This window comes from Mastacembelus armatus, chromosome 5 (genome assembly GCF_900324485.2).
Source record: "Mastacembelus armatus chromosome 5, fMasArm1.2, whole genome shotgun sequence".
Taxonomy (NCBI): Eukaryota; Metazoa; Chordata; class Actinopteri; order Synbranchiformes; family Mastacembelidae; genus Mastacembelus; species Mastacembelus armatus.
In genome coordinates, this window is record NC_046637.1 from 9,861,441 (window position 1) to 9,933,529 (window position 72,089).

Below are 72,089 nucleotides of genomic sequence, written 5' to 3' on the forward strand. Positions count from 1 at the left end.
CACGTCTGTTTTTGCAACACATCAGCAGAGAATGACAAAAAAAAAAGACCTGGTGTTTCAGTTAAAGTGTGCAAGAAAAAAAAAAAAAAAAAAACACATCAACTGACTTTCTTAGGGAAATTTCTCCAGAATCTGATGCAGACACAACACATGACTATTTTTTTTCTTTATGGTTTAATAGCAATGGCAATTCTTCTTGTCACGTCATGTCGGCTATAAAATCAATTTTCACTATCTATTTTATATTATTATTATTTATATTTATTTATTATTATTATTTTTATCTTTGTTTTGTTTTTACACCAAGTTATTGACAACTGGTGCAGACCACCTCTTGTTAAGAAAACACCAATAACTGCAATCTTAGTAAAAGAGACTACAGTGATGAACTGTTTGTTTAATGAGTCTTTTTATGACTGCACAAGTTTCCTCTTTGACTTAATGGCGCATGAGATCTGAGAAACTCCTGATGAACATAGGTTGCAAACTAATCAGTAATGCAATATAATAATAATCCTGCTCAAAGCCTACAGACAAACACTTAAAATGGGTGCAGTTTTGGCTGTAAACCATCCTCAAGTTTTGAAAACTTTCTGCAAATCCTATGGCATGTCACTATACTGTTGTTTTGAGTTTAAATTTAAAGATAAATGTCATCCATCCATCCATTTTCTATATCCGCTTATTCCTTAACCAGGGTCACAGGGATCTGCTGGAGCCTATCCCAGCTCTCTTTAGGGTAGAAGGTAGGGGTTGCAAGTAATTAACGGTAAGCGCATTATTTCAGGGAAACCTTTTAAAATTATGAAGGAACTGATCATAAATCTTGGACCCATAAAGCAAAACCTGATGAATTAAACTAAATCAGTTGCAGAGCATGATGCGTTTGAAGGTTGAGGATCAAACTGGCCTTGTTACTCGCTCACAGACAGTGGGCCAGGCTCACCATCTGGACATTCCTATCTATTCAGCCTTAATGACTGGCCTTGGTTTGAAACTCCTCTACAATCCGACAAGGTCAGGTTACAGATAGCAGCGTAGACATGACAACAGTGACAAAACTGAAAAGGAAAACGAGTATGTGTTGCTTGTTACAACCTTCATTTGAGCAAACCTTGAGTCAGATTTTGTCCACGCCCACCAACACCTACCAGGAACTAGGGTGTATAAAGATGACATACCTTCAGACAATGTTGATCTTTCCGTCACTGAGGTTGAATTGGATTTCTTGTAACTATATTTACTCTTGAGTTTCCTTGTCAGATTTGTGTTCTTTTCCAGTTAGGTGTTATTTTTTTACCAAAAAAAAAACAGGGGCAGTAATTACCAACATGACAACTAAATGGAAGTTGGCAGTACACCCTGTGTTTTTCAGACATTTCAATCTCACAACTTAAAATGCAAGCAAACCTATTTTGGCTCTAGGCTCTAAAGTATTTGTGTAGAGATTTATGTTACGTGTACATAGCACATAGCAAAAAAGTAAAGTGGTAAGATATTAACTTCCATGGGTGATTTCAAGTTTTCAGTGTATGTGAACCAGAGCATGAGAGAGATCGTTGTTGTATTTACATTATGCATGTACGTGACAGCAAAGGCTGATTACAGGATAACAGCTACAGTGGATGAAGTCGGTCATTCCTTTTCCTTCCGGCAGGCCAAGCAAAGCATCAGACTTCCTTTTTTATAGACAGCCTACTGATAAAAAGGGGCTTATTTAAACAACTCTGTCTCTCAACTATTATCATTACAGTCCAGGAAAGAACTACCATGAATACCATCACAGTACTGTGTGGTAAACTTGATTGATATTAAAAGCTGTACTCTGTGCAAGTCATTTGATAACTTTCTGGGTAAGAAGGCATTCGCTAATTGCAGTTGTGTCATGACTTTGTTCTTACGACTGTGTGTACTTTCAACTGGTTTCTACACCATGCAGGTAAAAGTGTATCTGGCAAATACATGAAAAAAGACATTGACCTTTCCCCCTTATACATGAGGCTAAAAGTGGCTTTAGTTAAATAGTCGGGTTCTTACATAATGACTTCATTTTACTGTTTTGAGTTTCCATTCACCTTAGCTCACTGAATGCTTTTTAAACTGCCACGTGTGTGTTCAGACAGAATGCTGGTTTGGAATGTGTTTATTTCCTGTTGGTGCTATGAAACAATTGATTCACAGTACAGCTTTAATTTATTGACACTTAATTCACTGTGTTGACTGTGAATTAAAGATTTGACTGACTGTGCATTTCTACAACTACCCCGCTTTAGAGAAAACTACATTTTAATTTTATGGTTGCTTGGCTTCAGATACAGCATAGCACAGTATAGTATGCTTTAAAATCAAATAAGCAATGCTGTGTTACCCAACTTTGTCAATAAGAACAAACTGCAACCGGAGCTAACAAAAATATCTTCAAAGGTCATGTATTGATTAACTATTTTGTAATCCTTCGTGTTATCTACTTGTGTGTCTCCTGGAAACATTTACCATATAATTTCAAAGAATAAGTGGGAAAATTACCTTGTGACAAGCAGCACTACAAAGCTCTGCATACTTTATTATGGGCAGGCCATTGTGTCTGTGAATCTTCATATTTCCTCATTTCACTTTGGTAACTTAAAATAAACCACTTGTAGTGTAGCATTGTCTTACACTCATGTCTAAACACAGAAGAACAATAGAGTGAAACCCCCTCTTTGGCTTGAAGGAGTACAGTAGGGGTGTGCCTTTAAAAACCTGAGGAAGAAGGATGTTGTGGAATGATTCTCATGCAACATGAATTATAGGAAAAACTAGTGTGTAAGGACTATCAGGCATGATGGTCATGATTTTTTTCTAAAAGAAACCACTGTGCCTTTGTTGCAGTATGCCCACAGACTGTAAAAAACCAAGAAGCTCTTGGCGTGAGTAGGATTTTCTCACCACCACACGCTTTAGACCACATACTTCATCACTAACATGCTGTGATCAGTAGACCTTCATATGACAAACACAGTTTCATAGTTTTACACAAATGTTAAAGTCAGATAAGCTGTTATTGTGAAATCACGTTCTATTGCCAATAAAAAATATTACCTCAGCTTCAGTAGACAGTGTAGTGAAAACCTGGTTATATTGGCCTCTTGCCAAGTATCATTTCAAATTTGTATTGATATTTATTGTCTCTGAATTAAACTGAATAAATCTACTTGGGTGATGGTGTTCAGTACGTGCACTTTCAACTGACCAACTCCTTCTTAGCACTAAGACGGTGAAACGTAGTTGCAGTCCAGTAAAACTGAACTAACAGTAAACAAGTAAATAAGCACCTTCCACCAAAAGCTGTTTTAATGTTGTAGCTTGTTATTTAGCAAATGTCACTACAGCATACAGATGAATTTTGATCTTTATTCAGTCCAACGTTGGGCAAAGCTAAGACCTTCAAATGATTAACATCAAAGTTATCTTCTCTTACTGAAAGGAAAAGGTGTGTCAGTGGCAAAGCCCAGATTTATTTTCAGTGAACTATACTTAACAATATGCAATATGCAGTTTCAGATGAATGTGAAAAACCTTGTAAGCTTGGATAAAAGCTGCTGAAATATGTTCACCTCTGCCTAGAGAAAGGTTTGTGCAAAACCCCAGGGTGTGTTAGTTCATCTCAGCCATACAATTATTACTTACTGAATATAACTCATGCTTCTAGTTACCTGTAATTCTGTTTTCCTTCCTCCTTCCTTCTCCTCCTGTTCCTCATCTAACTGCTTTACATTCATCAAGAGATACAAATTGTTCCCATGAACTGCTCACCCTTTAAAAAATTAAAGATATTGGTGGATTCCATTGCATGATGTTGTTTTAAAGTATTGTGTATAGAAGTTTTGTTTTTTGTTGTATATAATGTAGTGTGATTTTAACTGTTCAACAAGAGAACATAAGCCTGGGTGTGTCTCATACAAAGTATGTGGATTGGACTACCTGCCCTGATTCAAATAACTGCAGTGCTGTTATAAGTGGAAAATTTGTTCCTAAATCCTTCCAGGAAGGCTGTTAAATTAAGCAAACCGCTACCTGATTTTATTACAGCATGTTTGGGATTTCTGAGTGTCTTCATTTGTTGACTAGGAATAAACACCTTTAGGAAACAACAAACAGGGAATGTGAACTTTGACTCACATGCAACAGTCCATATGTAAAGGGAAGTAAATGTATTTAAAACAGAGTGATGTTTTTCCAGTTTAACAAAAAAACTCTTATCTAATATCAGATTATAACAAGTTTTGTAGGATTGTAGAACCATAGGTGCTTTCTTGAGGTTGTAGACTGTTACCAGGTGAAGAGCAGCTTGTTTTTGTAAATACATCCTAAATCAGACACATTACTGTATACTGTAAAAATAACAGGGAAATAACATAATTACAGCTGGTCATACAATGGACTAAGAAAGGTGACTTGTTTAAGTATTTGTGGTACGAACTGCTGGCTGTGACAAAGCAACCATCCACGTGAAAAGACCCACAGGGGATTTAGTTAAACATGAGCATACAGGAACGCATAAGTACAAATAATTATGGTCCTAAAACAAAGTTCAGTTTCCCTTAGGCCTATCTTGCAAGTTAAATACACAGAAACACAAACTATAAGAATGAGAGAGCGCTTTAGCTAGTGTTGAATTGCTAGAATATATTTTTGCAGAGCAGCATGTGCTACTAGCAGCAGTAGTAGATCATTTACTTTAACACTACTCCTAAAAATAATATTCCACTACAAGCAAAAGTCCTGCACAGTTTTACTTGAGAATATATAGGTGTTAGTAACACAAGTTAGACCTACTTATTATAAAGACTTGCCTCTGTCAGTATTACATTATTTTAATATTCAACCATTATTATTGAAAAATTACATGTAAGCATAATTTGTAGCTAGACCTAGAGAAGCCAATTTCAACTGTTCTGTAATGGTAGTTTAATCTAATAGTCCATGATATGTTATGAGCAACAAGTAACAGTTGTCAGAAGTATCATAGATGAAATATTAAACAAATTACAGGCACATCGACATTGAAATGGAGTAAATACACCTATATTCTCTTATTCTTTAGAGTTTTTCCATGAAAATTACCGATACTTTCATATGAGGAAAGATTTATAAGTGAGTGCTGCAATGCTGGCACCTGGCGGTGATGCTGTGTTACTGCAATTAAAAAGGCATGCGTGAAACCCGCTGTTCTCTTCAGATGGATTACTAACATATTATTAATTTACCTCGATTATCTTGATTGTAGCTTCTTGTATTTACAGAATATGACCTCCGCGACATCGACAATAACTTTATTAACGGTGCAACTTTCCCTTTAAGAGATCGGAACCAGACGCTCAGCGCCCAATCGCGGCGCGTAAACTGAACTCTGTTGTTGTCAGCAGCTAACGAGCTGTAAACTAGCATTAGCCGACCGGTGAGCTAACGGGATAATACCGTTTGTCTTATTGGTCGTAATAACGAAGTAGAGCACGTTTGTATTTTCGGTTGTGACAGTCAGAAGAGCAACAAGTCCTTCTAACGCGCTCTTGGGCTACGATATTAGCAAAAAAAATGACTTCTGCCCTGGTGAGTGTAGCTGCATGGCGCTTGTGTGAAGTTCGTTTCTTATGTGTAGTTTTACGTTTAGTGGTGGAGAAAGTGACTGAACAGATGATTTAAGTATGTTTTTAAATGCTGTGTGTTTTAAGTGACCTTAGTGCAGTGTCTTGTAAAAGTATGTTTGGTCATTCGTATTAAAAGGGTATCTTGTGGGACTAATAAGGGAATTAAGGTTTTTTAAAAATGTCAAATGCGTTTCAGGTTGTATTACAGTTCTGTATTTCAGAGCTGCTTAGAATTTAAACCTCTAAGCTATCAAAATCAATCTCTTGTGTCAATTGACAAAGGGCAAAGCCTTTGTAGCCTTATGCACATAGGTAACATTAGACAATGTGGAAGTATTGTCTAGATCATGACACTTTTTTATTCTACAATTTCGTGTGCACTTCTTAGATGTCATGCTTAGTGTTGTGGTTACAGATTCAGTTTAATATTTTATCCTAAAAATAATCGCAAATATCCAGAACATAAATCTCAGTTGAGTTTTGGCTGTAAGATGGGCCATGACAAATTTCCACTTCTTGGATACACATGAAATTATTCCTGCTAGACTGTCCAAATAGAAATGTTGAGCAAGTAATTTGAAGACTGTGCACCACCCTTTCAAATAGAAAAAAGGTGACATGCTATTTATTGTAGAACTTAAATCAGGTTATTGCATTACACTACAGTCTTTTTACTTATGCCCAAGATAATGCCAGCATCCAATTTTACATTTTAAGATTTTTCATTTTACATTTACATGACAGATTATCATATTGTTTAATAGCTGCCGCTCAGATTTACATTCAGGTCCATGATCTTTTTTATTGTTGCTACGTTGACATTGCTTTGCTACTGAAAATAACATTCCAACACGAAACCAGCTTCGTTAACACGATAGTGTCTTTATTTGTATATAACTAGAATACAAAAAAGCACAAACGCAATTTACAAAAACGTACAAATCCTTTCTTAAAACATGTTGGCCCTCCGCTTGCACATTATATAATCCATCACATGTCACAAGTCGTTTTCATTTAAACTTATTAATTCTCGACGCCATATTTGTCGAAGTGCCTCATGATAACGCCCAGCTCCAGCTCCACGGTCCCCATGGCTTCGGTGCGCAGTCTATATCTGTCCGCCCCGCTGTAAATAAGGTCCGGGTTGCGGAGCTGCAGTCCCCCGCCGACAAACATTTGCGTGAACTGCTCTTGCCAGGAGCCGAGCGGTCTCCAGGTCACACAGCTTATCCGATGACGACCGGGGCTAGACGGGACATGGCAGTGTCCGTATCCGTACAACTGGGAGCGTCCAAAGAGGTCCTGGTGCCACACTTGGAGGTGAAACTTTGGCCAACCCTGGAGTCCCTTGGTCGCGTAGTGCAGATCAATCGGGTGACTCCAGAACGCCATGTCTCCGGTTTGGGGAATATCCACCTGGGTCTGACCCTCCTTCAGCCCAGACAGAAGACGCCATGCTCCTCCTGTGTGAACTCCCCATTTGCAAAACAGGCTGCTCTGTGGGAAACCACTGGCTCCGACGATCTGGCCTATAATGTGCAGCTCAGCCATGATACAGGTCCCCCTTTACACCCAAACATGCGGCCCCGAGAGTCCCTCTTCTTTAACGGCTAGCAGTTCACGTCTCCTTGGTAACGTAGGCGGTGTCTCTCGAAAAATTAATACCCAGAGTTTTGTCTTTCAGGTACTGCTTCCTGTCGCATCACTTACTTGTTCCAGATTTATGAAAATGATTTTTGGTTCAGAAGCTCAGGTTTTGTGAAATTAATCCTAGTTTTTTCAACACTCTCGCTGAAAAACAACAAAAAAACTGATGGAGGCTTACGTTAGGAGCTGCTACCTGACAGGCAAGACGCAGGGCGCAGGAAATGTTTCGGTCTTTTCCTTGTTTTGTAATGTTTGTAATATAACGCCTGGACTGCAGGAAAAAGCACGACACCACTACTTGTTAATTACTCATTATCACTTATGACGAGACAATTCCGCTTCACTGCTAGTCTGCTGGATATGTTGCTTTTTCAAATAATTTAAACAGGCTTTGGTTGTCTGCGAGTACACTGCGAAACAGCGCCTCCACGGACCATGTTCCCTACACACACACTACTACCTTTACACTACGATTTTTGATGCCACAGATATTACATTTGGTTATCACCTCAAGTTTGTTTTGTCAATAGGCTATCTATTACAATAAAATATGTCAAAGTATACAGAATACAGTCCATGCACTTTGATTTATTTTTTTTCGTCTGTGGCTGTTTTTCACGAATTATTTCAAATGGTTAAGCTTTCCCAGCAGAGCTGACTTAATCATGGTAATATTTTATTGCACATGGTTTTGAAGTACGGGATTTAATTATACACATGCCCCTTTCACAGCTGGAACTTTGTCCTGCAGAGGTGTCACAATTATGGGGTTATTTGCTTATGTTCATACCACACGCACACAGCTTTTATAAAGCGGATATACAGTTTTTGAGTGCTAACTTCTTAATAAATAATACCCTGCGCGGTTTGATTATTGCTTATTTTGTCTCAACTATTTAATGTTATTGAGAAATACTAGGTTTTCAGGTGTTTCTGTCTCTTTCATTACATAGTCTGATCCAACCCTAGAGAGACATTTCAAGGGCCACAGGGACACTGTGACAAGTGTGGACTTCGGCTGCAACATGAAACAGATTGGTACTACTGCATTTTTTTCTGTCATAGTGTATGTGTGTCTGTGGCCAGATAATTTGCTTTGTCGTTTTACTGTTGCGTTTGCATGTGCGGTATAGGTTCTGTGGTCATAGATCATGTGTTCAGTCCAATTTACCTGTTCTTCCTCGTCTCTCAGCCACAGGCTCCATGGACTCCTGTGTGATGATCTGGAACATGAAACCTCAGATGCGAGCATATCGCTTTGATGGGCACAAAGACGCTGTCATTTCTGTTCAGTTTTCCCCTTCTGGCCATCTGGTGGCCTCTGCCTCCAGAGACAAGACTGTACGTCTTTGGGTGCCCAGCATGTACGTTTTGAAGAATTGCCTCAATATTTTTGGTTGAACAAACTCTATCTCTATTCATCTCTCTTATTATTGTTATATTCTACTTCATCGCTATCACAAAGAACAGTGATGCTGACTCATAATAGAAAAGTAACAAGAGAGGTCTACTGAATAATGTTGATCCCCTGCTACCATAACAAGGAGAAGGTACACATTGTGGAAAGCCCACTGCTTTTTGATTGTTGTCTTAAACTTTGTTGTTGCCTTGTTTTTTTGTGTGTGTGTTTGTGTGTGTACAGGAAGGCTGAGTCAACAGTATTCAGGGCGCACACTGCTACCGTGCGCAGTGTTAACTTTTCTGGTGATGGACAGATGCTGGCCACAGCTTCTGATGACAAGACCATAAAAGTGTGGACCGTCCATAGACAAAAGTTCTTGTTTTCTCTCAACCAGCACATCAATTGGGTCCGCTGTGTCAAGTATGAGGCACACATACACATTTGTCATCATATAATATTGTGTATGATATTTGTTGTATTTACACTCAATGTTTGATCTCTTAGATATCCTACATGTTTTCACAAAATCTTTTTTAACTATTAGGCATTTGGTGAAATTACAATTTCCATTGCATTTCTTACAGGTTCTCTCCTGACGATCATTTAATTGTGTCATCCAGTGATGATAAGACTATTAAGCTGTGGGACAAGAACAGCAGAGAGTGCATTCATTCTTTCTATGAACATGCTGGGTGAGTTCTTGCAACCAGAATGATGAATGGGGAAAATGTGGAAATGTTTTATATACATATACATTTATATACATGAAATGCAGTAAAAGAACAAGCAGAATCCATACTTTTTCTTATGGTATATGTTCTTCTGGTAAATGTTGATGACCTAGTGCATTATATACACTATTTAATTATTTTTTTAGAATATTGTAATTGTAGCTGATGTTTCAGCTAAAGAAGAAAAATGTGAGAAATGCCATAATTAAGGCACTGAAAATCCTGTTACAAGCTTATCTAGAAGTATCAATTAAAGCCCTAAAATGTAAAGCTGTGTTGATTTCATGTTGAATAGTGTAAAATGTATCACAAGTCAAAATTATCTCCACTGGATCTTTCCCACTAACAAATGTTTTTGTGTGAGATGAATCATCCCTCTGGAATAATACATTTGAGTTCTACAAAAGCTTGAACAAAGACCCAACCTTTTTTTTTAATGTCTTGTTTTTGTTCTTCCAAGTTATGCAAACTACGTAGACTTCCATCCAAGTGGGACGTGCATCGCTGCAGCCAGTACTGACAACACTGTCAAGGTGTGGGATATTAGATCCCATAAGATGCTCCAACACTACCAAGGTAAAGACACTTTGACTGTATAGAGGAAATATTTGGTTTACATTAAAGTCATTCAAAGGTCATGGTCATTTGTGTCAGAAAAACCACAATTTGCATTCAATCCCTACATATTTAGAGATCTCATGTTATTTGCGTTAATAGATTACAACCACATCAACATCATGCTTCAAGGCTCACAGTTTAACAAATTCGGATGCCTTATCCATATTATATTATTGTAGGTTTTGCCGTTAAACCACAGAATTTTATTATTAGTATATGCTGGATTACTGTCTAAAAACAGACTAGAGTGACCTCTGAGGAAAAATGTATGTTGGTTTACCAAATTCAAATGTAAACAAAGTCTTGTCATCCACTTCCACTCCACTGTGATATAATCTCACCTTTATACACAGTGACAAATACAACTGGGGTTTACAACAAGTAACAGAAATAACACTAGGATAAAATGAAAGTTTTAAAGCTTGTTATTAAAGTGGCAATCAAGATTCATCCCTTGCATATTCAATAAAGTAAATGCTGGTGCCTTTTTGGCAGTCTGCCACTCACTCTGATTGTTCTAATCAGCTCTTTTAAATGGATTTCTGTTGTGAGATCTAATAAAGGATAATCACATCAGTCTGTAGCTTGAGCATGAAGATAAAAGCTTTTCATCTCCTCTTGCTTCCTCTCCTCTGTTCTTCTATTCTCTCCACAGTGCTTCATATCACATATTGTTAATCACCAGTTTAATCACCCTGAAGTGTAAAATTGAATTTAAAATGTGGCATAGGCATTGTTAGATACCTATGAGAACTCTTAGGAATTACAAACAGTGGCAGGTAAATGTGTATAATGTGTGGAATAAGCTTTGTAATTAGTATAGCCTTTTAAAGAGGGATGTCTGAATAGTAATTATGGTACAATATGTTTTCTTTTAGCCATCTTAGCTTGCTGTTGGGTGGTTAATTCAACTGCCTTTGTATTTATTCTGGTGTTGTTTACCTTGCTTTCTATCTTTGTATTAGCCTAAATCATGCCAAAGACAATATCCCACTTGGTCTCAGCATACGTGATTTTAGCTTTTTAGCATCTTTTTGCAGCTATAGGTATTAGTTGACACACTTGTTGTGGCATGTTGCTGCCAGCAGAGGGACTACTTTGCTTGTTGAATATCTGCTGCTGTAGAACCATTGCAAGTCGAGGGGAAGTTTTCATCACTTGATGTAAGCTGCCATATGTAATGATACAGTGTGTTAAAGGTTATGATAAGCCATTAATGTACCGTATACAGTAAATGGGGCAGTGTGATATAGAGCATCAGTCCATGGCAGTGGTGGTTGATGCAACTGTGGCCTGCCGATGGGTCCTTGAACAAGAGTGTACTCTTAAAAGCTGCTGAGTTTGGATATAAATGACTGAGTCCTTTGAATATGTGTAAAGAGGGGAAACACTAATATATTGTGACCACATTGATTGTATAATATGCAATGATTCTGTGATATCTAATTGGCCAAAAACGTGAATGTGTAGAATTACAAAATACAGTAAAGCATAATAAACATGTAGTTTTTATGATCTTAATTTGTAAAATGATACGCTTAGGTTTAAATTACATTGTGTGTGTGTGTGTGTGTGTGTGTGTGTGTGTGTTTATACAGTCCACAGTGGTGTCGTGAACAGCCTGTCTTTCCACCCAGCTGGCAATTTCCTCATCACTGCATCCAGTGATTCCACCGTGAAGATCCTAGACCTTGTGGAGGGCAAGCTACTGTACACATTGCATGGACACCAGGTAGACATAAACACACACATGCCGTTTATATATTCAGCAGGCCTGAACTGTGCAGTTTATCCAGCCATAATCACGATAGGTAATGTCTGTGGTTGACTCTGTTATTCCTGAATGTGTGTGGACAGTTTGGTGTGAGTGTTTGACATCTCCTTTGTGTATGTTTGATTCCGTGAAGTGTGTATCTGTTTGAGTGTGTGCGTATGGTGCCTTTTTTTGGACATGGTGTATTTTAGTACTCGCCAGGCGAGGGACAGCCCACTCATGATGACTCATCTCAGGGCTGTTGGAAGGAAACAGAACTGTGTTTTTGCCTTTATTGTACTTTTCATCTTACTCTGTTTCTGTCCTGTCCTTTTTGTCCAACTTCAGTGCTCCTTCCCCATTGGTCTTGTGTGTTCTGCGGATGTTTTACCATCACCACGGTCATTGTCATGTTTATTTTCCTTAACCTTCTTTGTTAGCATTTACCTTCTCTCTTCTGACCATAGATCTGTTTGAACAACTGACAAACTGGCTAGTTGGCTAGTTGTGGAAATCAGTGGCTTGCTATTACCACATGCGGCCCATCTGTTTCTCTCTCCCTCTGTACATGTTGTCTTTCACATATTCTGTCTTTTTTGTCTGTCACCTGTGTTTCTCTCTGGCCACTTACCAAAACTCTTGATTAGCTAAAAAAAATATAAATATATATATATATATATATAAGCACTTTTCCCCCTTCTCTTTTCACACCTCCAAGTTTGTCATCTCCTGCTGAGTGTCGCCATTTCTGTTGCTGTTCTTTTTGGCTCACTGGTGACTCCACCAATCTGGTGGTGCTGGGAGTGTTCAGGGTGTTAATTGTCTCTCCAGTCGCATATCTAGATATGGGAGAGACCCCCATCTGTTCGGTGTGGGTGTGTAGGTTTCTGTGTGTTTATGTGTCTGCTTCGATGTGTTCTGCTGTGTAGGTGTGGAGGCCTGTGTGCATGACTCTATGTGAAAACACACAAGGGCTCTGAGGGAGTGTTTTGCTGTTGGAACTGATAAATGTGATGTTTATCTAGCCTCAGAAGGACCTTACCTGGCTGAGTAAAATCATGTTAATTTAGGTTAATTTGTGACTTTTACAGTGTGATTTACAGCAAGTCTTAAATTAGGTCCATCAGTATACTTTGGACCACATGCTAACCACATGAAAGAGATGTAAGTGAAAAGGAGTTGATTTCTCAATCAAATGTATATAGTGTGTTTCACAGATGTGTATGACGTTGGTGACATGTTAAGCTGATACCCACTATTACTGCTGTTAAAGTGAGTTAAAGGACAGATGCAGACCTGAAGGTTTTTGTAATGGCTGGGTTATTGTACTGTTTTACTGATTATTATTGGAATGTTAATATTTTCTTGAATGTAGTATAATATGTGTTCACAAGGGTAGAATTTTGACAAAGAAAGGCAATTTTGAAGTCATAAGACCAGAAACAGTATGTAGTGATGCACTTTAAGGCTGCAACTGACAATGTTTTTTCTTAAAGATTAATCTGCCACTTATTATTGTAATGAAAAATCATAGAAAAAAAATGCCTATTACTTCCCGAAAGCTAAGTGTTAACCCTAACCCTAAATTACTGCATTGTAAAATATCTATGTTTTGAACCTATGGTTGAACAAAACATAAAGAAAAGCAGAAAATCTTCATTTGAAAACATGTAACTAGAGAATGTGGGGTTTCGTGCAAAATGATTGAATCTATTAATTGGTCATTGGAATAGTGCTTTAATAGTGTCAATAGACTTACTGATGAATCAACTACTTGTTTTCGATATTGCACCCATCTTAATACAAATTCTGATAAGTAAATTTTGAGTGTTGGCTGATCTGGTATTACTGCTCTCTGTTCTATTTACAAACTATAATTGAAAAAAAAGATTGTTTTATAAGTATTAGAAGACTGAGTCATTGCAGTTTTGGAACAATGTACCAAGAAACAGCATTTCATTTGGACTATGCAAATGCTCTTAGAAGTACAAGACATAACAGAAGTAAAACTAGTCCAAGCATGTAATGAGTTTTTTAGTCATAATTCTGACCATGTGGGGTCTGTTGGATTTCTGCAACCCCTGTTCATTTATTAGTATATAAAATGTGCCAGCAAGGTTCATTGCTCTGTCAGACTGTGTGTGTGTGTGTGTGTGTGTGTGTGTGTGTGTGTGTGTGTGTGTGTGTGTGTGTGTGTGTGTGTGTGTGTGTGTGTGTGTGTGTGTGTGTGTGTGTGTGTGTCTGGCCATGGCAAGTGCCAGCCTGGCAGTAGGCATTAGTCAGAGCAGAGACAGAACATGCTGTCTGTCAGGCCGTCGGGTTGCCATAGTGACAGTGTCTGCTTCTCTCAGGTGCTTCTGGGAAACCATTTCTCATCCAAACCAGCCTGTCTGGGGGCCAGCCACAGAACACGGCTCCCTTTTTTTTTTTTTTTTTTCCGAGCAGCACACAGACACACAGTATGCTGTTTTCCCTTTTGTTTGTTCTCTCCATCTTTTCGAACACGGACAGCTCGTGATTATATCATTGACCCCATTTCGCATTGTGAGAAAGAAAAGAATAAACCAAAAGATGCCATGTTTTCTGAGTTTTTAAAGCTCAATCACGCCTGCACTCCAGGCTCATGTATGCACTCACAGTAACACACAGACACACACACGCAATATGCTGAGCTCCTGACATCTGCAGGTGATCCTGGTGTGACCTTGCCCCACCTGAGTCTCAGCTCTCTGTTATTGATTGTTCTGCTACAGCCCCACACGCCCTCCTCCACACATGTACACACACCCACGCACACAAAAGCTTCAGTTCTGAGCATAATTTTATTTCTTAGATTGTTCAAAGTGTTTTCCATGTGTTATGAGCCTTAGACACAAAAAAAACCCATTTCTGTCTCATTATATGTAATATACAGAATAACGTTTGAAGCAACACAACATCTACTTCATATTGCTTGGCAGAAGAAAAATATTTAATTGTTTATTTTCAATTTGCTGTATACCGAAATTGAAAATGAATGAATGAGCTGAATTTAAAGCGTCAAGCAAAGTTTTCACAGGCCAAAGAATGTCTCATGGAGGTCTTGGAAAGTTGACACAGTGTGTATTTTTTCTACACACAGCTCAGTTCATGCTTTAGAACTTTTGGCATTGTTTAATATGGACACCCTTCATCACAACAGTATAGTTACATCTCAAAATACAAAGAAGCATAATATGTCCTCTTTAATTTTTTTAGGGCTGGATTCAATTATTTTGTCTAGAAATATCAAAATTGGGTAATTGGGCTGCTTGTTTGGTCTGACCAACACTCCAAATCCCAAAAACAAGTGTTTAAAAATAGATTAGTATTTAATGTTTGTCATCTATGTTTTTTTTTAGATGGACAAATTAAATTAACAGTGTTCATTGTATTTTATATTCTTCGGGCATTGTTGAGTTTTCATACCAGCAACAACGTTGTTTTTCATTTCAACAAATAGTTTGCAACTACAAATTGAAGGGTGATTGCTGATGATCATATTCCAGAATTTGGTTATGATTTTGCTGTATTATCACTTTCATTCTTCAACTTTCTGTTTTACTTTCTCTCCCTCCAGGGTCCAGTAACATGTGTGGCCTTCTCCAGAACAGGAGAGTACTTTGCCTCTGGTGGTTCTGATGAACAAGTAATGAAGTTTATTTATATAGCACATTTAATTTATTGTATGTGTCATTCTATTTATGCATTATTTTGGCATAAGAAACAGTTTTGTATTTTTCTCAAAGGTAATGGTGTGGAAGAGCAACTTTGACTGCAGTGAATATAGTGACACTGTCAGGCTACAGCATAAAACTACCTCCAGTGTGCAGGCAGCACCATCTAGCGCCACTGCTCACCTCCCCTTGAACTCGCATCCATCTGCTTTTCTCAGCCAGGTAAGTTCAGATAGCTAGAGACAAATAGTGAACTGACAGCAAATCTACTTTTCTTGTCCATTTAGATTTTGCACTTTATGAATTCCTTTATACAAATTAATTTTTATCTTGAACACAAACATGTAGCAGTTACATAACACATTTCCTTTCCTTTTCTTTCCATATCACACCTCACACCTTGATGCGCACATTGGGTGGCCATACATACAGTATTTGTCAAATGTTAAATATGTGTCTTCAATTATTAATCAAAAATTTCAATAATGAACAACAAATGTAAACACAGATATATTTTTTGTATATATGCTCACATTAGAACAAAAAGAGTAATGGAAACGCATTTGCTGCATGTGTGTCTATTGGCTCAGAAATAAACAGACACATACACACGCACTGATGAACTTCTGCTATTGCAGCTGGCTGATTTCCTCCATGCATATCCATCCTTTGAAGTCTGCAGTGTTGCCCAAAGCTGCATTTACAGGGCACATGCAGGTTAAGAAATACCTCCTTATGAGAATAAGGAGGTATTTCTTGTTCTCATAAGGAGGTATTTCTTAACCTCCATCTACATTTTGATATGAAAAATATGAAATTTTCCCCCATCCCTCTGACCATGTGAAATAGACAAAATATTAATATGTGCTCTGCCTCTGGGTATATCCTCTAATGCAAAAATGAATGTGAACAAATGAAAAATAAATGAAAATGAACATTTTACTATACTGCAGGTCAGTTTTAAAAAGATAGATTACGACAGTAAGCTGCAATAGAGTATGACTGTGTTGAAACAGATATTGTTCTTTCTGCAACTGTTGTGATCATTGTCTGTTATGAAGTAGCAAACAGGCTGAAATGAGGCACTGACAAACAAAAAGGAAGGATGCCAATTAATATGTTACTCCTTCAAATGCATGTTATGCTAAGTTTTTCTTGTTTTATATTTTAAAAATAGCTTGTGTTTATGTTCATTAATGTCCTATATAATTTAATTTTGAGTGTTTCTATACATTTTTTTTTTATTCCTTACACTGTTCCAGTGCATATTTCATTGCACTATCCTGACTCACACAGTTGTTTATTGAATTAGACAAGAGATTTGGATAATATTATGTGAGTCAATAAACGCCAATGTCAGTTATACTATAAAATTTTTTAAATGGAAATCAATCCTTCCAGACATCCATTTTGTGGCAGCATCCCCTCTGTAATTTAATAGAACATTCTGTTTTTTAGTAGGAGCTACTACTTGCAGTCATTCTACCACACCCTAATCTGTGTCCTAGAATAAAAGTAGTTAATATCTGATCGTTAGTAGATGTCAAGCAATTTAATGTGGGGTGTGAGGGGCGGGGGGTAGGTGCGGCGTATTTGCGGCACTTCCTTTTACCCACTTTGACGTTCACACAGTTTCTCATGGTACTTTGAAGCTCCTTGGAGGACCCGTTGCAGTTCTCTAGATTCAGGCTGTCCTAGTGTTTCTGTCTCTTCATGTGATCCCAGATTGACTCCACACTGGGGGTCACACTGTCTGTTGTGGGACTCCTGATTCTTCTTGTCTCTGAAATAGTTCTTCAGGAACTGTAGTGGAACCTGGAATCAATCAGACAACTGATGGTGTTGTATGATAACACTAAAAATTCAAAAATGCCCTGTACAGTACTGCGTATATAGCAAAACCTTGAAGCCTATAGTACATATAGCATAGAATACTTGGGCAGAATTAATTTGGAAAAAATACAGTTCTAACTGGCAAATGTATATATATTTTTAATATACTATAGGCCACATGCACATATCTGCCTCAATGGCAAGCACATTGGCTCTTTTGGTTGTAGCTTTGTTTAGTAACAGATGTATATCAGTAATGATGGTCTTACATTTAAGCCTAAAATTAAATTATGAAATTTTCCAAAGAGATGGTTCTCAGTTAATTTTTTTTTTTTCATAGTCACATGGGAAGTCAACTTATTCCCAATTTTGTGTGTAATGTAGTGTTTCATCACTATTTTCTATGTATGTTTTCTATGTATCTATGTAGCCTTTTTTAACATCTCCTTAAAATTGACTTGAACAGTGTAGGTACATAGCTTTAAATGTCTTTTAAACACCTGTTCTGTTAATGCTATCCATGGACCCTTTGGGACTCTTTTTCTGCATCTGTCTGTCTTTGTCTCTTGCTGCTCTAAATACTGGGTTGTAAATGGATTTTTAATAGCTCTTCCACTTGACAGTCGTTATTACAGACATGCCTCAAAGGGTGATTAGAAAATGGGCAGCTGGACCATGTGGAGAGAAATCATTAGTTCAGTGTATGAAACATGTTTTTTGTGAACTACTGTTCTTGTATAACCCCACTGAAACCTTTCCATGAGTAATGCCAAATACAACTAATGAGATGAAAAATCAATACTTCATCTACTTTCGTCCTTGTTTGCCAGTGTCTGGAAGAAGTTCCCTTTTTTTTGTTTTGTTTTGTTTTGTTTTTTGTGTGTGTGTCTACACTGGAGGAATTGAAAATGATCATAGTTATTCAATGCCCCTTGAGGAACTTTGTTTGTTTTTTCAGGATAGTGCTCTCACAGCACAGTAGGAACCATAAGTGATATAATATATATTGAGCATACACAGTCAATGCAAAATAAATTTTAAGAAGAATACAATGAATTAAAATAAAAATTATAGATAGGTTACTGCTTTTATATGCAACTTCACACATTAATCTCTATACCATATACTAAATCTATATTTTGACTGCTACTAGTACTATTCAAATAATTTTAATAATACTTATTTACCTTTATATTATAATGTATGTACCCACAGTGAGACTTGCTTTTATACCTTGTGGGGAAATTACATTGACTGTTGAAAGCTCTCCTAACGTTAACCATAACCTGCTTAACCCCAACCCTTACCCTAAGTTTATATCAAGTTGTCTCTTTAAAATTCAGGGATTTACATGGTGGGGACCTGGCGAGAAAGCTACATGTCACTGTGTAAGCAGGTTTCAGTCCCCATGTTGTAGGAACTTGTACACATATACATTAGCCCAAGTTAGTTTCTGGCAGTGATGTTTCTTTTATCCTCTTCTCAAAATTGTCATCTGCCAGATGTTGCAGCTAATGGTGGTAACCGCACCTGGAAGTGCCAGCTTCCTAGATTTTCCTTTTCATGTATAATTTAGCCTTTTGATAATTTATTATTAATACAGGCCCTTTCATCTTTAATAAACTCCTGCAAGTCTCAAACGTGTGTCACCTGAGACGAAGCAGAGAAGAGAAAAATGTTACTAGCTTGCTCCAAATGCATTTGTTTTCTACTCTCTTGGAAAGAGTATTCAGAAGCTTCATGAGTTTAAAGGGAGACAAGAACAGAGAGATGTCCTCTAATAGAAAAGATGGATATTGACTTATTTTCAGAGGCAGAATGTACTAAACAGGATGTTTTTTTTGAAAAATGGTCATTATATCACAGCCATCAAGAGAGTTATGGAGCACCACTGCTACCCATAAGTGTAAAAAACAGGCTACAGCCTAATGAAAGAACTTCTCAAAATTTCAATATTATCTGCCTATTTACCCTCAAGATTAAACTTAAGTGAAAAATTTTATTATTGCTCTTAGAAACTGGATGTTGTATTTTTAAAAAAATCCTCATATTCTTGAAACAGCAATAAGTATACTTCAGAATTATGTTGAGACTATATTTGCCTTATGACAAAGTTAAGTAAATGCTAAAGTGTTTTTTTAAGATAGGTTTTGCCATTTTAATTGTCCAAATACTATGTTTAAATCTGTCTACTGTATAGCATGTGATACCTTCAAAAGTTCCAGAAAATAACTAAGCACACTGATCTCATCAAAACTTTCTCTCATAGCCAGTGCTTGGTGTGGGATACTCCAGCTAATGCTACTGTACTTAGCTACAAGTACACTAAAGTCAAAAAACAAGTCATCCTGATCATTTGAACTGAGCTGTGTTAGATGTAGTCTTTGAACTGAAACAGTACTTGGGCTGTGAGTGATGATATTTCTTATATCATGGGCAGAAAATTTCAAAGAATATCAAATGTGAATAATTGTTAGCTGAGGTTTGTAGTGCACAGTCAGGACTTTAGAACTCTAATCTGTATTTCAATTGTGTAATGAGGCTTGGTGTTAAAAACCATTCCTTCTTGAGATGCTAAATGTCCAGTATTACACAGTGCTGCCTTTGGCTGTAATTAATTTCACCAGGAAGAAATTGACTAATGAGACAGTAATACTGTGTTTTTTCATACAGAAGCAAAGGCCACTCATGTCAGCTGCCCTCTCAGTATCTAATCCACAGGGATTTCAGAAGTAGCTAATTTGAGATGCTGATCCTTGAATGTACTAGAATACGAAACTCCATGATAATTTGCCAATGAAGGGCATTATACCAGGAAGATGTAGGCCTATTGGTTAAACACAAAAAGCCTCTCTCGTTAAAGATTAGGAGTGTGTGTGATTCAGTTAGGCTGTCTCTCTGCTCAACATAGCTGAGCAAATCTTCATTTGCTAGTGTTTTGGTGTGCAAATCTGGATGCATCACGATATATATATATTTATATGGTTATACATTATAAGGACCATGGGAATGAAGACATTTTGGGCAAAAGATGATGTTTCAGTCAGTCCTCATAAGGTTGTGGAGACTAAGGATAATAAAGGTCCGATGGTTACAATATAGGGCTATGGGGTACATTATGTCAATGAGTGTCCTCAAAATGATAGTTAAAAAACGTTATATGTGTGTATGTGCCAACCATTGCTGACAGGGAGATCAGCTTTCTCTGATCACATCCGACCTAATCCCCCCCCTTCATGTCTCTAGCTTCACATCTGGGTCTTTCTCGCACTCACGTGTGCAGACAGACGAGCTGCACATTCACAGCAGGCTTCCCTTCACATCTCAACACACATACACACACATACACACACACCACTGCACCACTCAGCTCAGCTTTAGGATGTGGATTGAAGAGTGGGGAGGGGATGATGAGGCGGAGACTGCGGTAGCTCTATGAACCTCTGCCTCCTTCACCATTGTTCTATTAATTTACAAGAACTAATGGGCTGCTGTAACTATACTAAACTTTGCTGGACTCCTCTTTTAATTAAAGACTATGGAAGAAGTGATTTAGTCCACCAAGCATGGATGTCCTTAAGGCCAGAGCATTACAGTGCCAACTGCAGTTTGGTGTGTTCATCTTTAAGATGCTGCTATAGGCAGGCATTTGGCATTGTTCTGACAGCAGGCATTAAATGTATTTGACAACAGGGATCGAAAGCGAGCAGCAGATGAAAGGCATGTGGTATGATAAAGGAGTGTTGAAACAAGATAACAATGGAATTAAAGAGAGCCTAGTCTGGTGGAGCATGAGTGCAACAGCGAAAAACAGAAAGAGGGAGAGTGAAAGGTAGCAAAAGCGGGAAAACAGGGTGAGCTAGACAACATGAGCACAGTAGAGGCAAAAGAAAAAAAAAGTAAGGCAAGTAAGAGAATAATGAAAAGAGAAAATCTGAAAGCAGTTAACAGACACCTGTTCAACCTTTTTACACTCAACTTAGAAAGGCATCGAGAGACACAGAGAACAGGAGAAATTGGCAGAGAAAGGACTAAAACAAAGAGAATGAAATAAAAAGGTTTAAACAATGGAGTGCCTGAAGAATGTATGAGAGAAGGATGAGAGTGAGTTGAGTAAGTAGCATTAATGAAAGGGTTTAGTGAGAAACACCCTCCTTGACTCTGGAAGATAAGTCCAGAAGCCTAATACAGAGTTGAGTTACATCACGCTTCATTCATCAAAAAGCATCACTGGCCCTTTGTCGTGAAGTGTTTGCTTCTTTGTAATTAACTGAGCTGTCAGCAGCTGGTGAAAAGGTTTGTCTGCATCCTTTAGTTATATTATGGTACACACAGTCCCCAGCCACCAAAGACAAAAATATTATCCAATGGGAAGACATTGGTTTTTACAGTGAACAAAAGAAATGTCAGCAAAAGACTCCCTCCTCAGCAGAACAACAAAATCTGTTATTATCAGCTGCTGTGTACCATTTGTGCTTGAAGTAATGTACAGAAGAAGCCAGGCCTGGACAATTAACATGAATTTAAAGTGAAGCATAAACAGCACATGTAGCTGAAGGTTTTGAGAGGAATCTCTAATATTAATTTTTGCATTTTGTATTTGCTAATTAAATTTAATTAAATCTGTATTTTTATGGGCAGCTCAGTGGATGAGTGGTTGGCACTGTTGCCTCACAGCAAGAAGGTCCCAGGTTCGTAACCCGTCATGGGTCTTTCTGTGTGGAGTTTGCATGCTCTTCCCGTGTTGTGTGGGTTTTCTCCAGGTACTCTGGTTTCCTCTCACGGTCCAAAAACATGTATATCAGGTTGACTGGTGATTCTAAGTTTCCCATAGAAGTGAGTGTGAGTGTGTGAAGTTGTCTGTCTCTATGTGGCCCTGTGATGGACTGGTGACCTGTCCAGTGTGTACCCCTTTCACCCAAAGAGAGCTGGGATAGGCTCCAGCAGATCCCCATGACCGTAAATAGGAATAAGCAGGTATAGATAATGGATAGATGTATTTTTACAAAACGATAAATTTATCTCACATTTATTTAGGTATTATATTAGTGATATACTTGTGTACACAATGACATTAAGCTATAAGCCGACCCCGAATGGGAGAAGCTGAAAGAAAAAAAAAAAAAAACTGAAAACTTGAACAATAATAGTAAGTTCAGTTACAGGTGTTTTTTTTTTTCTGCCATAAAATCGAGTTAAGTGTATAGGCACAGATGCAGTATGTTTCACATTAGACTTTTCATAGTAGGAAAAGCACAGGTGTTACTAATATTATCAGTGTTCCACTAAGCCATGTTAGTCTGACAGTGAGCCAACATGTGCAGTACCAGGACCATAAAACTGAAGAATTCACTCATTATTAATTTTCTTATTTACATCTGTGCTTACTCTCCTGTAACATGCCAAAATATCTTCTCTATTAACCACACAAAGCTGATTGTGATTGGTATATAAAAATCATTACCGCGAAGCCCTAACAAGAGCATTTTCACTAATAATAATAATAGTAGTACTTGGTACTCAAAAAAGTCACGTTAAAGTGTGATACTTCAAACTAGTCCACATTCTCAATCTTCTCCAACGTCAATAGACCTTTCTAATTTACCATTTCAACATGTCAAAGTAATAACATGAATGAGCTCTTGATTGCCAGAACCCTGGCAGTGAAATATCTGAGACTCATGACGCTCAACCGTCATCATTCATGGAAATAGTTACATCTGTGTAGGTCAAAGTGGCCATTGTTAGAAAGGTACCTAATCCATAATCGGGAACAGCTGAATATATACTACATATTGTGTAAACTGTGTGACTTTCACTCTTTCCCAGCTGGAAACTCTTGCTGTTACTATTGCTGTCACCACTGTTGTTTTAAACCCAGCCCAATGTAACAAGTTCCACAGGGTCAAATATTCAACAGCATCTGTGGAGCTGGAGGTTTCTGGATTTTTCTGGAGATTTAAGTTTCTCATTTCTGAAGGCTGTGAAGATACTCGGTCAACCAGGTGAAGTTGTAGACCTGACCCTTCAATTAGCAGCACATCACCCTGCTGCCTCTGTGAATGAATGAATACATTTAATTTGAGTGTCCTGCACCAGGGTGCCCAGTCCATCATATGATATACATCTCCTTTGTTGTGTTAGAGTTACAGCATTAAAGCATTTTTAGGTTCAGTGCCATCGGGTCAGATCAGATAGACAATTATACTTTTAGTTGCCTTTAAGGTTTATTTGTTTTTAATCTGGTTCTTGTGCAACCAACCTCTCATCCTGTCGGGGCTGAATTGATGAAGGAACCAGTTGCTGAGACAAAAAGAGGAAATTTAAGTTTTACTGTTGTCTGTGTCTCTGCACGTCTCTTCATTTTCCTTCACAGTTCTCAGAAAATTCCAGGTGGGGGGCCTGTTCTTGTCTGCAGTGCGAAAAATGATTTTATATGCAACTTGCAGGGCGTATTGATGGCTGGCTGTGTCAGACTAAGAGTTTAATTTGGCCCTGGGAACATTTTCCACTGTTGGTTTTTCCACTCCATGTGATTAATTAGAAGGGTGGTTACTGTGTGTGATGTATTTATGTGCACTTGTGTGGACACTTTTGTGCATCAGGGTTTTCCCTGGCCCCTCGTAAGACTTATGATGGTACAGGATGATGTTGAGTTTGCAGAACATTATGTTGTTTTACTGTTAACATTGCTTTGTACACGTCACATTATAAAGGGTGCTCTGTAATAAATCTGACCCACAGTGGTATGCTGTAAAACATTCTACTGCCTGATCGGAAATTGCAGCAAGAAAAGCTGAACTTTTTCATGGCTGACTTGAGGGGGGGGGGGAGTTACTCAGTAGAGATTAACTAATTTAACAATTAGTTAAATTGTTGTATACAGTTGTATTCTCAACAAGAGTGGATTGGCTCTTGGTGGACCTTACATGACCAGCAGAATTATTCAGTTATTTTGTCTGAACATCAAAAAAGCGGTACTAAAACTGAATTTAAAGGTAAGTGCGCAGTTGCATCTTCTGGTTGTTTTCTATTTTGAACATACTGTATTTTCATTGTGTAAAATCCAAGTAAACCATGTTAGCATGAAAGATAATTATAAGAAATAGCAGAAGGTAAAAAGGTAGATCCAATTATTTACACTATAATAATGACAGTTTAAATTAGGACAATTTCAGTGAGAGGAAGTGTTCATGAAAGTTAGAGAAAGTTTTGTTTTTTTTTGTTTTTTTCAGCACATGCAATATCCTTAAATCTATAAACACATACTGTAGATGCCCACTGACTCACAGGCAGACATTAGAATAATATCCAGGAAATACTCAATTTCTGGTAATTTACTGTAGCTCCACAAAACATGCTGAGTGATTGGATAGTGAGTCACAGAAAAATGTCACTTTTCGTGAAATGTCTTCATGAAACATATATCGTCTCTTTGTTTTATTTTGTCAAAAGTAGTTACATAGAAAATTATAATATGACCCATAAAGGAACACATCACAGCCAATCGTACAAAACTGCACAGAATCACTGTACGTTTAATTGAGGCAGTATGTATCACCACTGTCTGTGGCGAATGTGTTGAGTCAGGCGACAGCTGACAGCTCTGTTCATCTGGCTTCATTTAGGAGCAGCACAGTTTGACACTGCAGTCTTAATCATGTTTAGCTGAGTGTGAATATATTTCCTGTTGTGTGGTGATGAGTAAAACTGTTGTCTTCCTCACTACGATGCAGAAGAGATGTTGTCTCGGAACAGATGTACAGACGCATATACACACACCGTTTTTCGCAACCAGACAGAGGTCTGCAGAGACAGACAGAAATATGGATAAACCTATAGATGTGTGCACACAGTTCTTAGTCACACAGATGAGGTGTAGGAGAGATGTGGTCACTGACCTTCATGTGTTCATGTCTCATTGAATTAATCACAGCACAGACAGACAGACTTACAGTGTGTGTGTGTGTGCGTGTGTGTGTGTGTGAGAGAGAGAAAGACAGACAAAACATTTTTCCTTCAGGACAGTGTCTCCTTTATACTGAAATAAAATTTATTCAAGCGAAGTCAGTATCGACTGATTTCAATTTGCAGGGTCCACTTTAACTGTGTATATTCTGTGGAAAAAAATATAAATTGAAGACTGGAACTGCAAGTTCTGAAAGTCATTTGATTTGTTGAAATGAAAAATAAATAGTTAATCTTGAAATCAATTCAAAACCTGATCCAACATCTCAAATGTAAAAGTCATGTTTAATTTAAAAAGTGTGAAATGCGTAATAATGTAGTGAAATATATGTTTGTCATAATGCTGGCAGTATCCTTTTTTCCCTAAATTTTCATCAGTAGGTGATCTCACAGTTTAGTTGTAGTTTCACATTGATATTTATTTTTAAAGTTGTACTGGTCAAGTCAAAATGTTTTGAAATCCAATTAATATCTTACCAGAATAGGGTTGGATTAATACTGAATGCATCAAACTTTGAGCAGATGACAGATGTTTAATTCCTGACCATATATGCTTAATAAAAAAAGACAGTAAGATTCTATTTTTGATTCTATTGAACGCTACTATTGTCACTACATTGCACTAATAGTATTACTGATTTGATGGCCCCTCTGAAAGCCAGTTTGTTAATTATTCTGTGATGATTTAACTTAGCACTTTGTTCTGTGTTGTTGGATTAGACAATAGCAAAGATTTTATTTTTATTATTTAAGAGTTCTTTAGGGTTGAATGATTATACATTAGAGATCATGATTCATTGTTTCAATCACCCCCTTTCATTGGTACATTTCATATTTTGCATCTTGATGACACATTCTACTACAAGTGAGACTTTTACACCATTGCTGTATCATATATCAAAACACCTGTGTTTTTCACAGCTCATCACCCTTTTTTCGCTTTGTTTTCCAGACCTCTGATCCATCAGAACATTTCAATAGACAGGACTCCCAAACAGCGGCCCACGCTCAGAGCAGCATTCGCAGTAGCAGGCAAGGCAGAGCGACTCATTCCCAAACCTATAGAAACCCCAGCACCAGTTCCTCATCTAACCACCAGACTCAGGGTCTGCTTCAGCATCCACCTCATGTTCCAGCACAGTCCCAGGCCTCAGATGGAGGGGTACCACCTAGTCTAGCTAGCACCCTGGAACACATCATAGGTCAACTGGATATTCTCACACAGGTGAGGAGAAGCTGTGTTAATCTCTACTGAGTAACTCCATTTTATATTGTACCTTTGTGCCTCCCACTCACACTGTTGAGAACAAAAGCTTTCTTTACTTTCCAATGTGTGGGTCAGAGATGGCTGTTTGGTACTGCATTAGACTGGGACTCACTAGCACTACACAGGTGTATTTGTCCATGGTGGATTTTATTCATCATGTTTATAGTTATATGTCATTATTTCATAGCAATTTCTCATGTGTGTATATCTAAATTGTAATATCATGCATATATGCCACCTATATCCATACTACTATTGAACTTTAGGGATATGCTAATCTTAATCTAATCATAGAATAATCCCAAACAGGACCTTCCCACCATGAAGACAGAAAAACCTTGTTTTCTTTATTCCTAGTGTTCGCCCATTTTGTGAAGACAAGAGAAAGATGTGTGCACACACCATGTGGGTTGTGCTTGGTTAGGGTCCATACTCAGCATGAATGCTTTTGTGCCTGGTGATCACCAGACACAATTTGAAGCCAGATCAAACCAGAGCCTGTCAGATTAAATATAGGTCAGTGAACAAAAACAGAAAAGAACAGCAACCAGTTAAAACCCGAATGTCTGCTTCTTATCAGTTATGTCCTTTTTTACGGCGTGTGTTGTTGTTTAGCTTCATAGATATGATCAGCAATACAGACACCAACAGTGTTGTTGTAAACAGTCCAACATTTGCATCTCTGCTATTAGCATAACAATGATTTTAAAAAAAGAAGGAAAATTACAAATGTGTCTGTATTTGACAGACCTATTCAAAAAGGTAAAATTAAGTGATTTTTAACTGTTGAAAATGTTGAGTACAATTGGTGCACTGCATGTTTTTGTTAGCCATTGCAATTAATCAATTAATTTCACTGACCCTGACATCACACCTCAGTGCAATTTATTCCCAACACCAGCCTCTGATTTATTTGCTCATACTGTTTCTACTTTGCCGGCTTCCTCTCAGCATTAAAATCTTAAACTCTTAAACTCAACACTTTCTGCAGATGATTGATTAAAAAGGCCTTTATTGTTAAACATGTGCAGATGTGGATGTTAGATGTTGGAAAGCAATGCCTATTGATTTTATACTCAGTACATTCCTTGTGTATTCAAATTAAACTTTTGATTTTGAGGCCAATACAAATTTGTATATTAGCTAGTGAGTGAGTGCAGAGAGGACTCTTATCAGATCTATTTTTAAATTTTTATTATACAGCAAAAGTTTGCCACAGAAGTAATCCCATACACACCGTGCTATTAAGATCATTTAAACATCAAATTGCTATTCTTTTTGATATCAGTAGCATATTTCTGCAATGTAATATTAAAGTAAGGGTTATTTATGGATTTTGTTTGACCTTATCTGCCAGAGTGGAAAACTTCATTTTCAGACCAGAGAAAAGGTCTCTAAACTGCTGTTGTAACTTCAATTTTTAACCAACAAGAGCAAACTTTGCCGTATCCCTCCTCTCTCGCATCATATAATCCACAGCAGTTGTAGTTTTTTTTCAAGCTAATCCTTAATTGATAGGTATGCTGGGTGTTTTTTCTCATTTTCTCCGATGTAAATCTGCTCTCCTCAGATCCAGTTTCTGGCCATGTTTCCTCATATCTGTTCTTCAGGATTTTAGGAATCTAGCAGTGAAATAATTTTGGCTCTAGGACAAGTAGTTTTTGAGGAAATTTGATTTTGTGGGGCCACTGTGGCCACCGCTGTCAACACCGTGCGCACTGCCTATGTATTTAGAAATGCTCCTCAGCTGCAGGAGGCCTATTAAGCATATTCATTGTGTTATTGGACTGGAAAACAACAGGTTTAAGTCTTGTTATCTACTAGTGTTTCATTTCTGAATTAGGTACATTATATTTTATTTTACCATGATGTTCTATGACTTAACTTAAGTTTACCTTTTACAATTAGAAGAATCACAAAACCTTCCCTTTAAACAGTGACCGACATTTTGTCATCTTAACTGTATTATTTTGCAGCAGGAGCAATGTACCTCTAAAACTTTGGTTCATTCTATGAAATATGGACACAGTACAGTTGCACATACACTCTTAACTCAGTAATTTTTAAAATTCATAAAAAAGTTCATTCTACAGAATACCAGTCCGTAGTGGAGGTGAACTAGGATTGTAATCGCAGGAGGTTCTAATTTCTATAGCCTTCCTCTTGGTGTGTCAGTCAGAACACAAGAGTGAATCAGGCGGGCAGCTTCAATCAAAGGGGTTTATTGAACACTGAAGATGCGTTAAAGGGTGGAGGTGGGTGTGGGTGTGTGTGTGTGGTTCTACAATAAAACAGAAATGAAATAATCAGCATAACAATACTCGCCTTCTGTAGCAGAACAAACTACATTAACTTATACAGTGTAGTAATGTATAAATACAATATACTGTATCAACTTGCTGTGATAATATACAACACAATCTAGTGCTGGGCTCCTTTATGTAACACAAGCGGCACATTTAAACCGAAAGTGCCCGCATACATGCGAGGGATATCGCACAACAAACAATTACGTGCGCTCATATAAACCTCATAATAATTCCCAATATAGCAGCATAATGATATAAATAAACGTATGGAACAGGGTGAGAATACACATAGCTATGTCCAATTTGTAAACACAGGTCGGAAATGCATTCATTTCCCCTTTCAACCGCGAACAGCAGACAAATACAGGAATGTCTTGTAACTGAATGTTAGGCTTAACAAGAATACTCTATAGAGCCACACGGGTACCCACAATTAATCATAGACACACACGATAACACACTAATGTAGATTATCTCTCCTGGACCAGTCTCTCTCTCTCCCTTCTTTCTGCAGCATCAGGACACTGAGGGACAGGGACTCTAAGCCCAGTCCTTCCAACAAGTCTATTGCGCAGTGTGAAATTAAGGTTTGTGCTGTACTATATAATACTGTACTAATTATGGTAAGTGGCAATGGGATCAGTCAAATTAACAAGGACATAATACATTTTAAAGGTACATTGTTCCTGCTGCAAAATAATAAACATATTTTAAAAAGTGGATTGTCATAGATAACACCGATGGACCGATGGGCTAACCCGAATTAACCTTTATGAGTTAATTGCGGTATCAGAAACCTTCTTTCTGGTAATGCGTATTTGTCTAGTTAAAACAAGTTGGGGTTTTTCTTGTTTTGTTTTGTTTTGTTTTCATTTTTGATTGTATTTGCTGCATATTTCATCCAAGTATTTAGTTTGAGCTTGTTAAAGAATCACTGAATAATGAAATGCCAGATGAGTGAGTTTTTGCCAGAAACCGTTCTCAGATGTCTAATCTTAGGGCAACATCCAGATCCGGTCTTCACCAAATATGAACTGCTTACATTAAGCTACTTCTCACAGAGCTTGTTTGACTATCCTTTATACTAAATTGAACTGAGTATTTTTGAAAGTAGTGTATTTTTGTCCACTCTGCTACAAATACCACATTTGGAAATGCCATTACTGTATAGGACGCTTTGCTTTTACCTAGGCACAACAAAGAATTTATTTAAAGGTAACAAATTGTATAGAATAAAAGACAGCTTAGAGGAACAAGAGCACACTTTGGAGATAAGGAGCACACAGGTAAGGAGAAAGGACGAGGTGTGTGTGTATTGTGTTTGTGTTTGTGTGTGTGTGTAGTGCAGGGTTTTAGTTCAAGGTTGTGAATGTACCCTAAGAAAAATGCATCATTCATACTGGCACTAGCAGCACTCTGCCGCACTCACTGATAGTAAGTGTAAAAGCTAAATGGCCTTTCAGAAATGCAGAAACACCTCTTGTATATGTGTCTTCCAGTCAAAGTTTTCTCCCTGGATAGTTTGTTTTATTGATCAAGCTGCAGTGTAGCACATGGGAGCATTCAGTATTGCCCAGTTAGCTAAACTCTCCTAAGGTAGGCTACCAGATTCTTCCTCTCAAGCCCACTGTATCCCAGCCCTGTTCACAGCACGACTGTGTGTGTGCCTGGTTTTATCCCTCCCATCTTTCACTGTAAGGCCTCATTCTTCTTATCTTTCCTCTATTAGGTCAATAGACTGAAACCACGGTTAGGAAATCTTTATAAGCATGCAAATTTCTCATACTTATTGCAATCCTGTAATTCACCTCATGAAAAAAAATGTTGTTCTTCCCATATATGGTTTAGCAACAATTTCCAGTAATGTCAGACCAGTAAATGTTGTAGTAGCTATGCCCTATGCCTATAGACTTTTTTTACTGCGCTGTTTTACAAAAGAGGCTATTTCAGACTTGAGCTAGCCAACATCAGAATTTAAATACAGTAAATTAGGTTTCTTCTTTAGCCTCACAAGTACAAAGCATTAGGTCATTGGCTCACAGATTGTGTGGGATTCTCCAACTGCACCTTCTATTTTGGTTCATGTAAATGCAACAACACAAAGTATCAAAAGCTTGCGGATGATTGTTTAAAGCTTTCTGCAGAACACAGTGTAGTTCAGACCCCTGCTAGTTCAATATGATCTGCATTATGTTGTGGAAAACTGCATGTAACAACTCATTCAGACCACAGGATTATGTAATATGCTATAATAGCCAGGAAACAGTGGTTTGTTAAGCACAAATATGGCTGCATAATGCAGAGGTCTCTCTCAAACTCAGTCTAATTTGCCTAAAATAGATTAACTTATTTAGCAATGTGCTTGATTTAGCTTAAAAAGCAAAGTCTAACCTGTAATGCTTTCCCTACACTTTTCACACCAAGTGTGTTAAATGTATTTGTGACACATGCTAAACCCATTTTTGTTCTTCTTCTAATGTCTGTTAAACTTTGGCAAATATGCAGGTTTAAATTACAAGCCCATCCTTGGGAGTTTATGATGAAAAGCAACATTATTTGATTTTGCTTTGTATTCCTGCTCCTTTTCCCAGCATTATTTTTCACTATTACAGCTCTTTGTAGTTGAGGAGACTGAGAGGGAAGATAATGAATTATTCAACATTAGACTGAAGCCTCCAAAGGCACAGTTTGCTGTGTTAGCTGCTTTTCACTTGTCTACACTCCTTTCTTATTCATCTCCCTGTCATATAATACATAGGCCCTTATGGCCTCTCACCCTAAGCCTGCATTATCCACAGTTTTGACAATATGCCTCTTATATATAAAGAATCCTGAATGAAGAATTGCTTCCTTTCATTTTACTTACTAATATACAGTAAGTAATGTAGTGCCTTCACTTCTTCAATACACTATTAGACAGTAGTAGTTTACTAGAGAAGATATTATGAACTTTCTCAGTAATGTGGCTCATGGGGGGAAACCATCAGAGAAACCACAGTATTTGTTCTGCTGTGTAATTCCCCTAAACTACCAGTTAGAATACAGACGTTTTCTGCTTAACATGTGGGTCATACATTGATATGGACCAGTCCACAGAATTCATATTCCTGGTAGAGAAGGTTTATGTGAAGCTACAACAAACATTAGGAGAAAGTGAAAGAAACCTGTTCCTGTACATCCCCTCACAATTGTTTCTCAGAATAGGTTAAAGCCCCTTTTGTGAGTAAAGTGTCAGTTCTGGATTTTCAGAAATCACTGAAATGCTCTTTGAAGAATAACAAAGTTTTCACTACAGTGTTTCTGATTTTAAGGAACTGGAGAAAGACTTGTAGATTTGTACGTTTTAAAGTCATACTCTGGCTGACAAAAACAACTGAGAATCACCTTTCCTTTTAAACTTCATCCCAGCCATTTCATTTACTTTCATCCCAAGTTAAGTTACTATAACCTTGAAGTTCTGTATGGTTACTTAGAATACCAACAAGGCATTCTGCTATACTAGCACGGTAACTCCTGAAAGTCTAAGTCAGTTTGGTGGGAAAGCCTTATTGTCTGTTTTTATATTTGGCAACAATGCGAACATGTCAGTATTAATGTTTTCCACAAAGTTAGCAAATTATTAGCAGTAGGGAAAGAGAGACTAGGTCAGTATATCGGTCAGTATTTTCCTACTTTATAGATGTTATCATCAACATACTGTAGGTTGACTGATAGGCAAAACAAATGTAAAGTAATGCCTAAGATAGTGTATGTTTGAAGTAGAGGTGAAGCAACTGATTAGATCAACAGAAAATGAATCACAACCATTTTATTTATGAATTCTTTATTTTACCAAAAATTGTAAAATGTGAGCGTCCTGTTTTTGTTTTGTTTTTTTGTTTGTTTTTAAATCTGTGCTGAATATCTTTGGATTTTGGACTATTGGTCAGACAAAATACATCTGAAGTCGTCACCTTGGACTCTGGGAAGTCGATCACTATTTTTGCCATTTCGTGGACTAACTGCTCAATCATTTTATTGATTAAATAATGGTCGATTGAATCAATAATGAAGATAATTGTTAATTGTAGTCCTACCACTGTTTTAAGTATTTTTTGTGCATTGGTGAGTATTTGTTTATTTTTTTTAGCCGTAAATTGTGCTATTTAGAATATATCCTGGCATCAGTTCTTTAAAAATAATTGTAAGGGATTCTTTTAGAAGAAAAAATCTGAATCAGAACAGACTAGGTCAGAATGGAATATGCACAAAATTGAAATTTAGTTTAGTCACCTTGTCAGTGGATGATCCTTTCACTGTATAGCTCAGAATTTACACTTGTCCGACAAAATACTTCAGAAACTACTGACTGAATTCATTTCATCCTGTCATTTTGGCTTTAGGCTGTCATAGCACTTTAACAGACTAACATTTGCATGATGACACTAGACGGGAGCAGTTTTAACAGTTTTAGCTATTGCCAATGGATTTTAATGTGGTTATGAATATTAATAGTGTAGAGCTCAAACCACAGAGCTGCTGGTTCTCCACACCTGTAGGTTGTTAGTATGGTTTCACTGTCTTGTTCACACCATCATCTCAGTGTTTTGCAGGTTGTTTTTTTTTTTTTTTTATTTCATATTTTTGCAGTTTTCAATAGTTGTCCATGCTTTCTTAATTAAATTTTTACATCAGTTAGTTAAATTTAGAAAAAAACAATTGGCATTGCCACTTTGTGTTTCTTTAACTTTCATACTATTGTAAGCATGGGTCATACCAAAACTATGAGACTTTGTAACGGAGGCCAATAATGCTCAGGGCAATGGAGAGTATAATGTGTTCTGGAGAGAAAAGAAAAACAGCCCGCTCTATTTTTGGGAGCATAAAGATTTAGTTTCTACTCCAGATGAAAAACTATAGGCCTGTATAATGTTGCTGCTGCCTGGGGACACGTGCAGAACCACACTCACAAACACCAATAGCAGGATGAGCTGACGACTGAGCAGCCATATCACGTTGGTAAGACAAACAGGGTAGTATTGATCTAGAAAACAGAGACAGGCAGAGAGAGAGAGAAAGAGGAAACACAAGCTCTATCTCTCTCATGATGCATGAAATAGCAGAAATTATCTACCTTGATGACCAAAAAGAAAACACCACTCACTCACACACTGTTTATCTCACTGGCATTTGCTGTGTATGTTGGATTGTGAGATCATCGGAGGCATTCAGCAGTCTTTGTCAGTTCCATCACTTTGTCAATTCCTTCATGACGTGCGTAATTATACGTGCCTGACTGTGTGTGTGTGAGTGTGACACTGAGAGGTCAAGGCAGGACCTCAGGAGCCAATTACCAAACACAGCTGCATTACTGGAATAGGCAGGTTTCTTGGGTTTGAAAAGGACTGTGTTTACATACGCACTAATGTTTGGGTTAATAATGAGATTCAAATCAAAGTTGTATAGGTTTGAAATGTCATTTTGCATTTACTCAACATGAAAAAAGGAAATTGGAAGGAACGTTATTTTTTGTTTTTATTGTTGATGACTCAAACTACACCTCTGTTGTAAATACCATTATGAAATGAAATCATTGAGAAAAAACCTTTTTTATAAATCTGATTATGTTTTTGTTGTTTCTTTGGGTCAAATATTCAGCCTGACTTTCCATGTCAGTGTAACAGGAGTAGTTATTTAATCTGACTATTGAGTGTATCCCATGTCCCTTGACTGACCTCTGTCTCTGCATTTCTCACTGAACTCTTGTTCTGTTTTGCATTTATGCTGATGCTATCTTCTCTATTCTACATTCTCTCTCTCAAACTTGTCAAAGGATCAGAAACTTTAAATTTGTAGGGCTGCCACCCTTTACTCTGTGAATTACAGTAACTATTTGTCTGAAAACTTGGAGTTTATTTATTTATTGTGGCACAATAATGTAGACATACGCTTTTACCCCTTATGTAATTAGCTAATAAGGGTCTTAAGAAATCTAATGAGCATTTGTTCACTAAGAATTCTAAGAATTTCTTCAGTTAAGTATATCACTATAAGCACTGACCTGATTGTATCAAGTGACAATTAAATGAACATGAAAGAGCGATATTCCTGGAACAGCAATGAAGTAAGATTAAAAGAGGAAGTGCATCATTAAGATCCTATTATATGAGGCAGATATTATATAATAGTTTTGAGTTACCCAGTGTATGCTTGTAATGAATTAACCCAATATCAGGTTTTCAATGAAACAATTTATACATGGAAGCTTATGAAGGATGACCTTTTTTGTGAAAAAACCTAAACCGGTTTGTTTTTTTAATGTCTGTCCGTCTCTCCATCACATGTAATGTCTCATACTCTGCTGGTTATTTTTTGTTAAATGATTAGGGGGTGAGTCATCACTCTGCCGCTTTCTAGCAGTTTCAAAATTATATTCTGGCACAAGGAGGGACATAAAATTACAGGTCAAGACATGTTGACCTGTCTTTCTCTCACTGGCACGAATGTAGAGAGCCTCATCTGTCAGGAGATGACATGTTTACTGCTCCATTGTTCCCGCCTGAACCAAATTTTTGTTGCCAAGCACTGCTGTCCAAGACTCCTTACTAGCTGGGATTGTGTTTGCCACCAGGCAACAATGTTTTTTACTTTAATCATGAAGGTGCTTTCCCTGCAGAAGAGCAAAAAGCCATGGAGATAGCAGTCAATGACCACTTCAGACACATCTGTGTGTATCATGATGGCTATCCTGTTACAATTGCTTGCCAAGGCAGGTTTGTCTGTAAAGCACCTTTTATAGTTCACGGTTTCATAGGTTTTACTCAAGGACATAAAAAGATTTGTAAATAGCAACAGGATTTATTTGTTTTTTTTTTAATAGCTAAAACCAGAAGCAGGTGTTTGAAATTTGCAGTAATGTGTTCAATCCTGGTTTATTGGGACACCAACCTTTAAATTCTTACTATTTGTTTTGAGTGATAGAAGATTGATTTAATTATTCTCCTGATGTGACTGCTGAAGCTCCAGTAGTGAAAAGATGAAAAAGTCAGTTCTGTCCTCTTTTCATTTAGCCGCTGACACCACTGAAAATTACACCTGGAGGCTCTTGTGGTAAACAGGCTCAGATATCACAGTGCACAAATGCGCACACAGGAATATACAACACATACTAGCACCATTGGAGGATGCTGAGAGAAGTATGTCGCACTGTGATCTCACTACCCACTCATGCCTGTCTTGTACCGGAAAGCAACTTTCTTTGTACATATGTGTGTTTATGCAACTGTGTGAGAGGGAGAACAAGAGGGTGCGTGCCAGACACAGAGCCTCTGCTGTTCTCAGCTCAGGCAACAGATCTCCCTGCGATAATCAGCTGGATTGTCTTGCACGCACAACATCGGTCTCTGACACACACAAACTGCCTCTTTCACACACACAAACAGCCATTATAAAGTCATTACCGTCAAGCTGATGCTGTACAGCCCTCACTAACATGTTCTGTCTCCCTTATCCATCTCCTTCCTTCCCCCTTTCTCTCTGTCTCGTGTTGCTCTCTTTAATCTTCCCTGCACTCTCCTTTCCTCATCCAGACGGTTTCGATCTTAGAGCAGCGGCTGACGCTGACAGAGGACAAGCTCAAGGAGTGTTTGGAGAACCAGATGGAGATTGGTCTACATCTCCAGAAACGAGAGGACGACTAAAGATGGCGACGTGAGCAATACCTTGAGCTGTGGTGTGGGGGGAAATGGAGGTCACATCATCACCATGAACAAAAACACATTATTGTTGCAAGATCACACAAAAATACAAGATCCTACACATACAGTCACACGTATGCTAATGAGCTGTCCTGGGCCATTTCCCTGGATGGATGTGAAATCCAGAGCTTTACTGCAGATGTACTGTGTCTGGATATATTACAAAGAGATATCACTAGTGAAGGAGTTTAATATTAGAAAAGTTTTCCAGTGCTGAGGGTGCAGCTGCTTTTCTGCTGACGAAGGACATACTGCTTCCAGTCACTGTGTGTGTGCGTGTTTGTATGTTTGTGCCTATATGTGCGTCTGCACAATGGTTGCCATTGCAAAAGTGTAGACACATGCAAAAGACCTTTATACTTGCCTATGCACTGCACATGTGTTCATTTTACCTCAGTTTGTGTGTGTGCAAGCATGCACAGAATGCAGGCAGTAAAATGCATCTTTGTGCAGTTGTTGTTCTCGTGCTAATACATCAACATAATCATTTTTCAAATGGAGAAAAGCTCATTGAAAAGTGCCTGAATTTGGTCAGAAGGTTCATTAATTTTTCTAACGCCGACAGTTTTAAATTAACTAACAGAGAAGTTATTGCAGAGCCAGTACAGTGCCTTTTTTTTTAGTCCTACATAAACAAACTTTGTGTTCAGCTTTGTACTTTTGAGGCTGTTGTTTGTGAAGCATTGGGTCGGTGATAATCTGCATTTGTATTATTTATTTTGTCAACAAATCCCATGAAAACGCTAAAATGACCACGAACTGGTAGCACTAACAAACGCCGTCTGCATGGCCTGATTCAACTTTAGTATCTAGAACTATATTATTGCCACAAGTACACTTGCAATGACATTAATGCACAACACTTACACTGGGTGACGTGTTGCGTCATGTTACCTATAGTTTTGGGTTGATACCACATACATCATCCTGCTGCCATAAATACTAAGGAAGCAGAAATTTGATTTGCCATATTGGTAAGCTGAGCTCCTTAAGCAAGTTGATCAGGATCTAATTGATCCACAATAAATACAGTCTGGATATATAGTATTACATGACATTACATAAACAACCTCGACATAGAAAGGCCCTGAGGTCGAACCTTCTTGCCGTGGGGCAACAGTAGTAACCAGCACTATGACTTGGTACCTTTATTGGGAACATTCTTTTTGTCATTTTAACACCAGTTTAAGTGATTTATTTTGATTGATTTCTTTATGTTTATTCATTCTTTAAAACTGTTGTTGTATCTTATCGAATTGTGTTGTGTTTCTTTCATGGTGCTACAGAACTACAGTTTACTAACTGATTTTCCACAAAATGGTTAGGGATGTAAAAGTATTGAGAGATTGATTTTCATGGGATTTATTGACCGTTAATGCCATTATTCTGATTTTATGCATAAGGTTAGAATAGTGGAGCAACACCTGGTTGTAATTTCTCCAGTTTGACAGATAAGTATCTTGTTCTTTCCTGTGTCTGAAACTTTTATACACTGAAAGTAAGTTATTGTGTACCTTTTTAATAAATGTTTTTCAATTTTACCTCTGAATTGAAATTAATTGATATAACAACTGGTTATATGCTGGTTTCTCTTTCATAAGACCAAGCTTTGTGTATTAAGTGAAAGAGGGTTTGTTTTTACAATCTTAGCTAAAACAATGATGTCAGAAGTAACTACAAAAAAAAAAGTGTCCCACTCTGATTTGTCCACAGAGGCTGAGCAGTTACCAGAAAACTCATGGCTTTCCTGTCTTTATTGTCCTCAGCAGAGATGGTAAGATCCTGAGCTTTGAGCTGTGTCATCCATCGCTCACCAGCAAGTAACTTTCAACCCTTTCTTTGCCAGATTTGAAGTGAGGATTTATTACAATAGGTAACGTAATATGCCTGTCATGCTTATGTCCAAAATCCTTATGTTTCACCCCCCTCGAGTGATTTACGTAACCTAACCACTGATGCTGGATCAGTACTCTTTATTTTTAGAAGCTTCAATGAAAATGAGCCTGGAGCTGCGATTAGACGCATGCAGTAAACTCTCGAAGAACGGATTCATTTGAACCATAAAAGCTATGTGTTCATGTTAGTTTTTTATTTAAACTGGTAAAATGTTTAAATGCTGAGTCCTAATGCAAGGGGAAAAATATTAATGACTGTTTCTTTAAGACCCCGCTCAGGCTCTGTACTGATGGAAAAAGAAGAAAAACAAAACCCGAATTCTGGAGCTGTGCTGCCGGGCCCACTCTCTTCCTTCCTGTCTGGGGCCCGTGCACACACACACATATACACACACACACACACACACACACACAGAAACTCATGCCAGAGAAAACGGCTCCCTTTGCTATGGGCCTCAACCAGACAGCCTGCCAGGAGCTCTAGTAGAGGAAAGAAGGGGCTGAATGAGTGGGTTCAATAACTGCTAGGCTTGACTGTGTATGTGTGTGTGTTCGTACTTATATTTCTACCTTTGTTAGGACCATTTTGAGCATGATTGCATCCAAATGAGGACCTTTTGGCAAAGTTAGGACATTTTTCCATTCCTTACTTTTTCAGACTGCTGTTTGAGGTTGGTTTTAGGGTCAGGGTTAGAATTAGGTTTAGGTTAGAGGTCTAGGAAACACATTATGTCTATGAGTGTCCTAATAATTCTAGAAATATGAGTTTGTTTTGTGTGTGTGTGTGTGTAAAATACATTTACTTAAGTACCATTAGTGCTACTATTTGTTAGTGAAAATAATTTTTAGTTGCAGCCCTATTTCAATTTACAGTAAGGCCATTTTCAGCCCCTCATTCATCTGAGTCAGGGCTTACTGCGTTGGCGCTGCTGGGTAACAGGCAAAAATGTTTAACCTGGCTCAACTTTTCTTGCCTCGCAGTGAGATGACATCCGGCAAGACGCTGTGGTGGCCAGTCAAATACAGGGAAGAGCACATTCCTCCTAGATTCCTTTATGAGTGAAAGTGAAAGCTGAATTTTATAATATTTATCTTGTGATAACTGTGAGGAAAGATAAAGTAGTTACCACTGTGACTATCGGAGTTGTAAAATCCTCACAGACTATTATCAACCCCTGTACAGTACTTTGAACCCGGTGACCTGCTGCTCAAACTGGACTTCCTGGATTGTGTTTAATTGTTTCTCTGGCACCTGAACCAGCTGTGTTCCACTGAAGCAGATGGTGATCAGAGTTTATTTACGTCGGTTAAGTGTAGATTTAAGGGCTGGCTAGCCCTATCATATCATCATGAAGGTCCTCACAAGTATAGCTGTGTAAATATGTGTCTGTCTGAAAAAAGAGAGGAGAAAAGAAAAGTTGGAGTGCAAAGCTCTGTAATATGTAGCCCATGTGTGGCCCACAAGTGTGTGTGTGTGTGTGTGTGTGTGCGCGCAGGAGTGGGTTAGTGATCCTATGAGGAGAACATCTGGATATGTTTTTTTCTGGTGTGCTGTGGTTGCTGCCACTGCTTAGATATAGATGTGTGTGTGTGTGTGTGTGTGTCTGTGTGTGAGCATGAGCATGTTTTAGTGTTTTACTAATTTAATGTATCAGGTCTGTGTGCTCTCTTTCTCCTCATAGTTTTTTGTTTCATCAAACATTGTGTTACATTCCAACAGATTTATGAGACTGAGACTTTGCACCAGTTCTCTGATGGCTGTGCCCTGTTGCAGCTGGTGGAGGCTGCACCACCATTCATCATTTCACAGTGGCTGCAAAACAGGCGGTTTTTCCCAAAACATCTATTGCCAGTACATATTTTTAGTTTTACTAACCTCTGTTATAGAGCTTCTTTGCTAACCAAAATACTGAAAGTGTGGTGGTAGTACTTTTAGGTACTTTTTGTATTTCTAGGAAATATATATTTTGTGTTTCTGAGGATACAAAGTACACAGATCAATTATGAGCAATCAGAGTAAAATAACCAAACATTGTGGAAACAAGAGTCACAGCAGAGTCAGGTGCACTAGAAGTTTTTTACAAGCCTACAAATATGTTTGTGCTACACACACAGAGTAGACGAAAAATGTAAACACCCAGTGGAAGAATACAGTTCATTACATGAATCCCAGTTACAAACATAGATGTAAAGTTTTCAAAGAGGCATGAGAAAACACATTACATCATTTTAGTCTAAATTGCTGTGGCATTGTTTTAAAAAAAAATCTTTTGATGTCAAACCATGTTCTCAGTAACAAATACTAGGTAATTTGCTTGTTATGTTCTTATGTCCCAGTTTTGTTTGCAGTGGTACTGCAGTGGTGCACTTCTTTCCTCAGAAAACCCTTTCAGGTCCATCCATCGATTAACTTGCTAGAAAGGCTGGAGCCAATCCCAGCTGACATTGGCCAAGAGGCAGGGTACACCCTGGACAGATCTCTAGTCTTTCACAGGACTGACCACTGTGCCACTGCACTTGCAAATACCATTTTCTTAAAAGTATCCAGCATTGTTTACATCCACATTTATTAGCAAGCAGTCTTTTTGCCTTTGCTGTGACAGTCCTGCATTTCTAGGTGCATCAGCAGTGCCTGCAAATGACGCTCATAGAAAATCTGCTCCACAGTGCCATTAGACGTCAAAAACTCCACAGGTTTTTTTTATTGAGTAGAACAGGGTCTTTTCAGCTTTTCACAGACTGTATTTATACAGATATGGATAGAACCATCAGCAACAGATTTCCTAGGCCAGTACCACGGCCTAGGTTAAAGGCCATCCAAAGTCACATTAACATGAAACAGTAGTATGTACAGGTGTACAAGCTCAATGAAAGTGCTTTGTCACATAACAGTTAAAAAGATGAGAAACACATTTGAGCCTCAGTCCTGTCATGTCTCTCTGACCATAGCTGGATTTTGGTAGATCTGCCCTGTGCATCATTTCCTGCTTCACCTCTCGTCTCCCCCGTTTCTCTCCCTTCATCGCCTCCTACTCCTTCCCCCTTTGAGACTGAGCCGTGCTTGTCGGCTGCGGCTGAGGTTTGGCGCTCTGCTCCTCTAACCCACGCCTCAGCTTCTCTTCCAAAACCATCTTTTCCATTCAGTCCCAATGGGAATGAATGCATGGAGGGAATGAGGTTTAATTTTTTTTTCCTATGTTGTAATATGTTACAACAAGAAAGGTTTTTAATCTTGTTGACCAAATTGACTCAGTCCAAAACTTTTTTCACATCTGCAACTCAGCACAGATTTTTGTTCTGTCCACATGTATAATTTGGTACCGTTTCAGTTCTGAAAAAAAAAAAACGTTCTTGCAGAAGAACATGACACGTCAGTGTAGTATAAACTAAATGCTCCAAGGGCAACTGTCAGTCAACACATGCACGAATAAAACCAGCTCACAAATACATGGTGTGTAAATGTGTGCTGAGAGTTTAAAATTGATGACCTACTTTACAACAGGCCAGCCCACAAAACAAACGTGATAATTTGAGAACACCTGCCCCCTTCTCAAAGCCTCGCCTCACCTTAACCTCACCTGCCTCTCTCTAAAGGTCAGACTCTCTGACACACGCCAACAATTTAAAGCAGCTTTTCAACAGAAATGCGGCATGTAATGGTAGCTGAAACCAAAATAATGTGCTTGCTAGGTTTAGACAGGGTTGTCATGAAAACTGACATGAACATGAATTCAGTTTCAGGTATGTGTGGATGTGTGATCCAGACTGTAAACGGGACTTTAGAAATCACCAGATCGTTGATACTCCTGCTGGTCTCAAACCAGCGGAGCAGAGGAAGGGGGAAATGAAAGTGTTCAGGAGATACAACAGATCAACAGTGTCTTATTTAACCACTTATGGCCACATGTCTTTATGGCCCAACCTCTCAGCTGTCATTGTGATATAGTGGGGTGAGGCCAAAGGTGTGTGTGTCTGTGTCTGTGTGTGTGTGTGTGTATGTGTTTAAGAGAACTAGGTGATGACTGAATTAACTCACGATGACTCAACCCTGCTTTTACAATCTTGCCTACGTTGGTGCAGTGTGTTTGCTCTGCAGGGTGATTAGATACCGTAGGCGGGGTGAAGATTACAGGTGGTTTAAAAAAGACTGAACTCAAACAGGATTAATGTTGCTTTTGTCATGTTGATTCAGTGATTTATAAAATACTCAAACTGGGAACAAAATCAGTCAGATGTGTTTTCGGGAGCTGTTCCAAATTTCAAGAGCAAAGTGATTTTTAACCACAGGTTGTGTGTCTCAGTTTTCGGGTGGATTTTTTTCCATTAACTCTTCAATGGCCAGTGTTTCTGCCCACTCCATTAGGGTTAGTAGACTTTTCATTCCTCATCTCTTAAAAATGATGGTTAGAGAAAAAATTATTAGTCTCGCACCATGGTAGTAGCTCTGTGCTGCTTCTCTTAGGCATACCGGTGCTTTGGTTTAAATGCTAACATCATTATCCCAAAATACTCACAATAGATCACGATATTAAGCAGGTATAAAGGCGACTTAGAGGCTCTCACAACTACTTCAACAACAAAATGCGGAGGGAAAAAACGGATGCCGCAGAGAGTGGGGAGATGTGATATATTTAAATATGGAGTTAAGTTCTTAAACTTGGTCTCTTCACAAAGGACTTTACACTCGGTTGAACTCAGGAAAGGTTTCACAAATGCAGTAGTTGAGTAACTAATAAAAACACAAAAGGAGAGTAGTTGGCTCCTTTTTCACCTTTGCACAGCTCTGGCCCTGGGATGGAAATTACATTAGTGTTTCATGTATTTGGTTATAAACCAAAGTTTTGAATAACATTTGGCCATCAGAGGATCACCATGGTTAATACAAATATAAAATAATTAAAACTATGTCAATCTGATTGACCATCGGACTATATGGGGCTGAAAATCTCACTAGAAGCACAATTCAAAACCCGACACCTGGTTTCCATTGTCTGTGTCCTGTGCTTTGTCAGCCCAATCATCCACCCTAACCAGCTCCCTATGACCTTTGTGACGCATAAAGGCCTCGGTGTGCTCCCTTCAAGATGGTTATGGATGGCAAACAGCAAAACTTTTGACATCACAAATGTTTTATATAATTGATTTTCTTATGTTTCCAACTAGAAAGAAATTTGATTCAGATGCACATTTGTAAACAGTTTCTGTCAGATCCTCTTTAAATCCATTCTCCACCATTTGTCTCTGAAGTTGATTATACATCTCTCTTCCCTGTGTCATGTCTCTAATGTCTCTGAATTCAACTCAGTGACTTCTGTGTCTCTGAGTTCACAGCATAAACACACTGAGCACTCATCCCATACACTTTAGGCTGTGTGTAGATATTTTATGATGATGAAGCATCAGTTCAGCATCTCCGCTGGTTGTTGTTGTTTAGGGGATGTTGCTACATGCCAGGCCATGGAGTCACTCAAGTGTAACCTGTTTCTTTATAACGATCAAAAATCCAGCCATTTTACATAGGCCTATAGTTAATGTTTCTAAAGGATTATACAGAATCTTCTGTATGTGTATAGCACTTTGCTTTCTTTCAAAGAGCTTCACAGTGGACAAAGTTGTCAGAAGCAGAGGAGTATAGATGAACTGTAATCCAATTCAGTACTTACACTGTAATATAATATAATAGAACTGTAACCAATACTCCCTTTATGTAATGTGTTTCTCTAAATAGCATGAGAATCTTGGAGAATTACACCTGAGCCAGTCACTGCATTGTACATACCTTGAAATTTGTTCTTATTAATCCTCTTGAAAAAAAAAAAGCTAATTGTAATAGTTTTACCAATAATCAATAGTTCTCATTGCCTGTATGTATCTGATTATTGAATAGGTGCAAGTAACAGAGCAACTAACAGAGACAAAAGTGCTTGATATGTTTTCCAGGCCTGTTTTTATGTGTTAGGGGGCAAAGGAAACAGCAGAGGAAATGCCAGCGTTAGCATGGGAGAGGGGTGACCACCTCACTCCATCACCGAGGTGAGTGGGTTTAAACCACAGTCTGCCTTAAAGAGATGTCAGACAGAAACAAGAAACAGACGCTAGTGCCAAGTTGGTATTTTCCTAGTTTTCTTTAGGGAGAGAGGAGGAAAATCACACGGTTATTGTGTTGTATATGTGACCTGTTTGAGTAACAACAGACACGAGATAAAGGTTCTTCAATTTTTAACTTTGTTTTACTGGGACTAAGCGCTGCAAACCCTGCTTGATCTGAATGGCTCTGCTCAAGAGCAAGAATTTTACATCTCTGCCGAAGCCTGAAGTCCAAACTTTTTCATTTTTCTGCTAATGAATAAGTAGACTTTTTCTAAGCAAATTCTGGAGGCGACTCGGTCATTTTTTCAGGAATATGGTTAGGTTTTCTGGATCACACTTTCCAAGTTGAGTTTCTGTTCATGGGTAAGAAAGCCCCAACAAGTCCACGAAGATAACGTTGGAAGTGCTCTACATGTTCATGCATATTCATTGAAGTCAAACTAAACTTCAAATGTTCCTCTCCAGTAAGGAAACATACATTTTAACAATAATTTTGGTGCCATTTATATTTAAAAATTTCAAAAGAAGATAACCACATTCACCACAGATATTGGATTAAAAAGACAAACCTCAGTAAGTTTGCAAACAACAAGCCCGACGTTTTGGGGTGTTAGAAAGTGTTTCATTTGATTATATTCATTTAAAGGCACTATATTATAGGTTCTTTTTTAAGTTACAGTTAAACAGTCCAACAGAAATGCCTCTCTGTGTAACACAACACAGTTCACACGCCCTGGAAAATATATAAGAAGATAAAAGAAATTCCAACTTTATATTTCCAAAAAAAAGAGTTTGAGCTAATCTCAGCACCATGTTTCAGAAAATGACTCCACCATTGTGGAGTATTGGTTTTAAATGGCATTAAAGTCTTTTCCATCTGGCTGAAGTTGTTTTCCAGCAGTGAAGGATGGCTCTGTGTGGCACAAGCAAATAGATTCATATTTCATTTATAGTTTGTTTTTTTTTTTTTTCATTTGAATAGGTTATATTGCACAATCACATTTCTTTGTGTGCTTCGTATCCCATTTGAATATGAGAACAATAATGCTGATTAAAAGGCCCTGGAGCAGTGGTGTACGGAGAAGGGCAGTTTTCTGAAAACTTGGCGGTGTTGACACAGACTTGAAATATTGTGAAACAGGAAGTGTAAACGATCTGTGTTTTCCAAAATGGCAGATTAAAGAGGGTTGACTCATGTATGAGCAAGTAGGCTGAAAATGATGAGTAAATCTGGCAATGAGTTCATGTTGTTTTGCCCTTCAGATTGTAGTAAGTACTTCCTATTTTTTTCATGAGATTATTTGTCCTTGTTCTGCTTTTACTCTAAAATCATTGCACCACTGATATTTATGAAGAAAGAAAAGTTGAAACATACAGGACCTTCTAATTCAACTTAGAACTTGTGAAAAAAGAAATGCATGTCACATATTGGTCGGGATTTAGGTACATTTCATTCAAAATCTGTCGTCAGGTTTTGATTTTGAACTTTGCCCGAGTGACCAGGCTACTGCCAAACAAATCTGATCCACCCAGTCCTGATGAAGCAGTTTAGTTCTGCTTGACTGAGCTCTGGACGGTTACGCTCTTAATGAATAACATTTACGGAAATATTGTGAATTGTATTGCAAGGCAATGAATGTCCACACCATATCCACCTCAGTGGATCCACCATAAAGCATTTTCCCAGTAGGCCACCATTAAAAAAAGAAACATTAAAACTGCTAGATTAAGACTGACAAGATACCTCAAACTACAAACAAGGCCGGTAAAAGCTTTTTATTTGTGAGACTTTTCCAGAGGCTAGACAAGTGTGTTTAATCTTCATACCATCGTCACTGTGTAATGTCCTTGGTTTGACTGACAGCACGTTGGGGACGAGGGAGAAACACTTAAGTGGTTGTGCAGTGGGGTAAACAACACAAAAGCAAATTTGGAACCTATCAAATATTTTTTTGAGCAATTTGCATTCAGTTCAAGCTGGTGTGTCATTCCTATAATACATCCACACGTCAGACTCGTTTCAAAACCAGTACATCATGTTGCCTTGTTTGCCCTGACTCTGATCCCACTTTGCAGTCCTCTCCTTCTATTTATGTATAACATAAAGCATCGGTGTGTTGTTCTACTGCAGAAAAATATTGCTGATTGATAAAATCTGCTGGTTTTTGTTCAGTTTATACTGTAGCACTACAGTTAGCAATTATCACACAATCTGATGGAGGTTCATCATAAGCAGAGCTTCAGTCCCCAAAGTTTCAAAATGAATGATGATAGTTTTGTTTACTACTGAATAGCGCACACACACACACGCACACAAACACAGACTAGCTACACACACTCTCAGAGAGCCTGTTGTCCATGAAAGGAGTTGAAACACAAGAGCCCTAAAGTTTCAGTGTGTGACTGTGTACTTGTGTGTATGCATGTATGTATGTGCCTGTGTTTTGTTAGTGAGTGTGTGTGTGTGTGTTTGTGCTTGTGCGTAAGTCACTGGGGGGCATAAAGAGCCATTGTCTGCAGCTGGTGCATCCCCCACTCCTCTTCTCTGCAGCTGTGAGGAAATCAAACGCTCCTCTTTTTGCCCTTTCTGCCTCTGTCACAACCTGCTGATGCCTTATTAGGTCATTCGTGGTGAAAGGGAGTGATGACCCAGTGATGGATTCTGTAGTTAACAAGGTCACTTTTTATATAATTATAGATTAACCATGTCCTCAGTAATTCCAAAAAATATATATTTGATGATGAAACCACATCAGTAGTTGCAGTGATACTGTCGGCTATGAGCAGCTGGTTGGCCTAACTGAACCTGAACCAGGTGATGATCCCGTGTTATCAAGTTTAGTATGTCTTACTAGGCTAAACAGCCAGTGGAATAGTAGGAAATGTAATCCAGTACAACATGGGTCCTGACCTCAGGACATGATTATGGCATTGTTTACAAAACTGGACATTATAGGCATCATTAAAGTAGATTTTTGGGCAGATCAGTTTAATTGAATTGCATCTCCATGGATAGGTGTACCTAAAAAAGGCCAACTGAGTGAATATAGGATATAAATTGAAAAATCAATAGTTCATTAAACCAGTAAATATACTCATTCGGGAAATGTGCTTAAACTATTAAAAGGAAATACACTTTATGTTGAAAAATCTCTCTTCTAACTATTAATACTGTCGTGTATTATAATGTTAATATTGTTGGTTGAGGTGTGACTCATTTATATAAGACCATGAGTAATGATTATTTTGAATATGGATTAATGTTGTGATTATTTATTAAATAATTCATTTAGTTTATTGGATTGCAAAGTTTTTTTTTAAAAAAAACTGAAAAGCTGTTTAAACATCACAATACATTATAATTAGGCTGATAAAATGCAAACCAAAAATCACATTCAAGAAGCTGTTGCATGAAAAAGTGCTTATTTGCCGATTTCTATCAGTGGACTAATTGATTAATCGACTGATCATTTTAGTCGTTTTGAGGTGTAATGATCTGATTCATAACAAAGCATCATATTTTATAAGCTTTTCAAATGTTTTGCGCGCAGAAACCAGAATATTAAATCTGTCAAATAAATATAGAGGATTAAAAAGTGCATTTTTTCTCTAAACTGTACTGAGTAACATGAAAAGAAAAAGTAAAGAAGGGCACTTCAGTTTTTAGTAATATGCTTTAGTTTTCCGCCACTGCAACAGACACCCTTATAAAAATAAAAGACTGGCTTTTAATTGCAGAGATCCCATCCTAAGTCAAACCAAATCTATCATTCAAAGTTAAGACTAAGACTGCTGTCAATGAATGGAGAGAGAGAGAGAGTGTGTGTGTGTGTGTGTGCGTGCGCGCGCGTGTGTGTGGTGTGAGCGCGGAGAGCTCCTGTGAATCTTTAGCAGCTCTGCGCCTTTAAATCTCTGCGCTCCTCCCTCCTCTCGATGACAAGCCCGCAGAGCCTCTTTAACGCATCCAGTGGAAATGACAAGCCAGAGGCGCTCCACGGGCCAGCATGTCGAATAATAACAATAATCATGGGCTTTAGCGGCAGCGCCTCGTTCGGAACTCTACTTCTGAGACGCTAGCGACGCATCTCTTGGCCGTTTCGTGGCTGCGCGGACGCGTAAAATTTGGAACGGGGGTCGCCAAATGGACGTCGATGGACTGGAATGAAAGCTCCACTTCTATCGGACTGAAAGAAGGAGGGAAAGCGACCTCTGCATGTTCAAGTTTCGTGCTCCAACCAGAGGGGCATCGGTGCGTGCGTGTTGGATGTGTGTGGAACTGCGTGTTGGGTGCGTGTGTGTGCGCGCCCGCAGGAGCAGGAGAAGCGGCGGTGGTGGTGGCCGCGGGAAGGGAAGTTTAGCGCCGTGATTTTTTTTTTTTCTCTTTTCCTCTATTCTGTTTTCATGTCACAGCAGGCGACAGGCGGACTAACGTTTTCCTGATGAAAATTAATCATCTGCGGGGAGGCTCTGCGATCGTGACTATGATGATGATGTCGAGTAAGAGCGTGGAGTGGCTGCAGGAGGAGCTGGAGTCCGGGGTCAGCTCCCTGCTGCTGCTGGACTGCAGACCCCATGAGCTGTACGAGTCCTCGCACATCGAGTCGGCCATCAACCTGGCCATCCCGGGGCTCATGCTCCGGAGGCTGAAGAAGGGCAACCTCCCGATCCGCTCCATCATCCCCAACAACGAGGACAAGGAAAAATTCGTCAAGCGGTGCAAGACGGACGTGGTGGTTCTGTACGACGAGGCGACCTCGGAGAGGCAGGAGTCCGGACTGGGGAGCTCCGTGTTGGGGCTGCTCCTGCAGAAGCTTCGGGACGACGGGTGCAAGGCTTTCTTTCTGGAGGGTGAGATCACACACACACACACACACACGTTTGTTTCAAATGTTGGAGTCATTAAAAAAACAAACAAACAAATACACTCCACTGACTTTCAACCTGAGACAAAAATGTTTAATGTCACTAATTAGACGAGGTGAGATTGTCCCATTTGGACCGAATTACACGCGTGACTGTTCTGATGGTGTCGCTGCCATCACGTCAACAATCGCTGCAGGAAAGTTTTTAAGCGTAGATCAATTTTAACCAGATCATTCGAGATTTACTGCGTTTTTAATCTCCAGGTGTCTCCTCGCTGGCTGCTTTTTAATAATAATAAAAAAAAACTTTTATTTTGACAATTAACTTTTATTTTGACATTTATAACAACAGAGAACATAAATCATCCATGGCTGAATGAAGTCCGACGTTTGACAGTTTCATTCACGTTTTTGGCGACGTTATTGGCTTAGGACAGAATCGCGTCAGTGATGAGCGGAAGAAACAGTCTCAGGTGTCTTTATTAGGAAGAGCTGGGTCAAGTGTGTTTTCAATAAATGCTACAAAAAAAAAAAAAAAAGAAGAAGAAGACCCCGCCATGTTGTGTTCCTTCAGGAAAGCAGTTTTTTTTTTCATGAATGAACAGGGAGGACGACGACGACGCGCTGTGAATAATCCTCCGGCACCGAAAAGAAAAGACGTCATTTTAACAGACGGGCAGAAAATGTTACGACTGAGGGAATAAATCGTAATAAATGAGAGGAACGTGTTTGATCCGTAGATGATCCCTAGACCTGTTTCAATGGAGTCACAAGCCGAGCTGCCATTCACAAAAAGTCCAGTGCGCAGAGCCGTGTGGTGTCGTAGCACAGCTGACTGTCCTGCTCCCCACCACAGACACACACACACACACACACACCCTCAGGGCTCAGCTTTTCTCAATGGAGCACATCTGTCCAGCTTATTCACAATGACGTCAGTATCACCTTATTATTGTCAGAGGAGCTGTCACATCAGTGTGTGATGTAGTGCTACATCAAAAAGATGACAGGACTACAGTTGCTGCATTTTCACCATATCACTATTTAAACATGACACCCACATTTCAAGCTTGAACACTGCTGTTCTCACATCTGTCTCTATGTGGTTTCATTTGGATACATTTCACCTCTACCTGACTCCTACATGGCATGCTGCAATTAGGAAACTCATTTACTGTAATGACTTTAGTGTGTGTAGTAGATTTTTCTATTTTAAAATGTTATGTGTTCTTATTTGTTATCACCATGGCTGTTATTTGTATGTATAGATTTTTGTAATTGTTTATGTTTTTATGGATCTGTTTTGTTTTTTCTTCTTTTCTTTTTAATTTGTTCATGAGGGTGAAAAATGTACAACATTTTAGTTTAGTATCATTCGGGTTCATGATCCACCTCCTGATGATGCAGCCTTGGCATTCAGCTGCCATTTTGTAATGTTGAATAACACATTTGGCCACACACACAGTAACCTGCCTGTGGGTGTTGATGTTCAGGGTGCATTTCTTTACACCCCTCAGTGTAATGGTTCTCTTGGCTTTATCTTAATATTGACCTTTGGCTGTTATTTTCCTTCACCTCCAGGGGGCTTTAACAAGTTCCAGTCAGAGTACCCCGAGCACTGCGAGACCAATTTGGACTGTTCCTGTCCCAGCAGCTCCCCACCAGCCTCTGTCCTCGGTCTGGGCGGACTCCGCATCAGCTCCGACTGCTCGGACGGAGAATCTGACCGCGAGCCAGGCAGCGCCACGGAGTCAGAGGGCAGCCCTCTGCCAAACAACCAGCCAGCGTTCCCCGTCCAGATCCTGCCGTACCTTTACCTGGGCTGTGCCAAAGACTCGACAAACCTGGATGTGCTCAGCAAGTACAATATCAAGTACATCCTCAATGTGACGCCCAACCTGCCCAACATGTTCGAACACGAAGGCGATTTCAAGTACAAACAGATCCCCATCTCTGATCACTGGAGCCAGAACCTCTCGCAGTTTTTCCCAGAAGCCATTTCATTCATTGGTAAGTAAAGGTGAAGAGTACTCAAGTCTGTTATGTTTAGAGATACATCAAGGGTTAGCTCACAACTCTTTGGTACTCTTCATTTGACAGACATAATGTCTTAAAATAGTTTATTTTGCAAGAAAACATTTTAAAAAAAAAATGCAACATTTATAATGAAGTAAAACTAAGAAAAGCCAAAAGGCTTCACGTATCAGAAGCTGACTTCTGAAAATCACTGTTATGTCTGCTCTTCCTCAGTCACAATTCTCCACAATGGCGATTATAGTTTATGAACTATATTGCATATTAGCATATGACTGCTAAGCCAGCTTCCCTGTGTCTTACCATGACTGATAAATTACACAACCCAAACTCACAAAATAATGAAGCCAATTCTAGGAATGGGAACGATGTCATACTGAAGCCAGGTGAATCCAATCCGTTAAACTTGCTTTCCAGTTTTCTGCATTATTCATTTCAGTGTTTCTCATAATTCCCATCCTTCCTTCCAACTCCCAGAGAATGAGTGAATTCCCTCTCTGAGTCAGTACCAAAGCCTTCACGTTCATCTTTGTCCAGGCCCCTGACTTTTTTTCTTTTTCACTAAGTCTAATGATTCTCCTTAGGTGGGAGGAAGTGTGATATATGCCAGGACAGATATGGGTCATGTCAAAGTTAAATGGAGCTGTCCATCTGGCTGTAATGAGCAGGGATTACATCAGATCTTTTCGGTAACCGCAGGGTAATTATGGGTAAAGGAAAGAAGCTCGAGCTCAAAAGGAAACCCAGATGTGAACTTGTACCGTTGTAAAGTGTGCGTTCCTTAAATATCTGAAATGATTGTTGGAGCAGGGATGTTTTGTTTTTTTTTGTTTTTTTTTTTTTACGTAATCAAGAACCTAGATAGGGAGGGATTTGATATACTCTGACATTTTAATAGCCTGACAAATGGAAGATGTGTGCATTACTATATAATTAAAACAGAAGCAATTTGATTTAATGTCGCATAATGACAATCAGTTCAATGCAGATTATAACTACTTGTTATTTACTTGACTTCTGAGCCTTGTACTTTTGGGTTTGAGTGCCCCCCCCCCATGAGGATTTTTGTCCCCTTCTTACTGTGGAAAGTGAGCACACGTCACATATAAATTTAATTTGACATGCGCTTGGCAGCCTGAGCTCATGATCCAGCTGACCCCAATCATACAACAAGAGATTCAGGCAGCAAGAGAGAGGAGAGGCCGAGAGGGATAAAGGAGAGGATGAAAGGAAGAGAGAGTGAGAAGAAATACAGAAAAGAAGCACTTAACTCTCGCACTAATGGCCTGTAGTGAGTGCAAGGGATCCAAACTGATAGAAGATGGATGAATGTAGCCTGTTAATAATGTAAGATGTTTTTTTTGTTTTTTTTTTTTGTTTTTTTTTTAAATTCAGGTTTTTCTGCAGAGTAAGCGCTAGAAAGCAGAATGAAACATAACTTTCTGCTGTCATTGACAAAGGTCATTCTGGATTGAAATACAAAAATATAGAGAAACACTGAAAATACTCACATTTAAGATGCTGGGACCAGCAATTTCTGGCTTTTTCTTTCTGGAAAAGTTGTTAGAGGTGAAGTTTTTGATGGCTGACTAAATAAGGAATTGATAATTGGTCTGATTATATAAAATGATGAGTGTTCTTCTCATTCTACGAAATTCTGTCATGCCAATTAAAAATTCTTTGCTACCCCCCCCCCAGCAAATGGAAAAGAAGCCAAATCAGTGATTAAAACATACACTTTAATTGACTTCTTTTATGCTATGTTCCAATATTAAGATTGATTATAATCCCGATACACGGTGGCATGGTGGTGGTTAGCACTGTCGCCTCACAGAAATAAGGTTCCAGGTTTGAATCCTGTTCTACCCCAAGGCCTTTCTGTGTGAAGTTTGCATGGTCTCCCCTGTGTCTGTGTAGATCAGAGATGAGAAATGAATGTTGTCAGTAACGTTTTTAGATAAGAAAATCTTAGAGACATATTTTTCCTTCTGGCTCATTATTAATTTGAAGACCTCAGTATATGATACACAAAATAAAAATCTAATTATCTCTCATATTTTCCTCTTCTCGTCTTCCTCTTTTGCCACTCCTCCTCTGCCCACCCCCAATTCTTCAGATGAAGCACGCTCGAAAAAGTGCGGTATCTTGGTCCACTGCCTGGCTGGGATCAGCCGCTCAGTGACCGTCACGGTGGCCTACCTGATGCAGAAGCTCAACCTGTCGCTCAACGACGCCTACGATTTTGTTAAGCGGAAAAAATCGAACATTTCCCCCAACTTCAACTTCATGGGCCAGCTCCTGGACTTTGAGCGGACGCTGGGCCTCAACAGCCCTTGCGACAACCACACGTCCTCGCCGACACATGACCAGCTCTTCTTCACCACGCCTACCAATCACAATGTCTTTCAACTGGACACCCTGGAGTCCACATGAAAATCAGTGCAGGAACTGTCCCCTTTTTTTCAGGAGGTGAGGGGGAAGCAGTCAAAGTGGTCTTGTTACCATGGTAACAGGTAGCTGCTCTTGGGGAGAGCAGCCAGGTTCAATGAATGTTTTAGCCTCCCGAGGCTCGTTGTGTGAGAGCCTTGCCATGGAGCAGCGTTGAAGGGACAGTTGAGGTCACATTTGGCAAAGGGGAAGGGGAGTGTTTTTTTTTTTTGTTTTTGTTTTTTTTAACCCAGAGGAACTGAGAACGGAAGTGGGTTTGCGATGGCCTCCTCCTCTGAGTTGATTGAAATCGAGGGAGGAAGAGCCTTGATCGCTTGTAACTAAGACGAGATGAGGAAACTCAACTGACTGAGAAACTGAGTGAAGGTCACAGCAGGACCGACAGCTTCATACAAAGATGGAAACGCAGAAAAAGCACTCGATTTATGAGACAGCATCCTCTCTGTCTCTCTGCCTCAGCTCTTCAGCTGAGCTGACTGGTGCCAAGTGGAAATCTGACTCTACTGAATGTAGAGTTTTTAAAAACCAAGGAATTTAACATACACACACGCACATATACACACACATACACACAGTATGTATGTTTTTACTGTATGTATGTTAACGTACATAGCAGAAAATGTTTGGGGAGTCCTTAACAAAATCAGTATGTCTATATGCATTTTTATGTATTTTTGTGTACATTTATGCACAGATCTATACCTTATATAAATATATACACATAGAAATCTTAAATCTTATCTTTGTCCAAGAACAAAGTAATCCAATCTGATAATGGCTTAAGAGATTGTAAAACTAAAGCAGGGGTGTGGGCGTGGCGATGCAAACAAAGGAGAAGGTTGTTGTGGTATTCCTAGTTGTATTTTTTTTTGTTTGTTTGTTTGTTTTTTAGGTTTCTAACGGCCTTGTTTTGTTTTAGGTTTGTAATGACCTAATGCAGTTTGCACAGTGGTGTAGCCATTGACTTGTTGGCACTTGGAGCCAGTGCTGGAAGCAGGCAGATAATGAGACATTCAGAGAAGGGGAGGGGAGAGAGAGGAGAGGCCAGTCCCAGGCTGCGACGAGTCCCGACAGCTGCACGGTGCAGGGGGAGCAAACGACAAGTTCAGGGTTAGGGCTGGGTTAGAGACCGACAGTGGATAAGACTCGGACATGGAGCTACGAGTTGTTACTTGAAATGTGGTTGGGAATGGGTGATGATTTGACATTTGGCCAACCGTTTTCAAGTTCAAGTTCCTGTTTTCTACTTCCTTCCCCTCATGACTTTTCATCCAGTTGCCTAACAAGAAGTACCACTTGTTTCCACTAGCTTTGATTACTTCAGTCATTCATTTTGTTTCAGTTAAAAACTAAACTCTTAACTTCCTCAGTTATTGTGTCACAGTATATTGTCTTACTAGTTTGTTTTGCCAAACTGGTTTCTAGCAGCTCAGACTTTTGTTTTCTGAGGCAGAGACTTGAATGAGAGGTTTGGCCTTGGAGATATTGAGGTGGGGTTAACATTTCTGAGCAACTTTTTTGGCAGCTTATTTTAGCAATCTCGGGCAAAGAAGTGTCTCAGCTCTTTTGTACAACCTACACTGCGAACTTCTTTATGCCCAAGAGGAAGGTGTTCCGTTTGTTGACCTATCTTAGGTTTTTTTCTACAGCGATTTGCCAAAAAGGGACTCTAGGACTGGGATTGTAACTCGGTCTTCATGTTGGGATTATAGTGTTGTGGATTGGGACTGGCCTCAGCTACAGACTGCACTTAACTATTTCAGAAGCTTCATGTCCCTTAACTGCATTGGAGAAAACTGAAAGAAAGATCTTTCTGCAAAGGGATCAACCATTTTGTTGATGAAAATTTTGTCTCAGTTGATTCACCCTCAAGCCTTGGGTATATTATATGAGAGATATATTAAACAAATATAGATATATATATATATATATTATAGAGCTATTATAGTAATCAGAATATTATTTTGTGTACCTGAGCATGATGTGCTACTGTAAGCTCTCTAACAGCAGATGTAACCACAGGTTGGACGTTGCTTTACAAAGTGGGAAGATGAACGATGAGGACCGTTTTTTTAAATTGCTGTTGCTGCTGAACACAGCGAGCACAGCATGTGATCAAGGAGTTCTCTGAGACCCTGTCCACATCATCATTAGCACTTACACTACATGTTAAACACAATTTGAAATGTGCAAAAAGAAAGAAAGGGGAGAATCCTGCACCAACTTATAATAAAACTCTTAAATTATGTTGAAATTATGTGCAAAATTTGTCATTCCGATGTGGAAAAACCCTGCGGCACTTAGGCTTAGCAAGATCTGTAGGCACACTGGGCCTCGTGCAAGAGTATCTATGTGAGAAGTTATTTTAAATTACTGGCACAATAAGGAAAATAAAAATAAAAAATAAAATTTTAGAAAAACAGTTTGCGTGAGCAGTTTTTGCACGAGGCCCAGGTTGACAACAAACTACAGAAATTTTGTTTTAAACCTTAGATGTGGACAGGGTCAAAACAGAAACCAAGAACTGGGTGTCAGATGGGACAGCAGTTGAATCAGAAAAAGGGTTGGTTTTAGCTGGCCTTATATAATCTTTCTAACGTGTTTCTAATGCTGACTGTTCAATACTCTTTGTATCTCACTTTGGGGGAAAAAAAACATTGTGTAAAAATATTGAAATGTTTGTTATCTGTTATTTGAATCATAACATGGTAATGCTACACAAGTGAGCTGTCTTTTTACCATAACGGGTCACACGAGGTCCTCTTTGTTACTCTGCAATATATCAAAACACCTTTTTTGCAGTATTTTGTAGATCCAAGACCTCAAAATTTTTAAATTCTTGTTCTTTTGTACTATATTCTATACGGTTATACAAGATCCAGCTCAATTATGGCTTGTGGACTGAAGTAACATTTCACCTGGGGTGTCCAAAATGTAGGGCCAGTGTCCCCAATACCAACCTAATAGAGGGCCTCACACACACACACACACACACACACACACATATACGCGTCTTCACACAGCCTACGGTTCAGCATGCCAGTATATTTCAGATTACACCCGCCCGGCTTAAATAATTACAAGATCTTTTTCCATCTCTTTTTGATATAATGTGCTCTATGCTATTCCTGTGGCCTTTCAATATTTTCATATATATCAAAGTATATATATGTTATGAATTTATATGCAAGTGTTCCTCTCCTATTATAGCATCAGAGATGAAAATAAGACCATGCTTGAATGGACTTTCATGGTCTTGAGTCGTATCCCACATAACTATAAGAATAATGTTGATTACTTGATCACTTGCACCCTAGGATTGAAATATATTTCAGTACGGAGCTTTTCTATTTAAAAAGAATATGGTTGATTTAAAGCTGCTTTCTCGTGTTTTTGTGTCTTTGTAACAATGAAAGAGAAATCAAGTCTTTTTCTCTGTTTGTAAATTTACCAGATCACGGGAACAGCTGTTTCTGTGTCCTTGAACTTGTAGCTACATCTTGGTAAGAATGTGTTTGCGAGGGAAAGACATGAATGAGCGAGAGGAGAGGAGAGGGGGCAGCGTAAAATACAAAGTGAAAGAAAAAGTGAATGATTTTAAAAATGTTACCTCAGTGAGGAAATTTTCAGGGATTTTTTTGACAATGCATCTTGCATCGTGTTACAGCTTCAAACAGACACGTTGAATAGCTGTTTTGTATTGTGCTGTACAAAGTTTTTAAAAAAAAAAAAAAGATGCAATCTGTCTGTGTATAAAAACGGGCCATGTTAACTAGGGCAGTTTCACCTTTCTGTCTACTGAAGGAAACACGATTGACCCTATGTATTGTACAGTATGTGGAAACAACACAAGACATGTTTATACCGCAAATAAATATTGAAATATTTTTTTCTTTAATACCTGTTTTCTTTTTATTCCTTACCACACAATCATTTGAAGTGCCAATTCCTTCACAGGACACAGGAAAAGCAGAAAAGTATACTTTGCGTCACAAAAATATGTTTCTGTAGACCTTCCTCTAATACTTTTCTTATTCCTGTGAAAAATTTCAGTTTAAATTCAATTGACAGAGAAATGGGGAAACAAAGCTCTTTGGTCAATTGGTCACAGCTGCTTCACATACAGCTGGTGTGAGTCATTGGTTTATTTAAGGGGTCAAGATGATATGGGAAAATGGTGCAAGAGCTATCCTGAACAATTTGGGCAATATTAAAGGAGTAGTTCAACATATCTGCCTGTTGATTTTGAAGCTATCTCTTTTTAGCTGAACAAACCACAGGGACTGGAGGGACAGAGAAACTGGGGCCTGTTTCCAGACTTTATGCTAACGTAAGATAGGTGACTTTTGACTGTAGTGTTACATTAAATACACAGACGTGCCACTCCATCAAACAATAAAACTAATTTCCAATACGTTTTAATTTCAGTTCCAATATCCATTTTCCACTGTTAGTAATCTCCAAAGTCACAATTATTTGTTTCTTGACATCCCTCTATTTAATGTTTTAGTTGATACTATTTATTGAGACTAAACAGGGATGGTTAAAGTAAAGGCTAACATTTTCTGTTTGAGACTTGATGACTTCCAAAACCTGAATGAAAACTTCGAACACTGTAGCAGCTTGTTTTTCTCGACTTTAGGTTTTGCTTTGCTTAAGACTTCCACTGACCTTCCTCCACAATCACTCACTCACAGGTTATGTTGTGTTTCATCTTTGCTGTGGTTTTGAAGGTTTTGAAGAGCTACATAGTGCTTAAACTGAAACTCTGCCTCTTTCCTTCTCATGTACCACTTTGTGTTTGTGTGCAGTAACGAAGGTACATGTTTGTGTTTACATAAAAGTCCTGCCTAATCTGCCCTGATCACAGTCTAACCTTGTTTATGGTACAGTATATGATACCATATACACTTGCAAGTGTATGGAATTGTTTACAGTACATGAAAAACATTATGGGAAATACACTTACTTGTCTTCTGGCTAAGAGTTAGAAAACTGGGTTTCATGTCTATACCACAAATATGAAGCTGCAACCAGTTAACTTTTAGCACAAAGACTGAAAACGGTAAAGTTGTTATAGCTCGGTTGTGTTCAAAGGTAAGAACATTTCCTTATCAGCACCTTGAAAGTTCACTCATAAGTACATCTTGTTTCATTTATACAAAAAAAAAAACAAAGTGTAAAAAAAAAATAAAACAAAAACAAGTCATTGTTTTATAGAGTTATGTTTTCCACTGGTTGCTTGACTGCTGCTCCTGGTGAAGAATTAGTCTGGCACATTATCCTCTGAATTATCAATTCATGCCTGGACTGAATAATCAAAAAGATAAAACATGTTAATTAGTGAGCTGTAAAGGTGCTGGTAGGCAGGGTTTAATATCCGTGGACAGAGCCAGAGCAGTTTCTCTGTTTCCATCAGTTGTGCAGCACTAAGCTGCTTCTCATGTCAGCTCTATAGTGACTGTACATATATAAAAGCTGTATTGATCCTCTCATCTAACTTACAATAAGCATCTTTTCCTAAGAAATACACTGGTTCACTTGTGTGTCCATTAAATGTGATCCTACATAACCTTTCCTTTCTTTTCTATCTTCTAATTTAATGGGTAATAATGGCACATCAAGTATGCACATGAAAGATGACAGCGAGGGGTGGGGGGGAGGGAGAGAGAGACAATCATCAACGTGAGGAAGCGAGAAGGAGGGCTGGTGAAAAAAAGGGCGTCTTGAAGACAGCGCTGAGCTGAGCTGAGCTGAGGTGTCTATAAATATCTCTTCGATTCCTCCACTGTTGTCCTCACTTGTCTTCTCTCCTTCTACAGAGGCTCTCCTTCATTTTTGCTTCAACTTCCTCTGCTGTTACACACCATCAAGTGAACCATTCCCCTCATGGTAATTCAGACAGGATATTACAGTGAGGTGAAATAACGGAAATTAAGGCTCCATCCTGTTTGAAGAGCAGGGGGACATGATGATTGACACCGCTGACTGATTACTTTCTGGTTTCCTGGCAACGTGATGACAGTGTGTCCCACATGCCTATCATCATCATCCTGGTGCTACATGTAACAGGAAATGTTTCCCATGGTAATTTAAAGTAATTAAAGCTGAGGGTTTATCAAGAACAGGTGCAGTTAAAGAAATTAATCGACAATACACTGTGCCATTTCCTGTTTTGTGTTTTCTACTTTAGAGCGTCTGTGGGTTTGAAGAGCTGAAAACAATGAGATACTTCACCGTGGTGAAGTGCTGCTAGTGTGCAGAAAAATACACATTTGTTCATATGTTCGTATGTCATTTTGGCTTAACAAGTTTTGGAGGAGGCTTGGGTTGTGAAAACCTACAGGCACCAATCCTCTCCCATGGAAATAAGTAGGGCTGCAACTCACTAATATTTTTTATTATCAGTAATAATCAGTAATCTACAAATTCTTTTCTCAAGTGATTCATTGTTTTGTCTAAATTTTAAATAAAATAAATGATTTACGTATAATTACCCACAGTCAATGGAGCTGTTGAATGCAAAGATATTTCATTTCGGAAATAACACAAATAAACAAACAAGTTTCTTTAGCAAATGTTCAGACAACACAAGTGATTAATCCATTATAAAATAATTGCTATTTAATTGTTTTGTTGACCAGCTAATAAATGAATCAACTAATCACTGAAGCCAATGAAATTATGTTTATACGGTGTAAAACAGCTCTGTAACAGCAAATATGTTTAAAGGAAACATTGTCAGCCAGGTTATGTTTTGTATGCTCATATTGAATAAATATTCTCACAGAAAGTCATTAATGGTTGAAATTAAGAAAAATGTAGCACCGAGTCACTGGTCAGCTCTTAAAGAGCAGCTTCTCCTGGGGAGTAACTACAACTACATACACGACCAAAGTATAAAGTTGAAAAAAATCTGATACTGAGAAAGCATCATATTTTGACAAGGATGAAGAATAAATACAATTTTTAAAAAGTCTGCATCTCTGGTTTTCTTGGTTATGTTCCTATGTTTGTTAGTTGCCTATCACAAGTCCAACCATGTTACAAAAATGTGTTGCTAAATCACTGCAGTCATCTTCTAATGATGCATGTTTGGGTCTTGATTTTAGGGACCCCTTAGAACTTAAGCTCCAACATTTTCTGCCATACTGCTACTGTTCCTTAACAATTTAATAACTCTATTGTACACACCCATTGCAGAGAAGGTAACACTGCTGCTGCACAAATGCAGTGTCAGTGCATTTGAGCTACTTCACTACACAGAGGGAAAATGGGCCAAAGTGTTTTAAATAAATAAAAAGTGTTGGCAGCAGAAAAGCAATACTCATCTTATCACTCAATCCTGGTAGTGATTTTAAGAAGCGCTGTCACACTATTCAACCAGGGTAGAAGTTTTAAAATGACACTGTGTAAGTTTGTTGGTAGTGAAATTGCATGAGCAGAACTTTGGCTGTTTAGGAATGTGGATGAGTTTCATAAAGTTGTGCCAGACATGGTGCCAGAGTGAAATGAAGGGTTGCAGCAGAAAGATATCTGAGCTCAATGTGAGAAACTACAGGTGCCAACGTGCCCTGGAGAAAGTATGTGTTGCTCGTGAAGAAAGTGTCTGTTTCTGTGTGTGTGTGTGCGTGTGTATTTGTGCCATTTTCTGATCTTAAAAACTATGAAATATTCCTACTCTAATCTAGTTGTCTGCATCAAAACAATGACTTTCATCAATGTACAGTGCTGCCATGTTGACCCCTCTGAATACAGCACCATGACCATGCTTCCATCTCTTTTTAATGAGATTCTGATGCTGTTGTCTGATTGACTGAAAGAACTGATTTTTTTTTTTTTTATAAATTCAGTCAAGATATACAGTTGACAAATCTTACAAAAAGCTCCATTGTTGCTGGCTCTTTTAATAGGTTCAAATAAGCACAGTAAATAACTGCTATGGCTGCTGCTTCTGCAGTACTTAAACGAGCACTGTCCTCCCACTGTGAGTGGTACTGTACTGATGCACTGTACTCTCTCAGCTCTCTTTCACAGTTATATAAAGAACCAATGCAGCACCCTCTCTCTCTCTTTCTCTCTCTCTCTCTCTACCAACACGCCATGTTCAGGAGGATAATGAGAGGGGATGTGGGAGGGAGCGGAAGTGGAGGGAAGGAGGATGAGAGGAGTGAGGGAGCAGAACGAGGGAGAGATGTACATGTTTCATCATGTTGAGGCCCACATACCTGTAAAATGGAAACTTCAAAAATGACAAGGAAGCAGAGCAGATTTACCAAGTAGAGGCAGACACATGTTTTCAGCTGAAATACTCATTTAACATTACAAAAGAGTCTTCTTTTAATCTAGTTCAAATACAGTGCATTTTCTTTCCATCTAATATGTAGAATGACAAATTACGGTAATGTGCCTTTTACCAAGCGATGGGTAAAACAAGGTCAGTCAGCTCAAAAACACACCGACTGGTGCTGTAAATGCAAAGCTCACAATGTTTACAACTCATTGTGGGAGTACCTGCATGTCTTAGCTGTGTGCAGCTTTATTGAAGCCGAGTCTAGTTAAACACCGGCATCAAAATCCTGATTCTTTTAGACTATGAGCCCAGCCTCTGTATGTACCGCATTCATTTAGAGCCACGTTTGCCAGTGCGAATGTTTGACTTTGATCCTGTTCTTGGTGAACAAACATATTCAGCCCTGTTCTTATCTCTTTTTGCCCCCTGTGACATTACCTAAGAGGCATCTGTATTTGTTTAATTCTCATACTGCAGGATTTCTGATGTGTTTTGTGGTCAGAAAGATACTTTTTATGATCCACAGCTATTTGACTGCACTGTTGCTTTTCTCAGTGATTACAACCACATGTTCCTTACATTTGCCATCTTCCAAAATGTTTAGTCAAAAGACACCGTCATGTGAGTTACTGCACTGGACTGTTTTTTAGTCATTTAACATTGAAAGGTTCCCTTTAGTTCCTCTTTAGTTTTAAATATAATTAATTATAAATCATGTCTTGTTTATTGAAGTTTTCCACATTGGCGGTAGTAAAAAGTCTGGTGCACATTGCAATAAGGATGAAGTGATGATGGCCATCCCTTCCTTACAGATTCATTTCATCCACTGTTTTTCTTCCTTTCTTATTTTTAATTTCCCTTTATCCATTTCGGGTTTCACCTTTTAGCTCCACGGGTTCTTCCTCTCATTATCTCTTGATTCTCTTCTTTATTCTGTCCTTTGTGGTATCCTCTACTCTCTTCTGTCCTTTTCCACTTCCTTTGCTTCATTTCGATACTGTAAAGGATAATATGTGTACTGGTGGTAATTTTGGAAGTTAGTTCTCCATTAAGAAGACTGATAGAAACCTATAATAGCTACCATGTAGCAGGTGTGACTTCTCTCATATGCTACATTGTCCTGATCCTGGACCTGATATGAGTCAGAGCTTATGTGAACTAATAAACAGACATTTTTTGCAGTTCTTCTGTGGCTGCAGTTGAGGAATTATATTAATAAACCCTTAAACCTTGCTGTTATTGCTCAAGTTTAATGATTCTTGAATAAAATACTTGGCTTTTAGTTAAGCTAACTTAATTAACCTTAGCATTAATTTGGCATGTACAATAAATGTGCCATCTAGCCTGCTAATTAATCCTTGATAGCTTATTCCATCTCTGGTGCACAGGTGGCATTTGCATTGTGTTTGGGAATTACTGATATTACTGTTGTGACTTAACATTTAACAAGCAGAAACATTAAATAAAACATGCTGCAAACTGAGGAACACAACAGCTGGAAAAGCACATGAAAAATCCTGCAAATGCTACATCACACTTGCTGCAGTTGTAGTTTTTTTTTATGCTAGGATACATTTAGTTATTTGAAGTCATTTTATATCTCATTTATAGAGCTCTAAACACAGTACAATAACAAAACACTCTGCAGAACACCAGCACACAGGTATTTCTTCATTCATGTTTCATTAGGTTTCATTATATTATAAATTTTGTCATTATTTTTAAAAGTATTTTCACATCCTTACTTTTGAACAGTAGCATTTCTATGACCATGGCGTGACTCAGTGGGGGTTGAGTCATTAACAACAGCGGCCATAACGTTTAAAAGATTGCGACCCCTGTCACAATCGTGGCTTTTTTAGGCCTGTCTCTTGCAGTCCTCCAACCAGCCACCAGATGCCCCTGGACTTTCCCTCCATTCCCAGTCACCTGACCATCCCCACCCACTTACACACCTGCTCCCAGTTTCCTCATCAGTTCTCTCAGTACTGACACCACCTGGTTCGACCCGCTCCCAGCCAGACTGTGAACAGTGTGTCTCCCTTTGTGCTCTTCATGATTTGGAGTCTTGTTCTTTCTTCTTTGGCAGTTACCTGTTGCCTCTTCCCTCCCTGTCTGCATGTGGGTGCGCTCGTCAACATTTGTTCAGTTGCAGTTATTCTGCTCCACATGTCTGCACCTACTTGAGTGTCTGCATTTGTGTCCTCCCAGCCTGTGGTCCATAAACTGGATGTGACACGGGTGAGTCTGGTATCGGTTCAACTTACATTTTATGATGATATTCTTGATGTGGCATTAACTCAAAATAATAAGAGGCATCCGGGCTCCCCTGCCAGTTCTGTTGAAACCCTAAGCACCCCACATGTGGTATGAACCCATTAAATAATGAGTGATTAGACATGCTCTCTACTCTGGCATTCATGAATTTTGAATGACATGCTGCGTGTGCTCCCCAGAGTGGGATTAGCAGACCATTGACTCATTTAAATTGCCTGATAGTTTCTCATCTCAGTGGTCCTGCAAGACAAACGGTTATATTATAAATGACTGGTGGATGTAGGGAGGCACCAACTACTTACAGGAATGAACAAGTCAAATGAAAGCAGCATTTTTATGCAAGTCAAATATCAGGCCACAAATTAAATGTTTTTTTCTTTTTCTTTTTTTTTTTTTGGTCTCTATATTTGAATGACAATTCAATCTGCAATTTGGTAATGTAGTTTCAAAATGCAATTTGCAGTTGACAATTCTTATGCAAAGTGGCACTTCAGTAGTTTGAATTAATTTAATTAAATGAATGTTGAATAGATTGCATTTCATATTTCCTTTTTTTTTTCTCTTTTTATTTAAATGTGCCCTCAGTCTATTGCATTTACAACAGCTTGTTGATGCTCACATAAGAAGTTGGGTTCAGGTATAGCAATGCTGCCAATTTCCAGTCTGTGGGGTCTCAGTTATGGTATGCGGAAAACCGTATTATTAGGTGTAATCAGAGGATAGATTTACTCTTCATCTTCTCACCTCATCCTCTTCTTCTGCGCTATGTTGTGCTTGCGTCGTGGTTTATCTTGCTTTAATCTCACTCGTAGTCGGCTTTAATTTTGACTTTTTAAAGCAGGCATAATGTTTTATAAAAAACCAAAGCTGGATGATTTGTGGCCAGAGCTTGTTTAGGTATTTTGATGGCAAAACCTTATTACCTTATTTATTACCTTTGGATAATATTTTCCAAAAGGATTGCATGATGTCTTAAATATGCTTTTCATACATGAAATTGCTATTTACCAAAAGTGTCTTATTTACAATCTTTAAAGAAGCTGAGCTGTTCATCTACTGCTTCTTTGTTGCTGTTTGAGCACCAGCACATCCTCTTCCTATCTGTATGTTGTGTTACAATCCGACATTCATCCTTTGCCCTGGGTATGTTTTAATTTTCTTAGAGTTACACGAGCTTTAATAAATATTCACACTTTCTGCAAGTGAAGAGTTTCTGATTGTCTTGCTGTTATCTTATTTTAACTTCTCTCACTTTTTTTTTGAAATGGCTACACACTCCAGCTGCAGCATGAAATCTGTGAGGACATTCAGTCCCCTGGTTATATGAGGCAGAGAGATGAGGAAGTGGAGATAAAAATAATTTTTCGGCCCGATCCATCTGATAACAGTTCTCCTTTACTGTCACCATGGTAACCAGGAACAGGAAGGAAGTGAAATAGTTGCAGAGCTCAGCAGGAACGACTGAAAAGAAACCAGAATAAGTGATTGCAGATTGTAGATCCTCTATGTGTATGCTTGTGGTATATTAAGATCTGCCTCAGGCAAACCCAGACATGGGCCCTCCCCTGTGCTTTATCCTCACACCTACTGTAACTGAGAATGATATTGGTATGAAGGGAATAGCTGGTAGGTGTGGTTGCAGGCATTTAGCTTGGATTTTCCTACTCTTCCTACTTTGGGTGGTTTTTCGGAAAAACCAGGTTATAAAAATGAACATAATTCTTATCAGTGAAAAGACTATGAAAAATACATATTATACATGATGTGTAGTTTTTCAATATGTTTTTCTTACGACCTGTTTCTACATTGTTTTTTTGTTTTTGTTTTTTTTACTGCTAACTACACTAACATGTTGCCGCTTCTGTGTTTTCCACTGTTTTAGCTCCTTTTGCCCCTAAGGAAGGCACCAGTGTTCAAGCTTTGACTCATTCTGCTTCCTGATAGACTCTGCTGGTTGAACTCCTGCCACATTACGGATTCACAACTCTGTCTTCCTTAACGACAAATGTGTTTTTTTTTTTGTCATGCCATCACAGTGGTATACTTTGTGAAACTGCACTAGTGGTGCAGTGGTTAGCACTTTTCCCATCATAGTAAGAAGGTTCTAAATTCAAACCTGGGCCAAACAGCCAGCCTTTCTTTCTAGTGTTTGAATGTTCTTTCAGTTTCTGTGTGAAAAGCACATCGAGAGTCACTGTGAGTCAAATTCCAGCCCTGTGATAGACCAGCAACCTGTCCAGGGTGTACCCTGCCTTTGGTCCAACGTTGGCTGGCTTTGACTCCCCATGACCCTCTAAGCAGTGTCTATAATGGATGGATAGATGGAACTGCAGTAGTAACCAAGTGATAAGTTGATATGTATATTATCAAAACATGGCCATATATTTCTGGGTCCTCTTAGCTGTAGGCATCAATTCAATTCAATTAAAAAAACTTTATTTATCCCCAGGGGGCAATTTAAGGCACGCAGAGTACTGCAGAAGACATAAGCTATAAACATTTGTACATCTAGAATCTAGATGTTTAGATGGAGTGAGATGGCCAGCATCGGTGCAAATAACATAAATAAAAACTGTTGTGATGATGATAAATGCAATTAGTCCATTAGTGCAAACAACTACATGTAGATCACTGTATAAAGTGACTGTGCATAAAAATTGACTGTATAAATAGCTTATGCAGCAAATCAAAGAAAATGGAGAAAGAAAGAAGATAAAAAGATCCTGTTAAAAAAAAGTGTGCATATATTAATAAATTAAACTTAAAGTGACAATATTATTGTGCAGTACGTAAACATTGGTATATAGCAGCAGCAGCAGCATTATAGACACAGACATCAAGCAATTACCCACTTTGCCTAATGGTAAAGTCCGTCCCTCCTGTCAAAGCTACAGCATGCAGAAAGTCTGCTCTTACTGGGTCTTCCTTATTAGTGCAGTAGCATGTTGTGGTAGAAGTGGTGTGCTCTTATCATCGTGCTCTGACCCCATTAGATTATCTGTCTGCTTGCATAATCAGCCTCTGCAAACTCAGACTGACCTAAACTGCACTGTACTGAACCCAAATCATCTGAACTGAGACTAATCACACCAAGATGTGTCTTGATTATAGAAGTGGTCAGCAGGGTCATTCAGTCAGCTCATTTACAGTTAACATGCAAGCTGCTGAAGTGCGCTCTGAGAAAGACAAATCTCCTTTCATTCATGTGACTGTGGAGATTCTGTATCAGAAGATGTACTTTGATCTCACTGTGGACAAGGCAGAAGATGAATTTCAGAGATCAATATTGTAGCATAAAATGCAGCATGATGGCTTGGTGAGGAGTACGCACCACAGCAAGACGCTTCCTGGTTTAAAACCCAGCAATGGCCTTTCTGTGTGGAGTTTGCATGTTCTCCCAGTGCTTGCGTGGGTTTTCTCCCACAGTCCAAAAACATTTATGTCAGGTCGATTTGATTATTCTAAATTGCCCTTAGGAGTGAGTGAGTGTGAGTGTGTGAGGTTGTTTGTCTCTATGTGGCCCTGTGATGGACTGGTGACCTGTCCAGGGTGTACCCCTGCCTTTCACATAAAGAGGGCTGGGATAGACTCCAGCAGATCCCTGTGAGCCTAAATCGGAATAAGCGGGTATAGATAATGAATGGAATATTGTAGCATAAACTATATTATAAAACTAAAACTGTAGACCATTCATACTAGAAGCATTTTTTAAAAATTACCATTTAAGTTAGAGAAATAAGTCATATGATGTAGGAAGTAGCTGATGACAACTGTATTAAATCTGTGTGACAGATGAAGTAACCACAGATGCACCAACACGTCACCGACTTCATTACTTGAGCCCCATGAATTAAAGCAGATTTTGTGCCTGCAGCTAAAGAGAGCTGGGCACATAGGCACGTGCCTGACTTTGCCCAAGAGAGATGAAGGCAGCAGTATATAATCCTGATCATTTGGCCAGTTGATCAGGCTGGGAACATGCCAATGTAAACATAGAATTTTGTTTTTTTTTTACAATGAAGGACCAACTATTAGATTTTTAGGTAAAAGAAACAGCATGGTCACCAGTAAGCTACACTGTGACATGTTTCTTCTTCACTTAATTAACAAGCTAAAAAGGACACAAACTGATGAAGTGTAGCTCAGCTTTTCAAAATATGGTCAGTGTCATAAATGTCTGTTACCTTGCAACGAGATGTTAATGTTTTCTCACACTTGACACTTGAATTATGGTTTTAACAGTTTGAAGTGCATGTGGAATGAAGTTACAGACATAAAACTGTTTCATTCTCGCTCACTTCTTGTACTATCTGAAGCCTTGAGCTGCACTGATAATTACATAGCTACATAATATGACTCCTAATTATTCAGACATTATATTTTCAATAGTTATATTTTCCAGATTTTATTTCATGCTTGTTTAAAAAAAAATGTGACAGTCTTTCCTATGACAGAAACCTTTATCTCTACTTTCGTGTGAAATCCCCTCTGCAAATGTGAGTAAAACCTTGTTTCAACCCACTGTCATTCAGATACCTTTAGATGGTGTGTGTGTATATGTGTGTGCGTGCGTGCCTAGTAACCACAGCTCAGAGTAACGAACACACTGACACTGAGGCTGACCCTGAGCTCTGTCCTTCAGAAAGACCCACTGAAGGCTGTTCATTCCTAGTGCTGTTTTTAAAATAGCAGCTCTGATGAAAAGAAAGAAACATAGTATTGCGTAACCATCGCTCTCTCAGCTCTACTTGCCAAAAACGTCATACAATATGTAGATGGCTGATAGACAGAAACACAACCAAGGGCACTCACTGGTCTACAAGCCACATGTGGATTTCTATGTGTTTTGCTGAAACTCCTGTAGTGGACATGCAAATCTCAATATGACAAGCCTGTGCAAATGGAGATAATAATTTAAAGGGGCCCTCCACAAATTTCTTTTGTAAAAGTTTGCTTGTACTGCTCATCCTGTGAAAGTCATTTGAATGGGGCAAGTGATACTGCAGGGTTGTCAGGGCCCTGAGGTCGTCAAATATGTGTAAACAGAGTACTTGTAACCTGAACGCTGTGCTTATTATGCTTGCCTCACAGTGATCAAAGCCAAGGACAGAAAAATTGCCAGATTTACTACATGTGCTACAAATCTGTATTGACATAACTCAGTAACAGTAGGACTTAACTGCAGGGATCCGAGACATAGACATATAGGGTGTTTCCCAATTCCCTTCTGGGATCGTTTCTTGGTCCTCAATCGACCTGGAAACGGTCCTGGTCCACCATGATGAAGGACACCCTAGGGCTCTCGGGTGAGAAGGCTGCCTGGAGGAGCTATGACCTTGGATAAACAAGTCTATCCTTCACATATGCCTCTTACACACTGACATGCCCTTTTATTAGAAATCAGTTTGTGATTGGGCGCTTCACCTTAGGGATTGGTTTCATGTCAGTAAAAATGTGTTCCCTCTAGTCCTCTTCTTGCAGTTTCTTCTTAATTCTTATTTGGATGGGACTACGATGCAAGGAAAAGATGCACGGGAGGGAAATGTGGCTGCAATTCATGAACCTCCCCTTGCCTGATTTGAATACAGGACTATTTTCTGAACAGCCCCCATTTAAACCCCCCCCATCACATCTGCTAATCATAGATAAGCTGTGCATGTTCCCAAGCAGCCGTCACATTATCCTAAACTAATTGCAATATGGTGAATGTCAGTGGGGCTCTTGAGGACCCATGGGATTCTGGGGCCCAAGGGGGATTGTTGTCTGTTTTGCAAGGTTGACAACAAGACCCCCAAATTTATAGAGGTGCAAAACAGTTTTATAAGCAACAAGAGTGAAATTATGGGTGGGTGTCATTTTGAATTCCATTCTTGCCTTATCAGACTCTGCCTTTGTTATTTAGACTAAGCAAATGTGCACAGACTGCATGTCAAGTGCTTTTTTTTTTTTTTTTTTTTTTACTGAGGAGTACATGCGTTTTGGTATTAACAGGGATGAGAGCTCTCTTGTGGATTCAAAATAATCATGAATGTGCTTTCCACGATGTAATCTCATTATATGCTCACAGGGTGTTCTTGTTTCATTCAAACACACTTAATTGTCTCGGTGCATAATTTATCCTGTCTTTTTTTTTTTTTCCTTTTATCCAGCTAATACCTTTGTCCTCTCTTTTATTCTTTACGACTTTTTTTTTTTTTTCTTCTACTGATCTGGTGTCCCCATCTTTCTCATCACTTTCCGAGTGTCTGTTTAGGTCTGTCTCACCTCATTAGTGTCCCTTATCTGTGGGGAGAGCTAAAGACACAGCATAGAGAATCAGGATGTCAACAGGTCATTTCCTGCAGGAGATACTGGACGTTGTGTGCGTGCGTGTGCGTGCGTGTGTGTGTGTGTGTGTGTCTGTCTGTTGGAGCGATTAATGAGCTACAAATCCCCTGATTGTATTGCAGCCAGTCTCTGTGTCGGTGATGCATATTGGAGAACATGAATCTGGGCTTTACAGCACAGTAGCAGAGGTGTCTGCATCTGTGTGTGTGATTGTGCACACTTGCATACATACATGCACAGTCATTAGTTTCTATCGCCGCAGTGGGTGGAATCCCGTTAAGTAGAGGAGGTATTCCTGCATCTCTGTGTATTACTCTTGCTAAATATAGTCTGGCAGAGAAATGTTTACTGACTGTGGTGTCTTGAAATTCAGGTAAGAAAAATATGGTTCTCCATCATGACAGAATTACACAAAGAAGAAGAAACAGCATGTCATTGAAATTGTGCACAAAGTAATAGTGTTCTAATGGTGTAAGTGGTGAGTGGACACAAGTATTTGTTTTGACCTCAAGTCATGTCAGCCAACACTTTTAGCGTTTCTTTTTTTTGATGCCATACTTAAAACAGTATTCTAACCAAGTGATTTTTAATCTGGTGACAATGACCTCCAAAATTCAAAGTTCAGGGGGAAAAAATGAAGTGTTGATAAATGGCTGGGGGTTGTTAGCATTAGGTAAACTTTGTATAGCTGCCCACTGCCTTTCAAACATCTGAAACCAACACAAAGAAGCTGTAAATACAAGCTGTAAATACCTACAGAACATCAGATTTGCCATCACTTCATACATTAGAATTTTTGGTGAAAGGATGTGTGACATTATTTGTGTGTTCAGAAATTGTTTACTTTGTAAATTTCAATAACTAATAATTAGAAGAATATGCTGATAATGGAAGCTGTTTCACCCCTAACCACAAACAGCTGACCAATCATACAAACTGGGGAAACCTGCTGGTTTTTCTGCTGACACCCAAAAATGTATACAATGCATGCTGAATGATTGTGGCCTTTTTTTAAAAAAAAAAAGTGAAACCAAAGGCATTGATCTCGAGTTTCTGTCACAGAAGGGTGAGAGCTGTGGTTTTCTGCCTCTCTGTTAGCAGAAGCATGTGACAGGGTCATGTCAAATCTGCCCTTTCAATCTGTCAGCCAACACACAGACACACGTTTGACAGTGACACATGGCGTGGTCTTTGGCCTGATCTTTGGTCATTTTTTTTATCTTTTAGGTATCTGGCGTTTTCTTAGCGATCTTACAGGTGCCATTTTTGTTCAT

General features: G+C 38.7%; 3 protein-coding genes across 3 annotated transcripts; 2 read left to right on the forward strand and 1 right to left on the reverse strand.

Annotated features, from left to right (window-relative positions):
• The first annotated feature begins 5,391 nt into the window (after positions 1 to 5,391).
• poc1a (POC1 centriolar protein A) lies at positions 5,392 to 37,783 on the forward strand. Its single transcript, XM_026305805.1, has 11 exons — positions 5,392 to 5,592; positions 8,231 to 8,315; positions 8,470 to 8,641; positions 8,920 to 9,099; positions 9,264 to 9,371; positions 9,871 to 9,986; positions 11,627 to 11,760; positions 15,380 to 15,448; positions 15,549 to 15,698; positions 26,230 to 26,502; positions 36,422 to 37,783. The coding sequence occupies exons 1-11, from the start codon at positions 5,578 to 5,580 to the stop codon at positions 36,530 to 36,532; spliced, it is 1,413 nt and encodes a 470-aa protein (XP_026161590.1). The 5' UTR covers positions 5,392 to 5,577; the 3' UTR covers positions 36,533 to 37,783.
• Positions 6,578 to 7,273, reverse strand: b9d2 (B9 domain containing 2). The gene has a single exon (XM_026305806.1). The coding sequence runs from the start codon at positions 7,179 to 7,181 to the stop codon at positions 6,654 to 6,656; it is 528 nt and encodes a 175-aa protein (XP_026161591.1). The 5' UTR covers positions 7,182 to 7,273; the 3' UTR covers positions 6,578 to 6,653.
• Positions 37,784 to 48,507: 10,724 nt separating the features above from the next.
• dusp7 (dual specificity phosphatase 7) lies at positions 48,508 to 57,816 on the forward strand. The gene is made up of 3 exons (XM_026306165.2): positions 48,508 to 49,422; positions 51,018 to 51,446; positions 53,587 to 57,816. The coding sequence occupies exons 1-3, from the start codon at positions 49,014 to 49,016 to the stop codon at positions 53,901 to 53,903; spliced, it is 1,155 nt and encodes a 384-aa protein (XP_026161950.1). The 5' UTR covers positions 48,508 to 49,013; the 3' UTR covers positions 53,904 to 57,816.
• Positions 57,817 to 72,089: the final 14,273 nt, after the last annotated feature.

What these genes read in the sequence shown, in the direction of transcription:
- poc1a (XM_026305805.1), top strand. An exon ending in AATTGGGTCCGCTGTGTCAA is followed by an intron (nt 9,100 to 9,263) that starts GTATGAGGCACA and finishes CATTTCTTACAG; the next exon opens with GTTCTCTCCTGACGATCATT. An exon ending in GATGCTCCAACACTACCAAG is followed by an intron (nt 9,987 to 11,626) that starts GTAAAGACACTT and finishes GTGTTTATACAG; the next exon opens with TCCACAGTGGTGTCGTGAAC.
- b9d2 (XM_026305806.1), bottom strand. Translation starts at nt 7,181, where the DNA reads ATGGCTGAGCTGCACATTATAGGCCAGATCGTCGGAGCCAGTGGTTTC.
- dusp7 (XM_026306165.2), top strand. Translation starts at nt 49,014, where the DNA reads ATGAAAATTAATCATCTGCGGGGAGGCTCTGCGATCGTGACTATGATG. An exon ending in CAAGGCTTTCTTTCTGGAGG is followed by an intron (nt 49,423 to 51,017) that starts GTGAGATCACAC and finishes CTTCACCTCCAG; the next exon opens with GGGGCTTTAACAAGTTCCAG. An exon ending in AGAAGCCATTTCATTCATTG is followed by an intron (nt 51,447 to 53,586) that starts GTAAGTAAAGGT and finishes CCAATTCTTCAG; the next exon opens with ATGAAGCACGCTCGAAAAAG.